This window comes from Hirundo rustica, chromosome 5, assembly GCF_015227805.2.
Source record: "Hirundo rustica isolate bHirRus1 chromosome 5, bHirRus1.pri.v3, whole genome shotgun sequence".
Taxonomy (NCBI): Eukaryota; Metazoa; Chordata; class Aves; order Passeriformes; family Hirundinidae; genus Hirundo; species Hirundo rustica.
In genome coordinates this window covers 25306692-25367639 of record NC_053454.1, presented here as the reverse complement: position 1 = coordinate 25367639, position 60948 = coordinate 25306692, and the positions used below count along the sequence as shown (strand labels likewise).

The following is a 60948-nucleotide window of genomic DNA, read 5'->3' as shown; positions in this document are numbered from 1 at the left end:
GGTAAAATTTTCAGGTTTTTACTGGCATTATACAATCCAGACACTTTACAATTCTTTCATTTTGTCCTTTTAAAGAAAAATGAGGCTCCTCCTCCTTTGGTGCAAGCTAGGCACCAGGAAGGCAGGAAGAAAATCACTAGAGCTGTTGCCAATGGCTTCACTGTGAGTCAAGGGCCAGACCTGTGGCTTCCACGGAATATTTAAGTCATTCCCCAGGTATCTGCCCATGACTCATATACTTCTGAGATTAGTATCTACATTAAACATATAATGACTGGGAACAGTGAAGCCTTCCAGGAAGGCAGTTTGTTGGTGCATCTTCTCTCTTGTTCCTTCTGGGAGCAGTTGCCAGCAGCAGGATGCAGCTGTCTTAAAACCAGTAGGCAGAGCAGCAGGCTCTGCCTGAAAGCAGGAATCTGAAGGAGACTGCAAGTGGGAGCATCCAGCCTTCCTCCCATCTCCTTCTGAACTATAGCAGCCCCCACAAACTTCCCCTGCCTCATCTCCCTGCCTCTCTCTGCCCTGCCTGTCACTTCTGAATGCTGCAGAAAGTTTGCAACTGTTGCTTGCGGCAACCAAAATTTTTGACACATTTTGCATTAAACATGGGTACACTGACAGGCAAAGGGAGGATACAGGGCAGATTCCTCCCCACAACCTTGGCTGCCATGTCCTTCACCTCAGTGAAAGAGAGACAGATTTGTATTGCTTCTAGGAAAACCTGCATTTCTCCCTGCATGAAGAGGTTTTTCTTACTTTTCTGAGGATGCCCATTTTAGACATAGAAATCAGATTTCCTTGACTCCCCACTTTGCCACTGAGGACATGATTGCAACTTGTCCTGATGGCCTTGGCTGCAGATGTGACATGGGTCAGTGACATGCCAAGTTATATGAGTGTGTGTGCCGGGGAATTATTTGGGTCAGATGAGAAAGAAGAGATGAAGGCACATGAATCCTCTAGTGCTTTCTTCATGACAACATTTTTTGCCCCAAGCTGCAGTTCCTGCAGTGAATGCTTCCACAGACACATTTCCATTGCAGTGTGTAGAGTAGAGGTCCCCTTAAATATGAAGCTCACAGTTTACCTCCTTAAACATCCATGTGTCAATCACTATAATCCATGTAAATCTTCTTGCAATCAGTAATAGCAATATATGCATATATATATATATATATATGTATGTATGTATGTATATATATTTGGTACTCAAAGGATTTTCTAGTCTTATTCTAAGCAATCAAGGACATATGTGTTAAAATAACCATGGTACTGTAGAGCAGTCTTGTAAATACCATATGTCAGAGGAAAAAATACACAGCTAAATGCATGTCGGCATCAGCTCCTGCAGTTTCGTAGGAGTTCTGGCCATGGAAGTGAAGCAAGGCTGGAACAGCTGAAAGTTCAGTTTTACATAGAGCTTATGCTGTGCTCTGAAAAGACAGATGAGGAGGTGACTAGAAAACTGACCTGGGACCCAGCACACTGGAATTAGGCTTCTGTTCTGGTGCAAATTTCTTATATTGGAAGCAGTTATATTTCATACATTGTGTTGCATGGCCCCTTAAGCTTTTTGTATCTCTATTTCCAGCAAAACAGAAATAACAGTATTTTCTTGTATCCAGTCCTTGCTTACCTTGTTTATCTAGACTGTAAGTTCTTTAGAGAGGTAAGTGCATAGGTAAAAAAACTTTGTGATCAGATGCTGAAATAGGAACCTGGAAAGAAAACTTCTAGAACTACATCAGGAAATGGAAGTACAGGGAAAGTTGGAACTGGAAGAAGAGCCAGAAAGAGCTTATTCCTCTCCCTTACTGTTCTGAGAGCAGAACGTCAGTTTCAATCAAGAGACCCCAAATCCACATTCCTTAAACATAAGCGCATCACTAGAGGTGCAGTCAAGGCCCACAGTGTCCTGGCATCCCCACTGATTGAAAACTCTTCCCTGAACAGGTAGTACAGACTTTCCCTGTACTCCAGATTAAAGTTTTGATAAAACCAAGACATGTAGGTTTCCATGATCTCTTTAATCAGCGTGGATGTTGGAGAAGAAGGGAATGAAAGACACTTCAGTTAGTACAGTAAAGGTATCCATATCTTTTCCTGGTCATATGCCAAAAATAGGATCAGGGTATGCATTTTCCAAAGAATGGATACTCAACCCCTGATTTTTAAAAAAGGATGTATGTGAAGACAAGTTGTTTTTTCAAGACTGTAAGAAACCCTGCTGCTATGGATAGAAACTAAAAAATCCAAGAAATCAACAACTTAGCTATTTAGATAAAGAAACATTGAGGTACTTGGCAGTGATCCCAGTTTTATCTCCTCTTTTCTAAGAGTTAGAGGTTTTTAATGCCCAGCAACATATAGCTGGGCATTAAAGATTTTCACATCACTTTCAATATTATCTTGTCTGTCTTCGTGGATTTGGTGCCAAAACTAAATCAGGTAAAAATCAGCTGAATAATTAAATCTGCTGGAGGAAAGGATGGAACTTATAATTTACCTACATAACCTGTAGCGTTGGTAGAGCCTATAGTTTATAAAAGGAAAAAAAAGCCAAGCCAAAAAATACAAACCCGTAAAGGCTAGATAATGACTAACACAAGAAAACAACTGACTTCCTCTTTTTTTCCACTTAATCTGATGGTAAAGTAGAAACGGGAGGAGTCATGAGAAAATCTGCTTCTCTGTGTTGTGACAAATAAAAAAATGATTAAGCTATACTTAAGATCTATATCTTTGGATAAGTGTGCTTTTGAGGCTTGGCCAGAATGTCTGTTTCATCAAAAATCATTAGTAAGATACAAGAGTATAGGGACAGTAAAAAAACAAAACCCCAAAAAATCTATTTAAAAAATTCAAGTGCTTTCTGAACATATGGAGCCTGGCAAAAATAGTCCCCTTCTTACAATAGTCCCCGTTGGGTGAGATTTCTTCAGAGAAATCTTGGAAGAATTGGTGGTAAAAGCTGGAGAAGCTGGGAAAAAACTGAATTCAGCAAACACTTTTGGGGATCGTCAATCCAGCCTGTGACCACTAAATCCTTCTTGAGTCATCAAATTATTTTAGAGAGATGATATCACCCAGATACTTTGTGAAGAGAACAAAAAACATTTAAAGCTGTACTTTTCAAAACAGCATATATCTGCTGGAGAAAAAGATGCACCTCTGGAGTTTCTGTATGTCTGTGCTACAAATACATTACCAAAAAACCCCTAGAACAGTTCTTAAGTTGTAATTCGGAAAACTGAAATTAAGCTGGGCAATGCATATATCAGAAGTACTAAACAAATACTCAGAGGTGCTATATGTGGCTTACAGGACTGTTATTTTGAACTGCTTTAAGTTCCCTTGAAGTCTAGTTTTGTAAAAGCTTTATTAATCTACAAATTATACAGTTTTTCAGATATTAAGGACAACAGTCCGGTTTTGGTATGAATCTTATGGATTTCTTGATAATCATTGCTGGATTTAAGGGAGATAGATATTAACACCTCATAAATTTGAGATATGCTAGAATTAATTTTCTAGATTTAGAGAAAGTGAATTTTCATTTAGCACTTGTAGGGAGTAAATGCACTCCAGTGGCACCCAGATACTGCATCAATACAACCTGAGGTAGGCTTGGTGTGACTGGAGGGCACTATCTCTACATTTTCTTAGAAAAAGCAACATGGGCATCTTTTTAGAAGCCATGAAAATTTCTTGCCTTTGCATGGCAAGTCCACAAGTCTTGTAATCTGCTCTTGCCTTTACTGAATGTTACTTCAGTTACCTCACTGAAGAACCTGTATTGAAGAGACAAAAGGTATCAATAATATTGTTCTTTGTTCTGAAGAACTAAGAAATCCTTCAAAGACCAGCCCGGTTCCTAGATTTGATGAAAGGGGGAGTTTCTTTGATTTCTAGCTGAAGCAGAACTACTGACTCCAGGCATGGATTTGAAAGGGAGTTCTGTGATAGCATTTCTCAGGACATTCAAGTGGTGAGATCATTACTGGTGAATACCACTCAAATTTTCTGCTTCAGTTCATGCAGGTGTCTATACAGATCCAAAAGGTATTAAGGCAATCTAAACCCAAGGGTGTCCCCAGCTCTGCCTGGGTCTCTGATTTCTTCCTTAGCAGCTGCAAAAAGTGACAGTTCCATAGAGCCACATTTTGCTCCAAGTTTGTGAATAGCCAGCAGGATTCTGCCCAGGTCTCAATTACTCTCTATTGCCCTCACTTTATTTTTTTGAGTTTCACTTCTGCCAGCAAAATTTTATTGAGGTATCCCCATATAAGATAATCTCACTTATAAATATTTTCAATATTCTGCAGTAAGCATTTACTTTTTTATTTCAAGGGAGAAAAATTAGACACTCTCTTTACTGAAGGCCAGTTCTCAGTATCCCCTTGGCATAGTCCACGCTAAAGCAGAAGATTGATCCTGAGAAAGAAATCACAACACTTTACAGAAGATCCCAAGTGGCTGATTAACCCAGAGAATCTTATCTAACTCTGGTGAAATTAGACTTCTGAAGAGCTGTGCATCCATCCTTCTGTTGTTTCTGATCAGATTGCTAATAGAGACAGAGCAGTGGACTCTGGCTGTTGTGCTGGTTTTCACCTGTCTGTGGAGTTAAACAGGCTGCTCCTAGAGACTCATCACAGCAGCTGAAGTGACCTTGGCCTGACGTCCTACCGTCTGTGTTGTCCAGGTTTGTAAATACTGCACAGAGCGTGTGTGCCGTCCATAGGCAGGCTGCTCCAGTTGGTGACGTTTTGGCAGCGCATTTGTCATTCCACTAAGGCAGTCAGATCAGGATCCTGTAAAGCAGTCAGGGGATGAGGATCCTCGTCAAAATCTCAGGAAGCAGACTAATAATCTGCAGAGGCCTAAATAGGGTTTTTAAAATTGGAAGCAGAACTGAATGCCTAGACAGAGTTTTTTGAAAGATAAACAGTGTCAGCAGGCTAAATGGATTTCAAGCACAGCTTTAATTGTTTTTTCAAATGAATCAGCAAAGGGCACCCTAGCTGGAACAAGCTCTGAAGTACAATCAGGAAGATTTCAAGTGTACAGTAGTTTTGAAGACAATCAGGCATTTCAGTGCTAAAAGATACTGTAGCAAGTAATGAATAAAGACTTTTTACTGTCGGCATTGACAGTACTGTAGTCTTCGAGTCAATTACAATACCTGCCCTACGTGCATGATGAATTTCACCACCCTCATTAAAACTGACATGCACACTGATTTTCAAACTTCAATAATTGTCTCTGTAGCACACCTGATCAGAAGAACAAGTTGTTTATTGCCAACACTTAGTGCGTGTGGAACACCCCCCACCCCGTTCTCTTCCTTTCCCCTAGTCCTCCTGCTCCACCCAACCATTCCAATAGCCTATGACAGACTAACAGCACTTCTGAGTGGATTTTACTGCAATTCTTCAGAATCCCTTGGACCTTGCATAATGGAATTTTTTTTGGGTCACCAAATCATGCTTCCTAATTATAGGAATGATAAGAAAAGAAAAAAGAAAAAAAAACCCCACCAGATATAATGTGAAACGATTCCCTTACTCCGGCAATTTTTGCGTCTAGAAACCTGGGATAACCCACTCGCTTCCATCTGTTTTGGGCGCACGCTGTTTTAACCTTGAAGTCAAAGCTTTCCCTCACCTCCTCTTCCTCCCTCTCTCCTGCCAGCTCCTCTCCTGCTGGAGCGGAGAGACCCTTCTGCTCCCAAACCCTCCTCGCTGGGCAATTAATCGCCCCCGCTCTCGGCTTTATTGCCCTCGCGGGGAGCAGAGGCGATCGGGACGAGCGGAGACTCCGCCACCGCGGTCACCGCCGGCCGCCCCCGGCCGCCCTTCCCGCGCTGCCAGCCCAGCTCCGCACGGCCACGGGCGGCAGCGGCGGCCGCGGGCCGGGCCGGGAGGGGAGCGCGGGGCGGAGCGCGGGGCCGCGGGCGGGGCGGGGCGGGGGCGGGAGCGGGGGGAGCGGCGGGGACCGGCGCCTGTTGCCCCGAGAGAGTTAACGGTGCGGGGAAACTCGCTCGCCGCTCCTCCGCCCGTGCCGGGCGCTTGGCAACCGGGGCGCCGCGCATGTGGGACCGCCGGGGGCCGCCGCCCCCCCGCCGGGCCCCGCGTCCCCCTCCCCGCCCCGGACAAGGCGTTTAACGTGCCCAGGCGTGAAGTATGGCATGCAAGGATGGTTTCTGCCAAGGAGCCAGCCATCGCCATGTCCTCGGGTCTCTCCGTCGCCCTCCTGCATTGCCTGTGCCTGGCGACCTGGTGAGTAGCCCGGCGGCGGCGCCGGGGGGCCCGGGCGGCCGGTCCGGTGCCGCTGCTCCCCGCGGGCTCCCGGCGGCTCCGCTCACCCCGTCCCTATTTGCCTCGCAGTCTCACCGGGCCGCCGGGGCAGATCAAAAAAGAGGAGAAATTGTGGCCGGAGAATTTCACCAGCATCCTGAACAGCCTCCTGGATGGCTATGACAACAGGCTGCGACCGGGATTTGGGGGTACGGTGGCGGCACGGTGCCGGCGGGGGTGGGGGGTCGCTCGGCAGGGGCGGGGGACGCAGCGCTCACCGCTGGGGCCGACCCGTTACTGACCGAAAATACGGGGGAGTGTCCCCACTCCACGCTCCGGCGTCCGAACCCTCCGGAAAGGGCCGGCAGCGAGGCAGCCCCTGGTCCGAAAGGCCGGGGGGGGGGGGGGGGGGTGCTGCGCGGTGCCGGCCGTGGGGGCTCCGCTGGGGCGGTCCCGGGCTCAGCCCCCGCTTTGCTGATCTGCCCACATGCCGGGCTCGGGCTGCTGATGCTGCGCTGGAGGAAAAATAAGCGCTGAAGCCAGGGTGCGTTGGCTTGGTGGGGATGGAGGGACCTGTCAAACACCCAGATTCTTCTCAGGTTTTTGCCAGGTTTTGACCCGTAAATGCCGCGATCGGGTCCTAATAAAAACAAGTGTACTTTTAGCAGCCTAGGAGGTTAGGTCTGATGGATTCTGTTCCACTAGTTAGGGAAAATTAGGGCTCAGGTGCCAGTTCTTTACCACTGTCGCTGAAATTCCAGTTTTGATGTAGAAGTAGTAGACTTAATTGCTGTATAGGAATTAGATGTGTCGGAGTTTCAAATTTTCCTTCACCTGTGTTCTGCATGTGTGGGTTTTGGGCCTCTTCCTTTCCCCAAGCTGATACGATGCAGTTTTGTGATGCTGAAGAAGCAGCCAGACTTGTTGTTCTTTATGATTTTGATGGTTTTGTGTAGGGACTTGGAACCAAAAATCATTGAGATCCAGGCAAAATAAAAGTTTATTTTGTAATTTGGGATGAAGATATTAAAAATGCAAATTTGAAAGTAAAAATAATATTAAAAGAAATTTACAAATAAATGCTACAGACCTTTTATATGATGCTCAGAGCTGTAATGAGGTTTTTATAGGCTGCGTCCAATACAGGATTGAATGAGATCCTTGCGTAGGTTTATGTTGCGAAATACTTTGTTCCTCCTCTGAAAGTACCTTCTCCATACATGTGATCCATCCACACTGTATGCCAGCACATTCCCCACATGCCATATGCAGTGCTCTCACATGCATGATCGTGATTGTTAAAGGACAACACCTGGCACCTGTGGACCACTCTTATTATTTTGAGTGTGTGGAATAAATGAGGCCTTCTTAAGTTAGCTTGCACATTAAGTGAGAAGGAAGCTAAATTTATTAACACCCGGAGGAGTCATTGGGAACTGATAGTCTTTTGCAATTTAGTCTTTGTAGAGAGGTTACAGACACTTCTGCACGCGTACAAGAGATGTGCTAAGTTTGGCATCATTTTAGGTTGAATGCCAACTAATTAGTCATCTAGCAAAGATGCTTTATGAGCATTATCAGATTTCCAAAATTAAACAACTACTAAGTATGTAATATATGGTGATTTTTATTTTAATACAGTTGTCCTTTGCAGGATGTTTTGCAAGAGGAGGTATTTTTCCCCTGTAACTGCGGCAGACTTTCAGCGAAATGCAATCAAGGAGAAAAAGTTCATTGTATCTTCTTGAACTTGCACATTGGCAATACTGAAGTAAATGAGAGAGGGAGGAAAAAAATGCGTATTTCAGCCTGGGCAAAACACTTCTGGGTCAATATTTCACAAAATTTATATTATTTTGCTTCTTCCTTCCTCATAACCATCTCTATGGTTTACATTTAACCACTCATCTTTGAGTTTTGAACTTTTAAGTAAAACATGGGGGGAAAATGCTTTATTTTTTAAAATTATGCTTGCCTCCCTAGTTCCTTACAGTGAAAATTATCTACACCTGATTTGAGAAGAACAACTTTTGATAAAAAGAAAAATCAAACAACAAAACCAACCAAAGAAAGAAATTTCTGTAATTGATCAGATTTCACTTTTTGATGTTGCTCAGAGAAATTGCTACAGACTATTTATTGAAATAGAGAACATCAGAATCAACTTTTACCTATATTTTGGGATTTTTTTTTCTGATGAATCTTTATCAGAAATGGGATTTGTTGCTTGAAAGTGGGTCACTCGCTAATTTATAGCATTGCAAACAAAATATCAGAGGATGGGAATATTTAGAAATGGAAAGTATAGTGTGTTTTGGTAATGTTAAAGTTGTACCACTTTCTGATGAACAGCAGAATACTTATTTTTGTTTTCTTCTTGAAGCTGATTCACCATCTACTTTTCACAGGGCCTGAAATGAAATGAAGGTTTTATTTTAAGAACCAAAGGCCTCACAGAGGACTAAACTGATGCTGATTTTAAACTTCAAAATGATGAAAATATTTCTAATTCTGGCACAAATTATGCTTAGAATCAGGGAGGTAGCCAATTTCTGAATTTTGCTGGCGTGTTCCAGCGTTACCACAAATAAAAATACATGAAGACAACTCACATGCAAAGCACAGTAGAAAATTTTTGGTTTTGGGAATTTTCTACTACTGTATCAAATTTCTCCATACTATCATTAATTGGCACAATTTTTGGTAGTTGTGGAGGGAAAGTTAAATTGCTGCAGCATGCTTACAAATGTGGATGTGGTCTCCCGGGAGAGTTGTGAACCCCAGTGGAGTATGTGGAAGGTTCCTTTGGTGGTACTTAGACAGGAGCATGGCGTGTGTTGAGGGTTAATAATAGAATGAAGTTCCATATGTCATTGGATTGACACACTGCATTATAAGTTCACTTTATTAAATGAATTTAATAAACCTAAAAAGTTGCTGTCCCCTTGCTAGACACTGTGAGGTTTGGTAGTGCGAAAAAAAACCAAAACCCTAGAAGGGTTTATAAAAAAAGTTACTAAAGAGCATTTAAGTGAAAGTTCCCATTAGGCTGGGGCAGGGGGAGAATCTAAAGAGAGAAGAAAAGAGATGTCACCTAGAAATTGAATGAAGTAAAGCAGAATGAGCAGTTTCATGTAGGAAAGGAAAAAAAAAAAACTTCAACTGCTGTCAGGAAGACTTTAAATGCATTAGAGTTTTGAATTTGAGTAGATGGAAGGTATTTAGGGACTAATGAGTAAAGTAATGCTGTATGATGTTTGAAAATAGTGTGATGGAAATGAAGTTATTTCATTCCCTACACTGTATGCTCTGTTATATCATTATCCTGAATTTCAGCATGCAGTTTATAATCCAAGTAGGTTTCCTGGTCACAACCACTCTATAAAAACAGTATTTTTACAGAAGCTGCTTGTAGTGACATTAATTAAAATCATCATCTGCTGGAAAACTTCAAGAGTACTACCAGAGAGTACTAGTTTGATTCAGCCGTAGAAGTTTGAAACAGAGGCATTTCTAGCTAAACCCTGTCTGCAGTTTTCATCTGCTTTTAAAATTTTGGGTATTACATGAAGAAAAACTATAGAAAGTTACACAACTGTATTTCCTCTGAATATCACATTATTACTTTTCTGGTGATTAGTTTCAAAGTGACAGTAGAAGTCCAAAGTCATTGAAAGGAGCATTATTCACTTGAAGCAAAAAGCCTGGGTCTGATTTGCCGTCTTAAACCCTTGCATGGTTGCAGGCTTTACCTGAGTGACTCTTGACATTAGCAAGGGCCTGCAAGAGCTGATTCAAATCTGTATTGGATGGTAACTTTAAAAAATGTAATGGTGTCTTTGAAATTTTCATGATACAGTAGCTAATTACACTTAAACCTGGACTTAAAGATGTAGGAAGGAATAAGAAGACTGAAGCTGGTGAGGGTGACAACACTGTGTGCTGCCATGTATCTGCTGATTTTAATGAATTGTGTCTTTCAGAGGACATCTGATCTCTGGCATCTTGCTTTTAATGGCCAACTGTATGGCCAGACCAAAGAAAGAAGGTGTTTGGCTTGTCTACTACCCAAGGTTCTTAGGTTGGCTGTGAAACCCAGTGACCACCAGCTGCAGCATCACACACTGCCTGTTGCTGGTGTGTTGTACTGTGGTTGCCCATCAGCTCGTGAAAACTGGAGCCCTCTCCCTTCCTGAGTTCTGTTCATTTGTGTGAGGTAGAACCTGGCATAAGTTTTGGATCTCACTGTCAACTACTAGTGTTAGCTCTGTGGCTTTCTCTTTAGAAATTGCCACATCCACTGCTGACTCCTGAATAGAAGGAATAGGACTGTGTTCATTCATTTCCCTTTTTATTTTCTTCCTCCTTTTGTATTTTTTTCTCATGATCTTGTGGAAGTACAGCTGAGTACTTGGTGGAATTAAATATATTGGCCATCGTCTCCCCAAGGAAGGGTAGGAGAAGGATTCTTTGCCCCTTTAGTCTGTGTTGTTCAGCTGATGAACAGCATTTCTGAAGAGTTTCATTTCCTGTCTATGCAGGACTTTAGTCAGAAAATAAACATAGAATACACTTGAAGAGCAAAGGCAATTTTCTGTTTTTAGAGAAAATAAAAATATCTACATGATTATTTGCTTTTATTAGGAACTCAAGCGTACCTTAAAGGTTCCATTGCTCAGCATAATAGATATTACGACTTGGTTTTGCTATTTAGATTGAAAATGGACTTGAAGTGAGCATTGAAAAGTGAAGTGGGTCTTTTTTTTTTTTTTTTTTTTTCAGCAGTTGTCCATTCTTTCTCAGCTGGTGAAAGTTGATGACTCAAAGCTTAACAGGATATGGTGTTAGATACCTGTAGGTGACAGATTTGATTTTGGCCTTGGTTAGTAATGCTTGAAGTCATTACCATCTGTCTGTTGTTCAGTGATCTGTGTAAAATTAGCTGATATTCTTAGTTCAGTTCTTAGTAGACAGGTGTCCACATCATGAAAACTGGCACCAGTATAAGGCTTATTGGCTGTCTCAGCAGAGATGGTTTGCTGATAAATAGGCAAAGAAACATTAAACTCCTAATTTCTGGAGGTATACTTTTCCCTTTTCAGGTTCACACATGCTGATGGATGAACATACATGGAGACAAAGGTTATTGTATGCTGCTGTGTTTGTTGTATTGTCTTTTAGTAGCGAAAGTAGCCCATGTGTTTGAATTCTACATTAATTTTTTAAAAATGCCCTACCTAATTCTGGCTTCTGAACAGAATTCTTACATATAGCAGGTGTCCTTAGCTGTTCTTTCTGATAGAATGAAACAAGAGCACATGTTTCATATGATGGGTTTTGTTTTCTTTTTTTCCCTCACTTAAAAAATGACAGCCCTATTCAGGTAGCAAGAATTTGGAAAGAGAAAACACCAAATCTTTCACATGCGGTTATATTTTTAAAAAAATCTGTAGCAGCTACTGTTTTTTTGTTGTTGTTTGTTTGTTTGTTTTAGTTATATATTTTTAATGTAGCTGTAGGAACTGATGTAATATGATTTTTTGTGATTCATATATACTGGGATTGATCTCATAATAACACCAATAACTGCGCAGCATTTAAATCGTACTTGGTGTGTTGAAACCCTTGTATGGACTTGTTTGTTAATGTTTCCAATTAGTTGTGGCACCCTTGATGGCAACATTTGCAATATACAGAAAGCCTGTGCAGGGTTTGAGTGTTTACATACAGCGGAGATCTCTGCAGTGACAGTTGCCTATGGAGACGCAGGGATAATGGAGCCTGAAGTCTTTCACTGGGAGCTGTGCTGCAGTTCAACCCATATGTTGACATAAAATGCATGGGAGAACTCTTTTATGTTCCTCTTCCCAGGGTTAGAGCCTGGTATCACTTCTTCAGCCCACACGTAACATCTATAACACTGAACTATTCTGGCTTTTTGCAGGGGTTGCTTTTAATCCTCCCTGAGCTTCTTTAAAGTATATTATCTTGCAAGCAGTGATTCAGAGTTAACTGTTCCTACTGCAGTGTGTAGGACGCCCCTCCTATTTCATTGACATAAAAATACACACCAGTATGACATAAATAGTTCTTCAGCATTCCTGAAGATTTATGGTGGATAGATACTTTGTGAAGATCTGTTCAGGGGTAAGCCCAAATGGTCATATTTAAAGTTAATTTGCCTTCTCATAACTCACTGCATTTTATTGCCAGTAATAGAGCGTTGAGGATTCTAATAGGATCTTAGGCTTGCAGAGCCTGAGTTGATTAAGTGGTGCAACACATTCATTTTGGAGGGCTGCTTAACTCACCAGTAAAAGTAGGTTAGGTGACTACAGATCGCCTCCTCATTGACAGGAATTCCCACGATTAATAATAGTTTAAAAAAGAAGCAGTGGCATGACTCACTATTTATACCCCCGCTATTGTTACCAACTATGTTTTCTTCTAGAACAAGAAGAATAAGAGATAGGTATTGGTGTCGCCATAGATACTCCTGGGTTGGCATTAAGTACTGGGATGTGCTAGAAAATCCAAGATTTGTCATTTCACAGCTGTTAAGGCCAATGTAGGTGGAAGATGTGGATCATGAAAGGGCTGCAATTGGAGAGCAAGCATTAAGGAGATAATCAGCTTCACTGTCTTTGCTCCTCCCAGACATTGAACTGTTTGACCAAGGTTCTGGCTGCAAAGCAAGGATTTGTATGTCTGTACTAGCTGGATAACTGGTATGATGTCTAAAGTATTTCTAGATCTGCATTCATCTGTCATTTTCTATTGGAATAAAATGTGATTTGGACATCTGTTTTGTCACACTTCTGCCATCATGTTGGACAAGCAACCAAATGTTAACACTATTTTGTGGCCTCATAATTGTCTGAGAGTTCCTGCTTCCTTTTTTCTCATGGGACATATTAATAAATATTTGAGAACAGATTAGCAGTTACTGGAGAGTGAAGTCAAACACAGTTTTAGTCTTGTGCTGCTGCTATAGTGTTTCTAATAGCATTAAAGTGTAGGCTTGCTGATCTGGAGATTAGCTTCTTGATCTAAGCTTTCCCCTTCATTCTGAGAAACTCCAAAAAAAAGCCTCTCAATGCCTATTGCCCATGAATATATAATCATTTAACAAAACAAAAGAATTCAATGTCTGAGTAGAAGCAGCTCATGCCTGTGGGAAAATCTGTCCCTTTGCTCAATTTGGTATGATTGTAAAATTACAGTGTTCGGTGAGCTAAATAAGAGTATACCATCAGAGGAAAAACACTTAAAGGTTTGGGGTTTATTTAAGGACTGTTCATATTTAGTTTCTCAGAACTAACAAGTAAAGCAGTTCCTGAAAGGAATTCAGGGACTTGTCTCTGTTACTCAGTAAAAAGGGAATACTGAATATTGAACTCAGTTCCTGAAAGGGTTTTTTGCAGGAACTGAGTGCAGTATTCAGTATTCTCTTATTATTGAATAACAAAGACTAATTTCTGTGTTTTCTTATTAAAACTATGTGGGAAAGTGAATTTTTCACTTCTATAGAACTGATTCCAGAAATATTTCAAGTTCAAATTAAATAAATATTTATGTATTTAAATCAACCCTGGATAAATTTTAATAGTGTGCATATGGGAGATCAGTGGTAATTGAATTTCTTCTCTTTCTGCATGCAAGTGTGGCTGGGCTTTTCTCTCCTATCTTCTAGCACTGTAGAGAAATATCTTCACTTATAGTCTCTTGGAGCTCTTCTGCTCTCCAGAAATAAATATATTCAGGAAATGTCATTGGACTACATTGTTAGTAAAATGAGTGATCTAAACACTCATGGATTTCCCTGACTGCTGAACACTTTGTTATTTGTAGAAAAGGGAGCAGCTTCCATTTGAAGGGAGCAACCCATTGCAAAACAAATGGCATGGTATGCAAGTGAGTTAATCAGGGGTTTGGGGCTTGCTTCTTAGAACGTCTTTGAGACAGACGTGCCAAACTATGCAACTTTCCAGTGACCTCTGAGCTAACAGCTGTTGTACAGTGAAATTTCTTTAGTTATTTTGAAAAAATGCCCTTCTGTGAAACTTAGCTTCCAACAAAGTAATCTTTTTGACATTTAGATCAAAAATTCTTAGCTTTACACTTCTCCAAATAATTTGCGAATTCTGTCGTAAAACAGTTTTACGTGGTTTTCTTTTACTTTTTGTTCACAGCTTCAGACTTGTTCTATGTGCAAGAAGTTCAGGTTTCCTGTTTTCCCATTGCTTACTTATTTTTTTATTTTACCATTTGATTCAAAGTGACACTGGTGAAGAATGATTTTTTTAAATTATTTTCTCTTTTCAAGTGGGACATATTCTTCTGTTGCTAACTCTGTTGTGTCTTTTCTCCTTTCATTTTTACATTGCAAGTATTATGATAAAAAATGAATTATCAGACTTGAGCTACTTATCCTCTTTAGTAATTTGAGTTGTAGGGGTTTAGAAGCTTGCTGTGAATTTGTAGTTCATGCATGTTTTTTCCAAACAGATACTGTTTGGTAAGACTTGCGGTAGATTTCTTTTTTTAAACTTACGGTGTGAGTTAATTACCTGAATTAAACTGTTAGCTAATACTTTGGTGACAAAACCATTATAACAGCTGATAATGATTAGTAGCTTTCTAGACTTTTACATTAGGAAGAGACTTAAATCCCAGTGAAATTAGTGTGTGTATTCTTTGGTTTAAAGGAAAATCTAGAGTCCACTGAAGAGTGAATGTCCATTTAAAATTTCAAGGATGTAAAGGGAACAATACATTTAAATGTATTTTACTGCTGCTTTCTCTGGTGATTGATTTGTCATATGCAGCGGTTAGAGAGCAAAACCTCTGCTCAGTGCACAGTTTTTGACAGTGTCCTAGATATCTTTGGTTCTTTCAAGACAGGCATCATAGCAGAATGTGGATCTTGGTTCAAACCCACAAAAGTACTTAGACCTCCAACTTTTATTTTGGATATTAGTATTATAGCTCTTAAGTACATCTCAGGAAATGGATGCAGTTCTTGATCCTGCAATACTAAATTCCCCAGTGCATGGCATGTTAATGTCTGTAGTCCAGTTATTACCAGTAGGCCCAAATATTAGTAATAAATGCTTTGAGGAATGTGGATTTCCTGGATTCAATGCTTGTTGTTAAGTAGAATGGTGTTTCTAGTGAGCCTTTTAAATTTTTGGCATCAGTTTTCTTAGCCCTTGAGTCAACATTGGTTTTCTGAATGGGGATTTGCATGGAAATGCTGCTTTTGATTTACTTATGTGGTAAAGATAATTGAGCAGTGCCTCTTATTTGAGACTTATCTGAATTGACCTCTGTTTGCGTTTTGCTCTTGCTCATTCACAGAACCCTGAAAGCGGTAACTGTTCACACACCAGGATCATTTATGGGAATTGTTGACCTGCAAAATTCAAATTTTCTTGCTCACTTCCTTTTCATACATTAGGTCCTGTTACTGAAGTCAAAACAGATATATATGTCACCAGTTTTGGACCTGTTTCTGATGTAGAAATGGTATGTATTTCTGGGATTAAAATGCTGTTTCCTGGTTCTGAGAAACCGTTAGCTGCAGTAGGAGTGGATGCTTCATCTGTACTGTTCTGTCAATCATGCAAATTAGGCAAGATTAGTAACAGCTTAATTTACAGGTTATAATTAGATACATAAGGCCTGATTCTGGTCACACTTTCAGTGGGTTTTAGCTGGCTGAAGAAATTCACTTCATAGGATTTAAAACAGATTTTCATGGCACAGAGTCAGAATCCAGCCTTGCAGGGAGTGTCTAAGTAAATCTACTGTGTGGAAAATGTGTAATATCTTTGAAATTGCTTTTTATTTCTGAAACTTGTGTTATTCTCAGGTGAATAGTAATGACATCTCTTCAAAAATACTTGTTGACGTTTTCATTTCAGGTGAATGCCCTTTGCTGATCTTTGTGCTCCTTTAAGCATCACTTTCAGCAAACATTTGTCTGATAAGAGTTTTCAATAAGTAACTGCAGAAATTAAATGCCCAAGTGACATGCATGAAATGGTAACAGAGGAAAAATATTACATTTGCATGTTCTGTTATTTGTGCCTGAGTGGCTTTTGTTTTCAAGGTCAAATCCAGCAAAACTCTCATCAACTTTAAAATACAGTGATGTACCCTTAAATCATTCTGCAGTTGATGTTTTTATAACATATTCAAGAAATCCCATGGAAATAACACAGCCATGTGGCTGAACTGAACTTCTTAATGGAAAAAGCAGTTTCAGGGTAGTAATTTTCTTCCCATATAGTGCCGTTGTTCACTTCATGTTGCACCTGATTTACTTCTATTATGTGGAAAGGTGTGTGATGGCAAGGTATTTTTTCAAGAGCTACATTCATGACAGCACTGATGTTGAAATGCATCTTACCCCTTCATTGGTTTTCATGTGCAGTGTGATGCTCATCGGAATGACAAGGGTACAAGAATGTGGTCCCAAGGAAATCTAGTAATATGTGCCTCAAATCTACAGTGAGGGCTGCATGGCATCTCACAGGTTTCAATTTCATGGGAAGTTATTAGTTATATTGGAGCATATATATATATATATATATATATATAGGCAGAAGTGAGAACATGGACTGAAGATAGGTAAGGAACTTTCAAAAGGACAGTTTACAGACAATATTTCCCCTTTCTTCATTAGGGGTGATTTAGGAGGCTGTTTAGGGATACAGGAATTGTTTCTGGAATACCCTTTAGTTAATGTATCCATTAGTGACCCAATGTAATCTGAATATGGCTGTGCTCATAACGCTGCAACAGTGACGTGTGCTATGGTCTCAGTACAGGGATGATCAGAATTACTTTTTAGTTGCTTTTGTACCCGTTTTCATTTTGTAATGAAAATGGTTGAAATCTTATGCTACAAAATCTGTCAGGTAGAAGCTAATAATAGAAACTGCTACTTAGGAGCTATGAAGTGCCAGCAAGAAATGACACTAGAGGAGAAACTTTTCATGGATTAACTATAAATCACAGTGGAGGATACAGTCACAGAAAAGAAGACAAATATAATCCTAAGATGCATTACACTTGTAGACATGCCTCCTCGCCAATGCAAATAGATATGGCCTTACAAGTAATTTCAATGTAAACGTTATGGAGAAGATTTTGAAATTAAGTCAGAAAACATTGTTTGGCTTAACAACAAAATCAAAACTGTAAGTTAGAAAGGACTTAAAGCCTTCCATGTGATCTTTTTCAATGCCACATGATGTTTTTTGTGAAGTGCTTTAACTTCCCGAGATGAGAAATGCATTCCTTCATCCATTCATTCACATATGATTTCTCATGATGTGCCTGTGTCTGCAGTTCTGCAGTTATTTGCATGTTTCCTTTGGAGCACCTGATTGGCTTTTCTGTGGAAGTTAATGGGATTGTTACATACTTAAAAAAAAAGTGTGTGTGTGTGTGTATATATATATATATATATATATATGCAAATCTGTATATAATTTATTATCCCTGTTGTGTGGGCATTAGCTTTCCTCAGTTAAAAGCTTACTTTCCATGAAATGAGGTTAGGTTTTCTCTCCAAACTTTAAAGTGGAACTAATAGTTTGTCCTGGTATTTTCAATTTAGCCAGCAACCGATCTATGGTTATATTTTCTTTAAAAATCTGTTGACAATTCTTGTCAGAGATCATTATGTTTCCAGTTATATGCTTGACTTAAAATTCAGTTGCCTGCTTCCTGCAAACTAATTAGGTTAATTATTCTTTAATGATAAAACGTGTAGCAGCTTATTGATATGACTAATGTAAGAAATTAAGGTATTAAGAAGCACACAAATCACTTTAATTGGTGGAAAGATGTTTGTGTAGTGGACTTAGGATTTCCTTTTCTAATGATTTCTTTGCTCCTGAGGGATTTCTTATTTTACAGGAAACACACATGCAAGTGTGATCTTTGTTTTTCTGCAATTTAATACAGGAATATACAATGGATGTCTTCTTTCGTCAGACATGGGTAGATAAAAGATTAAAATATGATGGCCCTATTGAAATTTTAAGACTTAACAACTTGATGGTTTCGAAGGTATGGACTCCTGATACTTTCTTCAGGAATGGGAAAAAGTCTGTTGCACATAATATGACAGCCCCAAATAAACTCTTCAGAATAATGAGAAATGGCACCATCCTGTACACAATGAGGTATCTAATGTGTTTGTCTGACTTCTTACAATTACTGTATGCAAAAGTTGTACTGCCTAGACAAAATGGCAACCAGAGACTATTTAATTTGTTCCATTATAGGCTTACAATAAGTGCAGAGTGTCCCATGAGATTAGTGGATTTTCCCATGGATGGTCATGCTTGTCCTCTCAAATTTGGGAGTTGTAAGTTGCAATTATGAAATTTCTTGTAACTACAGAATTTAAATAGTAGAATTAAGTTTTGAGCAGTTGCTAGGCTTTCTGAATTTATACAGTTATGTTTTGATAAGCAATCCCTATGCAGACCAAACTCCTGCTACGTTCCTCAGGACTTCAATTTAGGACCTCAAAAATTAAACTCAGATAACTAAAAAGCAGGCGGTGATTCTGCTATTATGTTAAACCCCACTATTCTGGATATACAGTTTCTTGAAATACGTAGTTTTTCTTGGTTCTTGGGGAGGAATTAGGTACTCAGTGAAGTGAGAGAGACTCTCTGGAGAAGATGGACTTAACTTTAAAAAGCCAGGTAAAAGACACCTAGGGAAGAGGTTAGCTGTCTTTCTCTACAGGTAGTGAAAGCAATTGGGCATCTTAAGAAAGAGGTGCAGGTTATGTGCAGAGATTTGACCTCTAGCTGTAATTGTCTTTCTGCTGGCCCTGTAAGAGGAGTCTGCAGGGCAAGTTTAGACTAGATAAATAATTTTTCAACTGGTGAGAAAACTTAGTGCAGATGACTTTCCTTTTCTGCTTTGAAGTCAGATGTAGGTTTCTGAAAAATATCCAAACTTTGGATAGAAGGCGCAGTTCGGGATATCTGCACAACAAACAAGAGAGGGTAGCTATGATTGCCTGATGTGAATCCAAAGCAGAGACCTCTGAGACCCCCCTGGAGATGGTTGGTGCACTCCATTAACTATCTTGTTATTCTTTTAAGCCTTCCTGGTCACCGACTTCTCTGCTTTAGACCCTCCAATGGCTGGACATTAATCTGTTTTCCTTGACCCCAAAGCTCTGAAGTCAGAAATGGCTGGAGAACCTTCAGAGATTTTCCATTGCATAAATTTAGCTACTGCTGTATATATACACTGAACGGGGCTATGAAAGACACTGCTCTGATACGATTTTTCATCAGTGGAGACCAGGTGCTGCAAGATTTGTCTTTGGCATGAGCTGCATGATAGGGATGCTTTTATAATGGGGGCTCATCCACAGTCATAGGTCTTCAGACAGAATCACCACTCAGCGGGGTTGTGCTGATCACTAGTCTGTTATTTCCCACAGTCAGTCTTGAAATAACGTATAGCCATTTCAAATATAAGACTGATTTGATTCAATTTTAACAGGAGTTTGGACTGCGTAGGGATTGAGAGCCTTAAGATACGTCTTTTGCATTAAATGTAAAATGTTTCTTTGTGTATGCTTAATTTGGGGCCATTGTGAATTTTTTACTGACCTATCTGACCTATGGTTTCTGGAAAATATTTTAAACAGAAGTTTAAAATATTGGTTTTTTTAGTATAATCATTCTTTTCTGTAATGTGCCCCCAATCTTCAAAATATATATCCTCCTTGTACATACACTTTTTTTTTTTTTTTAAATGAGTATATTTTAATTGTAAAATTTTAGACAGAAATTGCTAAAATGAAGATAAACTTTGCATGCCCAGTAAGGGCTGATCTAGAAGGGATTTGTGTTTGGTCTTCACATTCATATGTGAAGTGGATTTATGTGTGACACTTGACATATAAGTGACTCAGCTCACATTTATTCTACTCTGAGGGTGGCTTTTTGGGGGTAACTTAACATGAAGGATATCTTCTGAAGTCGTTCATATGTGTTTTACTGTTTGGTTTCAGTAGGCTTGGGTTCTTAGTAAGGCATGAGAAAAAGTTTCCTATTTATACAAACTGATGCTGTGTTGTAGATGCTTATCCAAAGAGTGAAATGATTTATACCTGGACAAAAGGACCTGAGAAGTCAGTGGAAGTTCCTGAAGAGTCTTCCAGTTTAGTTCAGTATGACCTGCTTGGGCATACGGTATCCTCTGAAACTATTAAATCAATTACAGGTATGAATCTCGTCAGTAAAAATCAAGTTGAGGTAAAACTAACCCATAACATTGCCCAAAGCTTTTTTCCTTTTTCTTCCTGTAAGTTTTTTTCTACTGAATGTCATAGGGTATGTATTAAGGGCTGAGAGAGTGTAAATCTGAATTAGGTTTCTGTCCTTGAGATTTACATTTGCAGATTCATTACAGTAGATTGCGACAGTCTTTCAGAAAGCTAGAATGAGATCATTACTCCAAGGGACAAAATGAGCATTTAATCACTGCTTAAAATGCAGTTTGAAGAGTCAAGAGGATGCCTGGGTGAGGAAGTAATTTCTCAGCACTGTATCCACATTATGTGCAAAAGACTTCCTTTGTTTGGTGGTGCAAACAGCTCAGGATAGAAGTACAGCATGTAGAATGGGTTATTAAAACCATAAAAACCCTCTAGTCAGATAAGGGTAGGCACAAATACATTAGTCACAATAGATACTTCTGCTGATTTGTGCTGTAAGAAGTAAGGCAAATGGCAACTACAGGCATCCAAAATGAGTGAAGTATCACTGATGAGCAGTGTGGTGATAAACAAGCATATTCCCAAAATATTTTTTAAAATTTGGAATCATTTTCTAAGCATCAGCAGGTTTGGGTGTTGTGAGATAGTCAAAATGAAAGCAGTAAAGCAAATATATTTGATGTATTGCTCTACGGATGGTTTACACAAAGATAAACTGGCATTTTTTAATTCACTAGAAATTTACTTCTCAGCATATAGATTACTATGAGTTAACAGAAAAAGTCTTTGCTGTCCCAAAAGGTTCATTCTGTAGTGCTTTATTTAGGCAGTTTATTGAGTTTATTGTAAAACTACTTTTTTGGTCTGTTTGCTTAATATGAATGATAACATTTTAGATAAATTTAGAGTATTTTTAATTCTTCTCAATGATTGTTGCATTTGTTTCATTATCATAGCGGGGCTGACTTATAAACCTAGCAAAAAGTTGAGATGCTTGCATAACATTTGATGTGTATCATTGTTCTTATTGTTATATTCAGCGGGTAGGTACCCCAATGTTACGGATACTGTGGTAGGTAGATAAATTGTGTCTTGGGATTGTCTTCTTCAACAGCTGTCAAAAGGATTTTTAAAATCATGCTTATACTGTAAAATGTAACCCAGTATTAGTTGTATTATAGTATTTTTGATATCAACTTCCCTGTAAGGACCTACTGTTTCTAGGACTTTTTTAAAAATGCTTCATTCATTCTTGTTCTAAAGAAGATATCTTTCTGTACGTGCTAAGTTATATGAATAGCATATTCATGAGTAGCAATCCTACTTGAGAGTCTGAAACAGTTATGCTGCAACACAAATGTTATACAGAGAGAAATATTTTCCTTTTTTTTTTTTTTTTTTTTTAGGTGAATATATTGTTATGACAGTTTATTTCCATCTCAGACGGAAAATGGGTTATTTTATGATTCAGACCTATATCCCATGCATTATGACAGTGATCCTCTCTCAAGTTTCATTTTGGATAAATAAGGAATCTGTTCCTGCCAGAACTGTATTTGGTAATTATTTCCTTTTTTTCTACTTTTTCTTGTACTTGCTCTTTAATTAACTCTCACTAGAATAGGCCTTTTTAGTGCCTTGGGGTATACTCCATGCTATGGCAGAAACAAGGGAATAATTTAAATTCAGTGGGATTTTGCTATTGCTGTATGAAGAATGTTGTTACATAAATCCTTGGAATCTGAAGAGAAACTTGGAATATGTAACCAGAAGGGTGGCATGGTCACCTGTAGCAAATGGCTGCTCAGCTGTAGGGATTCTACCTGCTTGAGGGAGCAAACTTGAAAGAACTGCCTCTGAGTAATACATTCATGTCCTTAGTCTACATCCAGATCAGGTTTATACTCCAGTGGACAGTAGTTTAAGTACTTGAACTCACGGTTTATAGAATACTTGTAAAATAAATTGATTTGGGGTGTGTGAAATGTTCCAATGTCTTGTTATGAGGTATCTGTGTCATCAGTGCACACTTGCTATGAGTAGTTCTTAGATTCTGTAATTTCGTATTTAGTGCTTTTCTTTCCTTCCTACCACTGCCATAATGAAAATGAATTACAAAAGCAAAACGATCAGAAGATATTAAAATTGCTCTCTTTAAAATACAGCTTGAATGAGATGGCACAGTGAAAATAACAGAAAATCTTCAGTGGAAGACACAGTGCAAGAATCTAAATGGAAATACGTTTCCTAACAAAGAAATAAGATAAAAACATTTTAAAAGAAGCAGGAAGAGAATATTCTACTACAAGCCTTTCTATAGATTGCTGGATGCTAGCAAGAGTAATAGGATCAGTTGTACTGGCAGCTCCAAGTCTTCCAGAAGAGTGATTTAATAGGGAAAAATCTGATAAAGACTGTTAGTAAACTAATATTGTCACAGACTACTGTCTCCTCCTTGTTTTTGGTTAATGTTTGGTCATTTATTTCACTTTACCCTATTTTTACATCTATTAAACAAATGTTTTTGGAAACAATTTGGACAAAATTTTTGCTTGAAGAAGTTAAAGGTTGACTCAGGTGCTTAGGAAGGATAGGGCTAAACAGAGATGGGTCTCCTTCAGGGAAGAAAACCAAAGCCCAAACTACTTTCCATACTTTTTATTCCTCAGATTTAAACATTTTCAGTGGTGTGGTTTTCAACACCTTCCCACTAAAGGTTTTGTGTGCTTCCATCTGTATTTTTTATCCTCCTGAAAACTCTGAGAAATCCTTTGAGGTCTCATGACCTGGCTATTACTCTTTTTAAATTTTTCTTCTTTAGTAGGAAGGACTGATTTCACTGTGACCAGTTCTCTGTATGGCAATGTGTAGGTGATGTGCTTTTTTTTATTATATTACCTTGATGGAATACCATCATTTAGCAGATAGGGATGTGAGGAATCTGTTGAAACACGTATTTGTAATGAATTAAAATTCTTCTGAGCATAAGAATTGCATCTTGAGTTAGAATGGATACAGTGTTCTTTTCATAAGAGCAAGGACATCTCTACTTGTAGTCGCTCATCACTGAGGTTCTCATGCTAGGATTTATGCAGTGTTCACTACTTACTTGGGGTATTTTGAATCAAAAAAGAAAAGGACACCCCTTTCATTTGTTTTTATACAGCATGTATTCGCATTTGAAGTACTGCCATGAAGTGGCCATCTTTTGTGTTCAGTATTCATGCTTGCACACTTTTTAGTTAAAGTTGGTCTTTTAAAAGATGAAATTCTAATTAATTTTCATTGGCTTACTAGTAGCAGAAGGCTATAAAAAACCTGATGGTTTCTTAGCACCAAAATAATTTGTTATGACTTAATGGTTCCTGGATTACAAGTGATGTCAGAAGCACAGATGCAGAATAATAGGTGGCATTCAGAACCATTTACAGGAAAAGTCATGTTTTTGTTGCAGTCTGAAGAGTACTCCCCAATTTAACAACTTAAATCTTATTCAAATATTTAGATAATAACTTGTAAAAAATTCTACTGAACTTGATGTGAAAAACATGAATGAAGGCTTCTGTGTTTTCTTCATGTGAGCTGTAGATGATCTGCTGAAGTCATGGTTTTCTGTGTCTTTAAAAAGTGGTTAACTGTTTGTGGGCTTAGCTACTCATGAATATGTGATGCTTGCCATGACTTAGATCTAATGCAGTATTCACAAGCAGCAGAGAAAGACTCACAAATGATTTAAAATTCTTTGTTTGAAGCTGCTTGCCAGTTCTTGCTTTGTTTTAATTTGATTCAACAACTCTTTTGCTTTATTTTTTTGAAGGAATAACCACAGTGTTGACGATGACGACACTGAGCATCAGTGCAAGACATTCATTGCCAAAAGTATCCTATGCTACTGCCATGGACTGGTTCATAGCAGTTTGCTTTGCCTTTGTGTTCTCTGCTCTTATTGAGTTTGCTGCTGTCAACTATTTTACTAACATTCAAATGGAAAAAGCCAAAAGGAAGACAGTAAAGTCCCTTCTTGAGTTTCCAGTTGCTCCAGTACAAAGAAAAAGAAGTACAGAAGAGACATTCACGGTATGTTTTCAGCTTACACAAACATTTTCAGTATTTTTGGTAGTGTTTCTCAGTAAAAATTGGCCTTTAGCTTCCTCCCTGATTCCCTTTGAGCTAATAATGCATTGTACATCAGATTAATGGAAGGCTAATACTACACTATATTCAATTATAAAGCCTGTAAAACATAATTTAATTCTTGTTTGTGTTATTGCATAAACTCAGGTGAGAGGTGGCCATTATGTCCATCCATATGTGCACTCTCTTCCGTGTTTGTGTTTTGGTGAAGGTTAGTTAGGATGGGAATCTTGAGGAAAATTAAGCTTCCTTTTCCATATTGATTCTGTATGGATTGATTATACAGGCCAAGATATTGCAGATTATAAGGGCATCATGTTACCTTATGTGGCTAATGTCTTTAGTGAATTAAAATATGTTAAAGCATTGCAGCTGCATCTTGAAGCACTTCCCTAAACATCACAGTTCTCCTTGCATTCCATGTGTTGCCTATCAAGAGTTTTCTTTCTTTATCTGTTACAAATTCTGGAATTTTTGAAGAATGCTGGATGGATATAATTTTTATGTAATTTGTGTATCTTTGCACAGTAGTTCACCTCAATTCCTGTTAAGTTTTTGACACTCCGTTTAACAAAATGCTTTCCTGCTTTGCTAATGCTTTGGATTAAGTGTGACTAGCATTGGAGCTGTTCTAATGTGTGGACTAGCTAATAAAGGCTCGATCTCATTTCCACTTGAGCTCCCTGGTGATTGCCCTTTCCTCTCTTTTCCCATTCCCAATAAATGGTGCTTACTCTCTGAAGCACCTATTCATGAGACACGTAGCTGACAAAGTCATGGCAGCACCTGTCCCAGCCAAGCAGTGGGCCCGTGCTTCCCAGCCATGGCTGACTCTTGGCAACACCACTCAAGAAGTGAGACGCTGACAGCAGCATCGTAATTTACTCACTCTTTCTGTCAGGCTGACTTTGTAATTTCCTTTGGCTGAGCCAGGATTTAAGAAGTGCTGTTTAAGACTAACTCTTGTTAATTTTGTCTTCTGTCGCTTTTCACATCTCGTTTGTCTTCTTCACTATTCATCTTCGCATTTTTGCCTTCCCACCCCTTCCATTTTCTATTGCTGCGCAGCTGCTGTCCACCCACTTCCATTCTTCTTCCTCTTCTTTGCTCTCCTACTGTAGATACTGTTTTCAATCCCCTGGCTGTGTTGTTACGCTAGCTCCCATTTTTGCTTAAAAGGATAGATATGCTCCTGAAGAGTGTGTTGTTTGTCACTCCATTGGCTGCTGGTAAGAGACAAGAATCAAGAAATATGTTTATAGTAGAACGTAGATCATCTTGTACACAGAGGTATTAGTGCTATGAGCTTATGCTAAGCTTCTTGACTGTGCAGCATGAAGTTTAGTAGAGTATATTGGCTAGTCCTGAGGAGTGAAGGTAAATACTCATTTTGATGATAGGTTATATTTGTGTGCCTAGGAAAAGAAATTACTTAAGAACAGTTTAACCCTAGGTTTATTTATTAGATTTTATTTAAAACAATAGGAAAACCAGTATTTTTCTCAGGTAGCGTAATAAAACTTATTCTCATGGAGGCTTCAGAAAACTTTTTTCATTCATGGACAGAATTGCCTTAAGTTAGTGGTGTGTAATATGTAGCCATTAATACACATTTTGGAGAAATTCCTCTTTTTTTTTTCCTCCTATTGTTGATATTGTTATTACTATTGCTATTATTTTTTTCAAAACAGCAGCAACAGAACACGCACATCATCTTTCAGCTTGAAAGACTGATAAAATTAGATGTGAACAGTTCTATTCCATCTATGCTTAATTAATACTGCTGGGATAAATTTGGGAGCATTCTCACCAGATTGGGAGATTTTGAAAGCACTCAAGGGAGCAATCTACTCAAGGGGTTGCACATTAATATTATGAGTATGTAAGTGAGTGATAGTGTTGATTGTACCTTGAACTGGTTTTTTTTTTGTTTTTTTCTCACGGCTTTCTGCCTAATTATGCCTGTACTAAGATTTGAGACTTTGCTCTTCCAGGACAGGTGTACAAGGTGAGCCCGCAGCTACTGTTATAAGGGTTTAACTATTGTGCAATCCTTTCTATGATTAGAGGATTACTTCTGGTCTCTCACTGTGCAGAACAAAGACTAAAATCATTGCTCTAATTCTCTAGAACCTAACATGGATGCTACACCCTGCTTTCCAACCTGACACGTAAAATACTCCTTGTTTTATTTTGCTTAGAAGGACTAATCAAGAATTTTATTACTTATTACTATGTATTATATTATTTTTATTGTTATTCTGTTATTATTCTGGTATCTCTTTATTCCTTATTATGAATCTGACTTTTTGCTCTGCACAAATACTGTCTAGTTAGTGCTGATATACTAGAGATAATGAAACCTCAGTTTCCTTGGTACTGAGATTGGTGGTGAGTTTGTGGTGCCCAAAGAATAGCCAGACTGTAGCATGTAATTTGTAAGCAATGTTTCTTAATGTAAATCTACACATTTCTTCTCAATAGATAAATGATAGGCTTGATTTCTTGACCCAGTTAGTATGTTAAAAAATCTGTACTGTGGTGGCACTATTGTGGTAGAAAATGTGTTGAGTACAATTGCCAGAGCTCAAGGAAAAGTTGTATTTTAAACTTGAAACTTTTTTCAAACAGACTTTGTCTATAATACTAAATTTACCAGTCTCCCAAAATTAAAAATTTTACTTAGCCCACAAGAAGCATATGCTAATTGGAAAAGAAGATGCCTGGATACCTAAACCTTACAGTCCTTTTTGTTGAATATCTCGTAATTTGCAACACGCTTTGGATCTTCTACTAAATGGGGGAGTGGGGGGGTGGGGGGAGATCCCTGTCTTAAGCCTATTAGCCCCATACTTTAGCCTACCTTGAAAAGGCATACAGGTGTCTCTGCCCACTTTTTTGCAATTGAGATGCCATCTATATAGGTCCCCTGAAAAATTACGGAGCAGTTGAGGTTGTTAAGGAAAACAAACATGGTGACATTATACTTTTATATAAGGATTTTGTTTTGTGAGCTGTTGATTCTGCATTATTAACTGGATGGTTTCATGAATTTGATTTTTTTTTTTTTTTTTTTTTTTTTCCCCCTCAAGTAACATGGTGGGATTGTCCTTGAAGGATTCTATGAGGGATCAACTTGGGCTGTGAAACTGGATTAGCTATAGAATATGAAGATTTTTCTATCTGATAATATTAGAAATTAGGCATATTAATAGTAAGCTTTGGTAAAGATAAATTGCACATTGTTAGAAGCCCTTTTTTGACAGGTATGTCTTTGACCAATTTCTGACCATAGAATTAAAGCAGGTTTTCTATATTGAATCGGTTCATGTATTACTCATGCTAATAAGAACTTTTAGTTGTGGGTTATTTTTCTCTTTTCAGTCAAAACAGCTTTGATAGCTGTCTTGGATCAAAGGCAACTCCTATCATTTATCATTAAGATCAAATGATTTGGATATATTACTTCATATTATATATTTCTTCACTAGAGCCAATAAATCTTTTCGGTAGCAAATGTGGGCTATCTGCTTTTCTAAGTTATTCTCTTATGCAATTATATTTACTTTTTTGGAGCCTCATGATAAGTGTGACTGATTAATACATTGATTAAAGTAAGCATTAAATGCAGTTCAGAGGCTAGCTAAGTAGTCTGAACTGTGTTAATTCCAAAAAAAAAACCCTGGCATCAAGCTATTTTACTGGGCTGCAAATGCAGTTTTATTTCTTTATCACTGATTTGACTTTAGTCATGGTAACCTTCAATATTTTTCTACTACTCTTTCCCCTGCCTACCCTATTTCAACTCTTTCTTCTTCTTGTCTTTAACTTCTTAATACAATCTGTTTCAATAAGGAGGAGTGCAGGTCTGCAGAAGACATTGCAGGAGTAGGACCCAAGCTTTTTTGAGGTGTGCCTTAAATTCACAAGGGATTTGGACAGACTTTTTGTCAGGCACAGCAGGATAGCACTGAAATATGTCAATGCCAAGAGAGGAAACTTAAACCGTGGTCACCTGTGATTTCTTTGTTTTGGGAGCAAGTTAAGATGCTTTCTGTTTAGAAGAAATGAACCTGTCCCTAAATGTTCTGAACTACTTTTGTTTGTATAAGCAGAAATGTTGCTGCAAGTCAGTGTGTGATGGACATGAATGATTTATAGTTTGTTATTGGACTCCTGAGTCTATTTTTATGCTCCTGTACTATTTCCTTTTCCCTGTATTCCTAAGAAGTTTATTTTTAAATACCTACCCAGTTTTGGAGATGAAGAATGCTGCTGAAAAGTAGTTTTCAAAAAATAGACTCCTAAACACTGGTAACATGAGCTTCAACCTCAGCTGTTTGTTAAAAAGAGTGTGAAACTCGGCAAAAATCAGGTCAGACTCAAAAAAACCCTTTTGAATGGAATTATTTCTTCAAACTCAGTCACAAGTAAGTTGTAACTCTCAATTTTTCTTCCTCTTTTCTGAAGACAGTTCAATGTCATCTTGTCTTTAGCAAGTCCTGTAGCATCTAATGGGGGAACTCAGGCATCTGGCTCTTCACTGCCAAGTAGGCACACACTCCTCTCCTTGCTTGGGCGCTATGTGACTGGCATCTACCTCGCACGGTGGAAACATTGTCATGTGGACAACCTGCATACTGCTTTTGTGTGATTCAAATGTATTTCCTCTGGTATAAAATACTTATCTTTTAGTGATTTATGGGCATAAGTCAAGTTACATGATGGGGTGGGAGAAAAGTGGAGAACCTTTGGCAGCCATTGGTGAACAGACATCTAGAGCAATTAATGTGGCTGATGGCCAGCTCTCTTCCCCAAACTCCTGACTTACAGAACAAAGATTGGGCCTGATAAATTGTTCTAAAGGGCTGCATACAATCTTGAGGTAGATAACTTCTTTTTTTAGTGTGCCTTTTTTTTTTTTTCCTGTTGTTTTTAATACCTGAATTTGATTAATGGCGAGGTATCAGGAGATACACTCTTGTGTCTAAGGTCTAGACTTTAAGTGAAACTGAAAACTTTAGCCTCTGGACCAAAACTTCTATTTGAATACATAGATGTAATGGAGAGGTACAAAAAGCCTACCAGACCTAGAGTAGTACAGCTTTGCTCCTTCTTTGGAGTAGTAGAATAATAACTTCCTTTGTCCCAGCAATAGTGAAGTGGAGCTAAATCCTCCTGCCTCATATATGAATGGAAGTATCTGAAGAGTAGCTTGGTCTTGATGGCAATACTTGGGCCACAGGTCTGGTTACTGGACTCCTTCGGTGGATGCATAGCCTATATCTTTTGTGTGACTTAAACAGTTCTACACTCAAGACACCATTTCAGGTTTTAAGTATAAAGACCATTTTTTTCTGCTTCACTACTTCTCCACTCCCTAGGATGTTACAGTTTGGGTGTTTTTCGGGCAGTGCATTTAAACTCAGATCCTAATGAAAGACGTCAGGCTCAAGAAATGCATAGATTTAATCTAAATATAAGGACAAGACCATACAAATGGAGGCTGCTGTGCCATGTAGACAATTTCTTTGACATGTAAACAATTTTCTGCGGCTCTAATTTCATTAGTCAACATTTTTGTTGTTGATGATTTGCAGTCAAGGTATGCTAGCATCAGGTTTAAATGATGAGAATGGATGCAGGTCATAAACAACTGCCACATTTTGTATTAAATGCTACTTGAAAGATAGGAGAGATTGATCACTTGGGAGAAGGTTCCAGTGACTTATTGGGAAGTTTCAGTGTTTGGATACTGAATATAGAATAGATCCAAAATGGTTCATGAAATATTTTGTTAGCTGTGATGCTCAAGTACAATTTTTTGTAGGGCTTTTTGTGCTTCATTGATCTTATTTGCCTTTTTGTTATTTTGCTGCTTTATGTTTTTGTTTGTTTGTTTGTTTGTTTGTTTGTGAGAGGTATTTTGTGTTCATTTGGGGCTTTTTTTGTTGGTTTTCATTGTAGGTTTTTTTGCTTTCTTTTGTTTGGTTGGTTTGTTTGGGTTTATTTTTTGGTTCCTTTTTGGATTTTTTTTGGTTTTGTGTTTTGGTTTATTTGTTTTTTTTTGTGGGTTTTTTGTTTTTGCTTTTTTACTTGGTTCACTAGACTTAGACAGTTCTACTGATCAACAGACACTATTCATAATGTATAATGCTAAATATGTGCTCAAAAATATGACTTGGGCATAAATGTAAGACATAAAATTTATTTGTTTTTTAATATTTCACATAATACATCTTTTTAGATAGCACAAATTAAAGTTCTAATAAAAAAAAATTGTTTCTCTTCAACAACCTGATATTACTCTGCCTTTAACATGGTTAGGTTGTGGAATCAATTTAAACTGTAAGTAGGAACATTTCTCTACTGTAAAGTGAGTAGAGTAATTAATGGAAGTAGGCAGTGTAGTATGGGGTTTGTGCCTGGATTCTGACCCAATTTAACTGTAATGTAAACTCCACTGAATTCCAGGATTCAGTTATAATGGAGATAAAAAATGGCAAGGTGTTTGATCAAAACTGTTGGGATTTAAAGGTGGACAATGAAGTTTTTTCTTATTGTAGTGGAAATGATTTTTTGGGGGGGGAGGTTGGGTTTGTTGTGATTTTTTTTTTTTAATGTACACAAAAAGAAGCAGGAGTTAAGCTGCAGCACCTGATGGATAACAAAAAGATCCTTCTGGAGTGAAATCTTCTCCAAGCCTTACTAAGAAATGTTATAATTGATAATTCTTCAAATTTCTGTAAGTATGGGAATGATCTGTCACAATGTAGACAAGGAAATATGAAAGATATATTTGGCTGTTACTCATCTGATGCTAAAATACCTGACTGTATTTTAGAGGAAGACTTTATTTAAATAGTATTGTCTTTCTCTGTCACTGTGATGACCTACTAGAAAAACAGACTGTCATGCTCTAAAAAAATACATTCCTTATATGTTTTTCATTAGAATATACAATGCATGCTTCTGTTTAATAATAAGTTAATTTCCTGCCAATACCAGTTGCAGGCATTCAGATAGATTTTCTACTGATATAATGGCAATTTCCTCCCTTTTAAAAATCTTTTTTTGTAGAGGGAAATGTTACATAGTCAAAAATATGTGGTAGCATTTCAGAATCATTGAGTCAGGGCAATCCTTTTTGGTGACAGGGATAAAATTTTCAGATTGTGCAGCATCAACCCTTACACTGAAAATTGTTGGGGAGTTTATAGTTCTCCCTGTGATGGTTAATATGAGATGATGTCTGAACACAAGACTCTTCATATTTTCCACTTAAACCATTTCATGTATTTATATTTAAATTTTAGTTTTGTTTCCTCTCCACAAAGTTTTCAATACTGGTGCATCCAATGACACAAAATCTCATTTGAGTTTCCCAGCTGTATGTGAGATTTCTGGCTGACATCATTTTTATGCAAGGAAATTTGGAATCAAAAGAAATAAGCATTGAGAGGCTTGGGAAAATCTACAAGGCAATGAGTGTTTCAAGCACTTTCAGCAAACTACTAAAGCAAATTTTACTACAGCTTTAAGGTCAATAAAAATTGGAAGATAGAGAAAATAACTAAGGTCCTTGGCTCCTGATCAACCATTCTTTTTCCTTTCAGAGATGTTACACAAATTACCTCTCCAGTTCATCAGGACATGACTTAGGCTAATAGATTTGTTCCCCACCATAGTTATGTTTTCAGTTCTTTCATTTTGTCATAATATAAATAAATCTCTAAGAATTGTGCACACCAGTGCTTAAGAATCATATATATGCATACTTACATTTAAATACATATACATACATATATATATACACGTTTACATGTGTAAAGCTTTTAGGCAGCACACAGGTGAATGGGTTTATTTGGCATAATTTTGGCATCCATTTATTTAAAAAAGGTTTTTGTAATTTATGTTTCTTTAATAACCTTGTTCACTTTTCTTCTACTTTGTGCACTTTTATGCCCATCTAGTGGTAAAACATAGAATCAAGTGCTTTTGTCTCTTTTCCCCTCCCATCACATTATTCAGATTGCAAAATGAGCAGAGTGGATGGTGGACTGGCTCTTATAACTTATCTCCCCTTTGTTTTTTTCTTTCCAAATAATTTGTGCTGCTCTTTGTACTGCTAGAGCTATGGACTAGAATTCATTGTGTTTGTGGCAGGTGGAGCTTTTACTTGGTTATATTCCAGGGCTCTGTAAGGCAACCCAAAATCTCTTGTATTATTCCAGTAAAATTCTGATTGACTGGCTCTGCAACATAGTAGTAAAACAGGGTAGATTTCTCCTCCAAGTTTTGCTTTTGCTCGCAGCAGGTCAATATGGTGACTCAGTGGGATTTGGGATTCAGCATTATTTACACTGATGACAACATGCTGCTTCCCTGATAAATGTCAAATAGTGTGAATTTGGCAGGCTATACAATGTCCTACCAGAACAGACTGTTTTCTTAGGAAAGATTGGTAAGGATAAAAACCACAATGGTAGATTTTAATAGTAAATATTACTAAATTAGCACACAAACAATTTTGTTGTTGCAGCTAAATAGTAAGTGATGTCAGACTTTGGTTGCTCTAAGCCTTCCAATTTTCGCATGAATTTTTGCTTGGCTTAATTGAGTTTTCCCGGTTTGGGAAGCCCATGCTCTCATATAATACATTACTGACTCTCCTATATATTAATTTACCTGTGTCTCATTGAAGTTTTAGTAGTGCTGTCATGAAAGATGCTAATTGTATCCTTGGAAATTAACAGAAAAGCATAATGATGTTTATTGACCATTCACTTTTGATTTTGTTCTGCTAACACTTCACTGTTACATGCTGATTATTCTAATAAACAATTAAAATTCTTTGCAATTTTAAAACTTCTCTGACTGTGGTGCTCTTTTCAGGATTTTTTTTTGACTGGTTGGTTTTGTGTTTGGGTTTTATTTTTTACTTAGGGAGATGAAGTATGCAAAATGGTGATTAGACACCTGAAAGGCTTAATTACTAAATTTCCCTGGGTATGCATGTATAGAACTGACTTGCTGCTTCTTTAGTGTTTTCCGTGCATCTTAGGTGGATACCTACCCTGTTTCAACTCAGTGGCCAGCATGCCTGTTAGATACAGACTCCCACAAACCCCACATGGGAGTCTGAACAGACTTGAGTCCTGCCTTTTCAATATTGGAGAATTAGATTAGTAGCCAGATGGCTAGGTAGTCCTTGGCATGTTAAGTTCTATTGAAGCTGCTCTTGTTATGTTAAATAATTTATAAGGGGTCATGGAGAAGGAGAGGAATTGATTCCGGAGCCTGCTTGTCTGTGCATGCCCTGCAGTGGGAGGGCAAGACTGAAGTGTGGAGAAAGCAGCATCTCTAGCAAGGAAGGATGATCACTTGTCCTACACTATCCAGTGCCCTGGTGGTGAAACGCTCGAGATGTGAAAAGCCTGTGTTGTTGTCCCTGTGACAGTTAGGGCAGATTTGAGAAGTGGTCTCCTACCACCATACCCATGTTCCCATCCTGGTTGCTGGGTTACAGCAGAGGAGGACAGAGTCTTTTTGTGAGTGTCTTTTTTACAGTCTGACTTAGCTGTCTTGCCGCAGGAAAGAGCTCAGAGCTGGAAGTGCTGGGTACAGTTGGGTGGCTTCTCTGAAGGCATGTAATTTAGGCTGTGATCCTACCCAGGGCATTTCTCTCCAGCTTTGACAGCTGCTTGCTGAATGTCAAAGTGTTAGCTCTCTCTCCCACTAGAACTGGTACCAGATGGTGGTGTTGTGACTTGTAAATTCTGCTGTGCATTTATCCCTGGGAAAAGAGAAGCTAGTGCTTTTAATATTGTACTACCTTGGTCCCAGAGAGAGATACCATTTTAGTGATATCCTCTGGCAAAGACCTGTTGTGAACTAGAAAATGTATTGACCTGCAGCAGTGAACTCTCCACTTGAGTAAACAAAGAGTGCAAAAGCAGCTCTGGGATCTTGCATAGTGATGCTGTGAAGCTCTGTCACAGGGTGGGCCTGACACAGGTCTTCAGAAGTGTCTTATATCCAACACCACAACTGCTGAGTTTTTTTCCAAGGAGTCCTGAGGAAGAGTAGAAGAATACATCTGAATTATATTGCCATTGATTATGGTTCTAGTTTTATGTGCACCTGTTTTTCAGGAGTTGATGATGGTTGCGCTTCCTAGTGATCAGAGGGCCTAAGAAGGGGATTTTCCATGCTGAGTACTACTGATGCGGTGTTAGCTCAGGCAATAAGAGCTGCTTATTTTAGATTCACATCTCAAAAGGATGTGTCCATCATAAAAACTGTGCAGAAATTTAAAATTACAGAGACTGATTTAAAGCTGCTATGTAGAGCACTAACAGGCTACAGAAAGATGCTCTTGAGTTGCATGGAACAGCTGACTGTACAATGCTGTACCAACACGAGAGTTTCTCACAGCTTGCAGTGTTCTCACTGCTTTTGTTTTTAAATACAGTCCTAAGGATTAAGTTCCCTGATGTTCTGGTAACTTTTATCATTGCTGCGTTCTCCCCAGGACTTGGCTTGTGACTTAAATTATGTTCTTGTTTGTTTTACAGATTCTAGGTTGGCCTTATCATAGGAAATATGCAGTGTGGTTGTTACCAGCTCACTTTGTTCTGTAATAAGATGACTAAGTTTGTCAGTTCAGTACTGCATATTGCTGTGCTGATGATCCCCTTCCCTTGAACCTCAGCTCAGCTGCTGCATGCTACTTCACTTCATGCTAAATTTGCAATCTTGACTTCATTGAAGTGCAAAATTGCTTTGCTTGTCAAAAACTGGTAATACATACAAAACAATCCAGTACTTTATTTTTTTTTGGCTCAAGTTGAGGCTTATATAGACTTAGAAATAGTTTCAGAATTTCCACATTATGTGAGCAGCTGTTTATGGTGTATAAACCATGTTAAATATTGAAGAATTTAGATCGGCTCATATTTGTGCATTATTTTAGTGCTGTAGTAAACAGCAGTATCCATCGAAGTTGAGCTTAAATGGAAAAGCAAATGATGAGTGAGTTGATTTTTGGCAATAGATTTGTTGTAGGGATTATTTTGTTTGTTTTATACATTCTGTCATTGAAGCTGACCATCAAACTTACTCCACAAATCTGCCACAGTATTTTACAATAAATTTATAGGCTTATCCTGAACTGTGCTAACAGCATCTTTCATTGTATTATTCATTGTTAATTGCATGTGAATCCACTGGTCAAGGGAAGGATACAAGCATTAATTACCACATTTTACACACACATGTAAGGAGGTTGGTTTAGATGTCCTATCTTGATGCCAAATGGACTTTCTGTTCCAGGACTAGCAAAAGGGCATTTAGAAAGAATTTGTATTCAATTATTCTTTCCCTAATTAGTTATTTTAAAGATAAAACACATGAGAAATAGCATATGATACTTAAAATTAAAGTAAAATCTCTATGCCTTTTAAAGCAGTAAATACTTCAAAAACATTTTTGCACATTGCATGATATGTGACAAAGTTTGTCTGACTGAATTTGAACCTCCTGTCCTATCCTACAGTCTCCTTCTTCCTCAGTGAAGTATGCTTATGCATAGGATGGGAGTTTTCTAAACTTGTTTTACTGAGCAGGTGTTTTGTTTTGTTTTTAAGTTGTATTTACTAAGGAAACATTCATTTGGATAGAAAGGAGAAGTGATTATCAAGCTCTTCTGAAAATGACTGTAGTCCACATTTTCCCGTATTTGGTCAATTCCTTGGCTTTACTACACTCACCCTATCTACCTCTACCGCATGATCAAAGTTTTGGTGATAAATGTTTGAACTCCCATCAAGGCTGGAATTTAGTTTCCACTGTTGCTGATCTTGGCTGTTAAAATAGGCATTAGTGTATCCCACCTAACCACAGAGCCTTAGCCAATGACGACGTCTTACAATTAGGACAACATATGTATTCTCAGAGCTCTGGAGTACTTTGTTCATGCACAGACAGGATTTGTGCACTCAAATCACCCAAAATTTTGAAACTTATCTATAGTGTTTCTGCCAGTGAAGGTTCATAGGCTGAAATCTCCTGACAGGATCTATAGCAAGAAGGTTTCCTCTTGAGGGAGGATATAACAGAGCAAATTCCTTAAAACTTCTGATTTTGTGGTGGTTACGATCAGAGTTTCTGGTGTGTGCAAAATTGGTTGGACCAATGGATTAGACCTATCAGATGGATGGGCTATTTCAAAGGAGAGGTGAGGCATCATTTACGTAAGCAGAATTTGTTGTTTTTATAGATGGGCAATCTTTATCAGTTCTATTAAGCCTGGCACTGCACGGTGTAATGGACTGGATGTTATGATAGTTTCCAGGCTCCCATTTTGCATTCCTGAGTTACACAGTTTTAAATGTCTCCTGAAAATATTACTGAAATGCCTCCAGAAAATCAGAACCTTTCTCAATCTAGAGTAAAAGTGTGAAAAATGTGCACTCAGTATTTCCTGTGGAGCTCTGTCTGGACTAGCACGGCAGTCCTGTTGGCTCAGGACAATTGAGTGGTCTCCTGACTTGCCCTCATAAAAGAATCCTTACATAGATAATCTCTTCCTATCTTGGCTTGCATTTTCATTTGGCTTCTATTTGATTTTCATGTTATATTTCTTGGTTTTGTGCCTGTGATGGGTTGACCCTGGCTGAACATCAGGTGCCCACCAAAGCTGCTCTATCACTCCCCTCCTAAAATGCACAGGGTAGAGAAAATATAACAAAAGGCTTAGGGGTCAAGATAAGGATGGGGGAGATCGCTCACCAATTACCATAATGGGCAAAACAGACTTGACTTGGGGAAAATTAGTTTAATTTATAACTAGTCAAAGCAGAGTAGGGTAATGAGAAAATCGAAAACTGAATCTTAAAACATCTTCCCTGCAGCCTTCTTCCTGTGCTTAATTTTACTCCTGAATTAATCTCCTACCCTACAGTGGTTCAGGGGGATGGGAAATGGTAGTTACAGTCAGTTCATTGTGAGTTATCTCTGCCACTCCTTCCTCCTCAGCAGGAAGAATCTTCACACTCTTGCCTTGCTCAAGTGAGAGGTCCCTCCTGGGGGAGACAGTCCTCCATGAACTTTTCCAATGTGACTCTTTCTCAGGCTCTGCAGTTTGTCTTGAGCTGCTCAGTGTGGATCCCTTCCATGGAGTGCAGTCCTTCAAAAACAGGCTGCTCCACACTCCGGCATGGGATCCTCCACGGGATGCAGGTGTGTTTGTCAGACACAGGAGAAGTTTCTGGCAGCTTCTTGCAGAAGCCACTCCTGTGGTCCTTCTGCCATGCAAACCTTGCCATGCAAACCTAATCAGTGCTTCCAAACTAAAAGGCAGTAGTTTTGTGTTTCTTGCTGTTGTTTTAAAAAAGATAAAGTGAAATAATTTTGGGAGGTAGCAAGTACTTTGCATACATTTATAATTTTGCTGGTCAGATTGTCATTATTGCATTATTCTTTTACTAGGGGTATATACAATAACTGAAATGACTGTGAAATGTTTTCCTAATACAAACTGAGTCTTGTATTCTACTTTGTTTTACAACAGAATTTGGTCCTTTAAGGCTTTCCACAGAAACAGGCTTGTTCGATATTTTTATTAGTGACCTTGTCACTAATCTTCAGATGATGTAGAGTTGCTACAGAGTGTAATGGTTTTAATTTAATAAAACCAGGCAGAAACACTAATTAATGTAGGGATTTTAGTGTTAATATTTTTGTGGGAGGGAGAGATTAGGAGAAAAATAAACAAAGCCGGCTTAAGATTAAAAATTAATAAAAAATGATTTTATTAACACACACTAAAAGAATAGGAAAAAAAAGAAAGCTGGAAAAAAACTAAAACAGAATGAAACTTTAAAAAACATGCTTCTTTCCTTCTTTTTGAACAACATAGAAAGACACAACTTAGGATTTTCAGTCAGTTTCACTACTTAGACATAACTACACATTATTTTAGGAGAAGAGTCCTTCTAAGATCTTTTGTGAAGATGTTTGCTCACACACACATCCGCTGCCGCCCGGTGTTTTCGCAGACTGTGATGTTCTATCTGCAGAGCTTCTCAGTGTATCTGGGGTATTATTTACCAATACTTCTTCTTATCTAAAATTATCTTTGTCTCAAAAGGCTGAGACCTCCTTTTTGACTCAGGAACGGGGGTTTCAAAGTTCCCAAATAAATCTCTATTACACCAGTCCTTAATTTTGATTAGAATAGCATTCTACCCAAAATAATACTAAGAATGCTGCAAAGAACAGTTCATTTCTTCATAATTTACCTTAGAAGAGTCCGGTTAAAAATGTCCACTTCTTCAATCCTATTCCAATCTTATTAGTTCTTTCACTTCTCATCTAACTGACTTCATGCAGTGTCTTTTCCATGTACCTTCTGTTTTCTTCTTTCTTCTTTCTCTCAAGGAAGAATTGTGCTTTAAAAGTTCTGTATTGCTAAGAAAAGGTTAAATTTTTTGCCCGGGCTTGCAAAGCCATGTGCACACGCCGAGCTGGTGGAAGAAACCAGCAAATGTCTCTTTTTCCACCCCTTGGTCTCATCTAAGGCGGTCCAGCTCAGAGTTGTTATGGAGCTGCAGGCTTGCTTTCTCCGCTGCCAGCGGTGATTAAGCTGGGCCATGTTTTGGCCCCTTCTGCCATGGTCTGAGCACATGGCCCCGCACTGCCGAGCTGCAGCTGCCCCTCTCCCCTGTCCCCAAGCAAGGGAAAGGGGCTCAGCCGGCCCAGGCCTTCCCTGTGCGGGCAGCGGCCCCCAGACCCCGGCCAGGCCTGGCCCAGCCGCCCAGAGAGGCAGCAGAGCCTGACCCGGGCCGGGCCTGGCCCACCTTGTTACCTCATGGCAAGTCACTGAAGCAAGAGAGTGGGCAGTCAGCTGCAGATAAGTTTTAAATGTTCCTTCCAAAGTCACACTGACAGTTCTCATTGGTCAACTTAGCTGTCAATATTCCAGCCTGCTTTCTGATTGGTCCTTGTCTCCCCCCCCCAACCTACGCCACGGTTAGGGCGGGGAAAAAACATTTTACATTTCTCTATATCTAGAAAACAAAATTGTGCTAACCTATAATACAGAGATAGCTTCTGTACAGAGGAAGAGTAGACTAATGTAGAAAGAAGTGAGTCATCTTTGCAGCGTTGAATAGAGAAATATATAAGGGCCCTATGTATACAACCAGTATTAAGAACTTTTGCTAGAAACTTTTCAGCTGGACAACTCAACAAGGAGGGATACCTGAGTGCTTTGAACGAGGAGAAGAAGCTATTGTCATGATACTATCTTCAGTAAAACAAATGCAAGGAAAGGATAAATGAGGGGCCATGATGGTCAATGTGCTGGTGAGGTCATCCTGACAAGGAGAGTGCATTCTGTTCAGCTTTGACAGGGCATGGATCTGGGTGCTCCTTGGAAAATGCTTGTTTCAGAACCTTTCAAGAACAAGATTCTAATCAACAACACAAATCCAAACTATTACGGTGACATTGTGCAAGAACAACTGGGTTTCTGTGATACATTGTGGAGTGTGTTAGAAAGGCCATTTCTGATTTCCATGGTCTGAGTGATGAGAAGGTGGTTTCCAGAGAATTAACAAAAAATGCACCCATATTTTTGGTGCTTGTTATGCTGTGTTATTTTTTGATCTTACAATGTTATGTATTTGGGTTTTATGTGTATATTTATGTGTATGTTATGAGAAATTTGTGTTTCTCTAAACTTAAGATTTCTGAAGTGTTGGAAGTTTCCTGGGTCATGACAAGAAAGCAAATGCCCAGTAGGCTTCCACGCAGGTGGACATTGACAATTTGAAATAGTATAGATAATTCTATTCTAGAATAGAGACTGTAATGAAAAATAAGTAGTGAATCCAGTAGCAACAGGTTTGATTTGGTCATTTAGATGACAGTTGAAGTGGGGGTGAAGATGAGGTATTGTGCAAATATATTGATGGAAACAAGTTCTTACAAAAGAAATGGAGATGACTGGAAGGTAAGGAGCCTGACTGTTACCTGTCTTACCTGTGTCTGTAGTTGATGGTGCACAAAAGGGAAGTATACTGAGATGGTTGTTGAAAACAGGTGACAGTACAAGTGAGCAAGAACATAAAATAGTGCCTCTGTAAATTAATTGCGCCTAATTTATTGTTTTACTCTTTGAACTATTTTTTATGGTTGCATGTGGAGTGACTGAAGATGTGGTAATTCTATTCTCCAGCAGCAGCACTTCTAAACTACTTGTCTAATGTAGGCAGAGAACAGGAAGGAACTGAGACATGTCTTGATTCCAGTGCAGATCTACTTTACAAACCCTGTCCCAGCCTATGGATTTTTGTTTCCCAGGCACTGCTTGAGAGCTTTACAGTGGGTGACACATACTTGAGCAAAGCCAGGTTGTCCAAGGATCCGCATGTAGAAGATAAACTCACCTCCTCTCACTGACTAGTGCCAGCTTCTCCATGGTGCAGAGATGTTGTTTTGGGTAGTGAATATTGATGACTTCCATCTCCTTAGCTTTGCAAGCCTTCAAGTGACATGCAGCACTCCGTCAGGTATTACCAAGTCTCTAGTAAACGTACCTGCATCCTGATTGTACTTTATAATTTCAATTTAGCAGTCTTGAAAATGGCTTTACTATTCCTATTGACGACCCTAGTATGAAAGTATCCAATTTGCACACCTGTGTGTATTTCTGCACTTCACAAAGAGTGACTCAGGCTTCTCTATCGAGCAGTAAGATTAGTGTTTCTTTCAGGAAAAATCACTTTCTCCTTGTGTTGTTTCCAGTTCTCTTCTTGGGATTGCAGATGCAGAACAATAAATAAAAGGGATTGACATGCTTCTGTGCAGGAAGGAAAACTGAAATTTAAGAGGGATTCTTTGATATATCAACTGTGAGCTGGCAAATACATCAGCCATGAACAGGCATAAAGCTTTGACATAGTTTCAGATAAATTCAGGCCAACAGTATTGCCAGTGACAGATTTGTACTGCAATTAACAGGATTAGGGACCAGCATTCTGGTCATGATGGGAATACTATCAAGTGATTTGATTTTTTTAAGATTTTTTTTTAGATTTCCTTTCGGCTTCAATTTCTCTGTTTCCTTGAGCAGAACAGGGAAGCATAACTGGTGTAGCAGACAGACACACTGTCACTCTTGTCAGAGCTCAAGGTACTACTAGTACCTTGAATAACACCTAACCTGCTCTCTGTTAACTGCTTTGTCACTTGGCTAGAGAGACCTGCTGTTAGATGAAGGAGGAAAGACATCACTGCTTGCTTTCTCTCCTTTTGATTTGTGCTGTGAGCTTTGGCAGGGTTTTCTGGGAAGGGTGGAGGAAAGGGGAGCCAAAGACACAGTCAGTATGGTGCAGGGCAATGCTTGGGAATAGTATCATCAGAAAGGTGTAAAACATAGGATTTTTTTATGTATAACAAGAGGTTGTTTCATGCTGTCTGTTTTTAGACCTGTGTACCCTATTTGTCCTTAAGTCTTTGTCTTCTGGCAAGCAGTTAGTTTCTTAATTAGAAGATATTCACATATTATATCCAAAGTATTACATGTTTTACATCATATTTAGGTGCAGGGCTGAAGGTTAGAATTCTTTAGATACGTTTCCAGAAGGAAGTTCAGGAGAGGTTAGTCTTCCTCTTAAGTGCAGAGAGGAAAGGCAGAGGCCAAGTTCCACTCCCAAAAGTCAATAGCATATTAAACTCTGATGGACTTCCTATTCCTGTACTTCCTTATCTGCATTTCAGTTTCTCATGCAGCCTAATAAGTATTATTTGGTTGAAGAAAATCTTTCAGAAAGCCATCCAGACTTGCCTGAAGATACCAAGTGATGGAGGATTCACCACTTCTCTTACTTAATGAATGGAGAGGAGTAGTTGATTAAAGACTAATCTATTCTCTGTTTCAGTTGTGCCTGGTGAATTTATTGCCTATGGTTGATGTGAAAAAACACTGGCTTTATTTCTGAAAGAGCAGCAATGTGGTAACTTGGTTTGCTGAATACTTGTATTTTAACAGCCTCTTCTGTAGAAGACTAGAGTTCTTAGTATCTGGTAGTATTTTTCTGGACATATAAAGCATAAATAAACTTGCATGGCTGGTAAGTTTCATCTAGGCTGTTTTTATATCATCAGAGAAATAGACATTAGAGAATTTTGTTTTGGGCTTGAGCCTGGAAAAAGCTGTGACTCCAGCCTGAGAATCCTTAGCTTCATGGTATTCAGTTTGTATAGATGCTGCATCACATGGAGTGTGATGCATTTAGATGTCTTCACTCCAATATTCCAGCCACAGGTAAAAGGAACTCTTGTTTGTCACTTTATATGCTATTATATAAATGTATTTTCATGAGTTTTTGGTATTTTTGTTCTTCAGGATCAAGCTGCTGGTTAAATTAATGAGTATTACTCGGATAGTGCTTGATTATAGTTTCCATGGCTTTTGTTTGAGTGTTTATTTTAAGAATGACAAGTATTTTTTTGTAACTTTGCAGAGTACAGATGCCAATTCAAATGTGAGGAAAAGAATGAATGCCACAGTACAATCTGAAGCTGATGGTGGAAGCCGAATTGACACAAGGCACAGCTCTGTCCAGCCTCCCTCTGTAGCTCAGGGGTCTTCTGACATTACACCCCACTCCCTTTCTGCATCAAGTCCCAACCCTTTCACACGAATCAACGCATCGGAGACATTATCTTCTGCAAGAGCTACCCCTCCTGCTCCTCCTTCTACCCCAATTTTGACTGGATTTGTATCCCAGCATGCCACAGCTGGATCCCCTTCCATTCAGCACTTGCTTGGATCTAGACTGGAGCGGATTCAGACCACCACACCTAATACTTTAGGAGCATCTGCAAAGCCATCTGCTGTCATACCACCACCTCCTCCCCCCGCCTCCCACTCTGGCACGAGTAAGATAGACAAATATGCACGCATTTTATTTCCTGTTACCTTCGGAGCATTTAACATGGTCTACTGGGTGGTCTATCTATCCAAGGATACCATGGAAAAATCAGAAAGTCTAATGTAGTTTTGCTGCTATGTAGTAGTTCCTAAATTATACTCACATTTGATGCAGAGTTTCTTCTTTTGAAACTATTTAAAAAGGTCAGTAATTCTTATTTATAAAAGCTGTGTGCTACTTTCCCATTCTAAAGGCTGGAGTTAGTGGGGATAATTAGTTAACTCTTAACAGAGTAATGGGTAACAGTAATGGGTCTTCCTCCCTTCAGCCAGCAATGAGCCAGCACTTGCTTGAGAAAAACTACTCTGGCTGCACAGAACTTGCATTTGGGAGGAACATGCACCTGAAAAAAATCAGAGGCAGAGGTGCACAGCTGTGCAGTGGAACACATCTGACTGCTAGGAATATGCATGTTGGCTATTACAAATGCCTGAGGCACCCAGCACTGCTGTCTGGACATGGCATTCTCTGAGTGTGAGGTCTATGTCCTGAATATTTTGACAGTGGTTGCTGGAAAAGGACTTTTCCCTGCTAGATTAAAATTGACAGAATGAGGGAAAGAAAATCAATAGCGGCAAAAGGGAAGAGAGTCCAGCCTGGGAGAGTGCAACTCGAGGAAAGGTATGCAAAGGAGTTGTAGAGCTCCATATATTTTTACTAAGCGTTATTTTGCATTTTAACCTGGGAAATTCTCACACCAAACTAAGAATAAGTGAAGCTTGTAAAATCTGAAATCTGATGTAATTCTCAAAATTGGATTTTCTTGTTTGGTAAGGTAATCTTAAGTGGGCAATTCTTCTTTGACCTTGCTGACCAGCTTGAGAGGATTTATTCCTAAATTACGTCAATTGTAGTAGATGGGAACCAGACCACAATGTTCAACTTTTTATTTGAATTGTTTTTTTCTTTGGATGCTTTGAGGTTTGGGTTTTGGTTTGTTTTTCTCTTTTTCCCCCCTCCATACTTTTCAGTTACACTCCTGATATCCTTTAAACACATATTCCACTGCCCCCCCCCGCTCCCCACCTTATATAATTTTGTGTCAAGTTAAATTTTCAACACTGTTTTAAAAGTGGCTTCAAAATTAAGCAAAAAAAGCCACATTTCCTGTGCATAGACGAATGTGGCATGTCACTGAGTGTATGAAAGACACCCTTTTTGAGGACTGCTGTGATATAAATAAGAAAGTAATCTTTCTAGGTGGATCCCAGGCTAAAAAAATTAATTTACTATCTACTTATTTCCTTTAAACTGTGGCATAGATAGGCGTTTTTCTTACCAAATTGCAGTATGCAAGCAGGCAACATTATTAAAGAATTGAATAGTTAAACTTGATAGAAGTCTTGATCATAAATGTTATTTTCCCTAGACCAGGTCGAAAACGTTGCCAATAAGAACAAGAAGTGTTTGTACAGATCTGTCTGGCTTGCCAAATGGTTGGCATTTCTGTGCAGCTGACAAATGAAAATCAAAGGCCAAATTCTCAGCTGTGATCTATCTGGACTAATCCTTAGCCTCAGTTGATTGAATATCCGACTGGTAGCCTATTGTCAAAGTCTTATGCAGCAGGGCAGATCAAGTGAGTGTTGAGTGGTTCTGTGCCCAGATAATGATCAAGGGACTTATGGAGACCACAAGCTGCTGCCAACAAAAGGCATGACTAAGACTGCCCTAGACTATGCTGGGACAAGAATCGGGGGTAAAAGAAACCCCATAATGGTGAAACTATCACCGTGTCTCTGTCTCTCCAAGCCTTTTAGCCAGCTCATGGCTGAGAGTCTGACCTTTAACTTACGGGACCTGGGAGATACCTGGGAAGAGATGCTACAGTGTGTAGGTTGGATTGCAGATGGTTCTTTCATGTGTAATAATGAACTATAGATGATAGAATGCAATGGGATTGTCTTACATAACTTTATTATAATAGACTGATGTAAACAATTGCCTTAGTCTTTCTTTTAGTTAAGGGATGCTCTCAAAAGTCTAGCTATGGTTCTTTCCTTTTTCATCTTTTACATCTGGAAGATGCCTGAGATTACAGCGCTCATTAGAAAAACTGTGGCAAATCACAGAACTGGAAATGGAGCACCGGTGCAAGATGTCTAACTGAAGTACTTTGTATCTTTGGATGTACTGCCGGTTGCTGTAGCTCTTTCCTCTCCAATTAGGTCACATTGTTGCAAATTGTTAGAATAGAAGATAATACACAAGGGATTATTTATTTGTTAAACCACAATGAAAAAAGTTAAACCTCTGGCAATTATAATTGTGCAAATGATAAAATACATTTAGCATGAAGAATGGTGACCTACTGTGTGGAGAACCTAGTATTTGCACCAGAAGTTACTGAAGTTACTCTTTGCTTTCCTCTGTGATGAAAACCAAGGATGTTTTCTTACAGGCAGAGCTTTAAACAATTCATTAGAAACAGTTGTCTGTTCCTTTCACCCATCCTTGTGTACTGATTTTATAATCAGCTTTTTCTACTGCATTGTTCAGTGGGTTCAACACTAGTTAAGGCTAAGACTGATCTAAACGTGCCACTTGAATTCACTTAGCGTTTCTGTTTAATTTTAAAGACTTATAAGGAGGAAAAAAGCATTGCAAAAATAATAAATTCAAAATATTTATTTCTATGCTTCCATTTTGGGAGAAATTTTTTAAGATATCACAGAAAAAGTTACCTATTTTAAATCTCCCAGTGTATTTCTGGTACCTTCCAACACTTCCATGCCTAAATTTAAAATGAATCATTATGAGTCTAGGACTAATTTATTGAAGTGTACTATATTTTTATGTTGCAGTATATGAAGAAATTGCCATAATTACCTTTCCAAAGTACATGTGGACAAAGTAAATAGGAATTTATTGTTAACAGTTGTTCTTCATAATAAATAGCTTATTAGAGGTGAGTTTCAGTGAGATGAACTCTACAAGAACTCTATTTTTTGTTTTTTATTCTTTTTTTCTATTGGCATTGTTGAATAATATTTTTCTTTTTACAATATCGTAGTGGTTTACAACTAACCAAACACTTCAGATAAGTTCACATCTATCAACAGTAAAGGAAACTGGACAGAAAGACAGAAATCTTTATATGGAAACAGAGATAGTTCTCCACTGACATTTCATTGGAGACATTGTTAGCAGCAGCAAAACCCCCACACATCGCAGTGATGCAGCCCTGACCACTAATGCAGTCGTTTGAGAAGAACAGTTAAAAAGTTGGTTCAGGAAGATTGCCTTCACAGGAATTGAAGTGTGGTTTGTAGTCAATTGTGAGCCCACTATTAATGGATTTCACTGCAATTGTGAAAATAATGAAGATGAGACAGGCAGCAAACTTAGACCTCAGCCCTTCAAGGTGACTTGAACTTTTAGAGCTCACCAGAGGTACTGGAATCTGTTTTTCCTTCTATTAAAATGGACTTTTCTCCATCAAATGAATGTTGGTAGTGCATTTCTTCTCCCATGTGTCTTTGAAGGTGAAAAAAGTAGGCTTTTTAAACTGTTTAGTTATCCACTCTACATTACCCTTTGATCAGGCAAGTAAACTGGATGATAATAGAATGAAAGAGGTAAATAGTTTAATGAGGAAGGTGATTAGAGCTCTTCTGTTAACAGGAGCTAAGAGTTATTGATTACAGGGTGTTCAAGTGTAGCCTTTGGCATCTCATCATCTTCATCACTCAGAATGGACCTTACAAAAAAATAGTACCAAGCAAATGTATTTAGTAGGACTTAACTGGTATTTCTACAAAAATTTGAATGAACTCGGCTTTTTTATATGCCCAGAATTCCATATTCTTCCACTGTATTGTGTACCTCCTCTATGTCATTTGGCCTCAGCGTACCTTAATGCTGCAGAGCTCATTGTCCGTGTGCCATGTGAGAATGTCAGGGTATGCAGTATCTATTTATCCAATTTATCCAAAGCCTAACTTCTCATATTCTTTGTTCTGTTAGAAATGTAGGGAAGGCCAGAATGGAAGAAATGACACAGGCTTTGTAAGAGACACACATTGCCCATCTGGGACATTTTCCCATAGATACTACAGATACTTAGGAGAAACTTTTTCAGTGTGCTATAGCACACTATACATCCAAATCCCAAAAGCTGCCAAGAGTTCTGTTTGGATAGCAGAGTAGATAATGGACTTTCCACACATCTTATAACTTGACTTGACTTAGAAGATTACGGAGGAAAGAATTTTGGTGAGTTGTACTTTGTCTTCCTGGGACTTGCCAAGAGGGCTTGATCGCACTAAAATAGGTGTTGTGTAGCTAGCACTGTTATGAATTGCAATACAGACAGTGGACAAAACTCACCCTTGGTTTTATTTAATCCTAGTATTGAATAATAGATTAGAAGAAGAGCAGCTGTAATGTTGAGAAGCTTAGGTTTAGTATAACATCTGCTGATGATACTGATCAAGCCAAGGATGATCAAAGTTGTAGAAGTCTTACACAACTGCAGGACTATACAGCAGTAAGTTTGGGGCAGGTCAGTGCTAAGTGGGGAGAAAAGGAGGTGCTTCCCTTCATACTCTGACAGAAGTAAAGCAATAAAGTATAAGCAGTACAGCTCCTCCATTTATATTTGGAAGAACAAAACTGCTTAAACAAAATTTCATACTCAATGAAAATCCAAGGGGCAAATAGCGTTATGGAGGTCAGTATTAACCACCAGACACCAACCCCCAAAAAACAGGGGGAAAAAAATCCATGAAAAATTTTAAGTTAAATGACAGTAGCATCTTTTAAAATGATTTTTTGTTTGTTTATTTATTTTTTCAAGGCATATTGTATTTCTTTCACTGTGGGCTTCCAAGATGAGTTTACATTTTTTTAAGAACCTCTACTGGTATCGACTGACACCAATATGTGTTTTTAATTTACTTCAGTGCACTTTAAACTGGAAGTTTACTGGAAGGAAAAATGTGCCATTTTGAAATAATCTGATATGCATTGATTTGTACAATCTTCATTTGTAGGCCTGTCCTCAGAGTTAAGATGTAGCTATTTTGGAGAATGTGAGTGTGATGAGAGTTTCAGCGTGTTCCGAGCAAATCAGATTCTGAAAGTAAATTTTTGCCACGTCCCAGGCAAGTGAGAGTAATGCGAAGCACAGAGCACCCTGTAAAGATATCTCTTTGCTAATGTTATATTCTGTGTTAACTGGTGGGAATGAAAAATGCAATTGTTGTAAAATTGATAGAATTTGCAAAACATAAATTTTTTTTCATGAGTTAGAAATGTGGTAGGTACTTACATCAGAATTGAATAACATTGTCTTCTAAGTCCATAACTTACTGCATCTAAAAGTATCTCTTAGACTTTCTTATGCTTTTCGTGTTATTCCACTGAAAAGGATTTAGAAAAACCCCAGATAATATCCATTACAGTTCACTATATTTTTTTGTAACAATTCCATTTTCATTTTCTTGTGCAAGGGGAATTGAGAGCATGATGGCTTCTTCAAAATAAAAATAACAGCAGCAAAACAAAAGTATTGGAGATTCCCTTTTTTAGAAAACTTTCCAAAAGCTCATCAATTTTTGAATGCTTTCTTAAAAAATAGCATAGTTTTAGTATTTAAAAATAATAATTCTGTTGCAGCCCGTATACATATTTACAAATATCCCTTGAAATAATATAATTTCCCTGAATTTTAAGGAGGCAAACTCAAGGTGCACTTGCTAATAGTTCTGTATTGAAAGAGTACCTTTCTGGATGGAAAACACCATGTGAGGTAGGTATTTTTTTTTATTACTGTCTTCATATAACTATTTTCAAGAAAAAGATCTGGAGGAAGAGTGTGGTATTACTGAATTAATCTTCAAATAGCATGAAGATCTGGGTTATTTCCTGCTGGTCATCTTGCTGTTGTGTCAACATTTGCTTAGTGTTTTTGTGAATGCTATATCCAGGTTGCTGTTAACTGACATAGCATTCTATGGGAGATCTGATGACATAAAGAAACACAAAATTAAATCATTGTTTGTGAATATGTTTTCATCCTTGGAAAAAACTTAACTGGAGTTTGGTAGAAGAAGCAGATGACAGCATGAGGAACTCAGCTGTACTTCTGAGCTCAATACATTGAAAAATTTAGTTGAGTACTGCTTTGTCTTGCATCGTCATCTTGTGCTGGTGCTCATCTCCATGGTAAGTAAAACTGCTAGAAGGGTGGAGAACTCAGAAGAACATCTACAAGTATTTCTTCAAAGTTATTTTGAAATATGAGAGAGGTAACAGTAACATCACAGTATGCTTTATATTTGCAAACTTGAAAATCTTCTTTTCTGTTAAGAAGCAGGTTATCAAATGAACTTTTCATAAATAGATGATTCTGTATGCACGTGTATTTCATTTTTTTATTAATTTGTGGCAGCATTGTCTATCACCAGATGAGTGGTGAAGATTTGAGGTATTTCAGATAACCAGAGTTCTTGAGCAATTACTTTGAAATATTTGTTTCATAGATTCATGCCTTTGCAAATCAATGCCAGCAGTGCTTTTGTGGTGAAAATTAATCCACCTGTGAAAAATCCTGGCCTCGAACACTCAAGGCATATTTGAAGGGCTGATGAAGTGCATTGGGCAAGGCAGGCCTCAGGACATGTTTATTCTGAGAGGCTTCTGGGTTGGAGTTGGCTTATGTCCTGCTATCTTCTGAAGCAGTCTGCACCAGAGAGACTACAAGCAGCATTCATGGGCTTTTTGCAACCTTTTTTTAAGATTCCACCGTAAAAGTGTATTACTACTGAATGTAGTGCCCTTACCCTCTTTATTACCATGCTTTGTGTGTGGAGAAGAACTTCAGCGCTTGTGGGGGAGCAGGCTAAAATGACTTTTCTAGCTAAACCCCCAATTTTGTCTTGTTTCCTTTTGGCTGGTTAGTAGTAGTGGGATCTGTCTGATCTGGCTCCCATCTTAGCACTGGTACAAAGGAGGGCGTGAGGAGCTTGGATTGGTACTTTGAGCTGGGCTAATGCTGGTGTGAAACCACAGTCTGAGGATTCTCGTCTTACCTCCACTGTCATTAAAACAGATGCTCTCTCAGGCTTTCTCACACCTTCGGTGCCCCCTGTGGTCACTTTTTCTCCAGAAAGGTGGTTTTGTGAATTATATCAATGACAAATCATGGACTAAATAAAACCAAACAAATTACCAAAAAAAGAGGCCAGTATTTTTGAAAGAGTCCAAATCAATGAAGTTATTTGAAGAGAGAGAAAAGGAAGAGAAGGGAAAACATGAGTATGGATGAAAAAATTTGTTTCTTGCTACCAAGCAGGTATTTTAAGATATATCTTATTAGAGGTACTAGAACTGCATCTGGCAGGAAACAACCTAGAAATAATTATTTCTTCATTATAAGTATAATGAGAAAGTAATAAAGAAACGTGTCTAGTGTCCTTTTATAAACATTTGTGTTCCATTGAAGCTGTTTTCGAAAATGGTATTTCCATTGTCAGCCAGGAGGAATTAGAAGACAGAACGGGAAGGGGAAAAGAATGAGTTTTATTAAGTATTACTGTTTCCCTTTGTTTTAGAACATTTCTCAACCAAAAATGTAAACAGTAACATTCTTTAAAAAAAAATTTTGGGAGCTCTATATATTTAATTTTCAGTAATGAAGCGCTTTGGAAGGCTTAGCATTTAAACTTGCTTTATGTTTAAGAGACTAAATAGAGAGAATGATGTCTCTGATTTAATTCAGTTATCAGAGGGGATGTGGGTGAAGAAAACAGCTTCCATTACAGTAACAACCAGTTTTTTTAAAGTATCTTGCTTTCCTACTAAATATGAAGACTTCATTCTTGTACCTGAATTCATGGGAGTTGTTTAGAGCTGAGCATTTCTGATAATCCAGTCAGTGCTACAGGTTGTGGGCTGCACCTGCATTTAAAGTTGCTATGTCTGAAACTGTACATCCACAACTTGGCACTTGCACAGCATGGATCCCACAAAAGTCAAAGGTGTGTATGTAGCCCACTGTGGGTGCACAGTGAGAGCTGTTCTATTGCTCATGTGGGGGAAGATGGGAGTCTGTGGTCAGAAACAGGGTAAGGGGGGTGTAACTGCCTCTTTCAGAGGCTGAACAGCTTATATTGGATTAAGCCGCTTATGAAAACGCCCCCTAAACCCTTTTCTCAGTAGACAGCGTAGGAGCAAGCTGAGTGCAATGTGGAATTTGACTCCCAACTGTAAATCGTGCATGAGGATCAGCACAGTTAATCTCCTCTAAGGTTTCTGATGCTGTGGCTAGAAGACTGAAGAGATGTGAGGTAGCTCCTGCTGTCAGCTGGAGTGCCAAGGTATCCTGTAGTGCAACAGGGTCTTTGGAGTAGTGGGGGTGCGATGCAAAGTACTTTTTTGGAGTACAAAATCAGGCAGAATGAAAATTTCCTTCAGATCAGTGCTGGTCCTACGCACTGTAACAGCACAGAACATCCCAAAGGAGCACCAAGGTGTACTGCAGTCTTGTCTTCTCCTTGCCTATCTGCTAAATGTTTTGAAATGGAGAGTGGTGGGAATGACAAATCCAGGTCTGGTAATGAAACAGAAGATGCTTCGTGCTGCTGCCTGGTAAGTGCCGACAGTCTCCTGCCAGCAGCTTGTGGGCCTTCCCAGAGACAGAACTGCATCACTGACATTTCTGTAGGTATAATTATTATGCCACTACCCTCTCTCTTGTAACTTAAACACTGGAAAAAGGAGGTTTCTCTTTGATGCTTTATTTTGCTGCATAATTATCCATTTTCCATTTTGTTGCATAATTATGAAGAAGAAAATCAAGCTGAATTCTTCTTTTTTTTTTTTTTTTTTTAAAGAGGTTTCCTCACCTGCACACATGGAAATCATAAGCTCCATTGCAAACCTCAGGAAGGCAGGAAACACTTCTATGCAAACTTCTGTCTATGGTTATCTCACAAAGGTTGCTATTTTTTTTTTTTTTTAATAAAATCTCTAATTTGGAGAATACTTAGTTAAACTTTTAAGATTTTAAGTACAAAAATATTTTCTCTGTACTGAAAATGTGAATTTTATTTTTAGACATTTCACTTAGGAAGGTAAGGTGAAATGTATGTGGATTTCCTGCCAAACTAAACCAGGTGCTTTGCTGTGAGATATTCAGTAGCCATTTCATAAATACACGGATTGTATTTTTTATTCTTTGGAGAATGTGGAGAAGATATATAAACAGAATGTGGGAAAATTTTGTGGAGAGGTTTTAAAATGCTACTTCTCACTTCCTCTTTATCATATGCATAATTATAGTGAAATCAGATAAGAAAAGTGAGTGAAAAAAAGACATTCTTTGATCTTCACATTCTCAGTTGATCTTACTAAGTATGCAATTAACCAGCTTCCCTGTATACTTCCAAGTTTTCTTTCTGCTATGCCATGGGTGAGCTGTGGAAGACCTAGGAATTTTTAGGTTCAGTTCATCAGTCCATTTAGGAGAGCACTCAGTGCTGGCCTTGCTGAGTTAGGAGCATGTGTTTATAATTGGTGGAGCAATCTGTTCTGCAGGAGAAGGTATCTCAGTTCTGGATAAGAACGGCTGAAGCATTTCGCTGAGGTAAGACGTAAGAGTTGAATTAGGCTTAAAGCTCATTAGCTGTTTTAAACTTCGCCAGAGAACAGTCTAAACCCACTCTTTGGCATGTTCTGCTACTTTTGCACCATTTTGATTTGTTCAAGTTCTGTCCCTAACTTTGCTCCCTTGTCTTATGGTTGAGGTGTGGAGCAGCAGTTTCTGGGATGGTGTGGGATTCCCACACCTTCCCTTTAGCTGTGGGCTCTCTATGTATCACATCTCCATCACCAGGTGGACAGCAGAATCTGGGCAGGGAGAGGGTGTGCATCCGTGCCAGAGGCAGCTAAACCCTGGCAGTCAAGCAGCTATGCATAGTGTGAGTAGGGTTGGAATCCTGAAGTATGGTGTGTAAGGATTTTTTGGTGGGCTTTGAAATCCAGTGCTAGTGTAGTGGCATAAACCAACTTTGGCTGCTTGAAATACAGGTCAGTTGTAGAACAGGCAAAAGATTTTCAGGTTTCTAAGCTTTCTGGATGACTGACAGCACTGCCAGGCCTCTTGTAATCTTTGCTGCATCACTAGCAAGCAGAGACAGTATGCTAAAATTCTGTCTGCAGGCACAGTATTTAATTCCTGGTAGTAAGTAAATAAGGTGCCTAGAAGTTGCCTTGTGTACCTTTTTCTCCTCACCTTTACCTACCACCCTTGCACCCTGCCAAGTCCTGCCAGTTCTGATATCCCAAACTGCTGGGGTGCTTTAGTGAGTTGTTGAAATCAGTCTGTGTAACAAATGATGAGGAGCATCCTTTCTCTCACTCTTTCTATTCACAAATTCATAGTTGAGAGGCAGATTGGGAGATACCAACTTCTGTGCTAATTTAAAGTTTAAGACCTGTACCAACTGAGGAACTAGAAAAAAAAAAAAAAAAAAGTAATTTATATGTGAAGTGCAGCAGCTGCTATATCTTGTGTCATTTTAAAGTTGAAAATGAAACAAATTAAGAAAAAAACCAAAAAGAAGATGGTATTTACTGATACTTTGTTTTACTATAAGCTTTTCTTTTCCTGACGAGCCCTGTCCGTTGCAACCAAAACATCTAGGTTTAGGCTTAGACACTGCAAGAAAGACTCCTAGTGAAAAATACAAACTTTTGGAAGTACTTTTTTTTTTTTTTTTTTTTTTTTCTGTAAAAGTAGTGGCATGCAGAAAATATACACTTAAAGCAAGCATAGTAAAAAAGCTTTTTAAACATCCCCTATTAGAAAGTCCTATCTTCTCTGTCAATAACTTACTACTTCTGCAATATGTGGCTGTCCTAGATGCATGTTGCAAGAGTTCCTGTACCATACCAAATTCTGATCCTTATCCCTTTGTATTGGCTCATACATGAGGGAAAACTGGAAGGAAACCAAAGCAAGGGAAGCCTTTGGTTGAATTCTTTTACCTTATTCTTGGTGCACATTTTAGTTGCATGGAACAATGTGGCTGGGATGATTTGAAGAATCAGAGGTTAACTAAGTTATTTGAATGATATGTTCAATGCTGGTCACCTGACTATATTAACAAACTTAAAAGGTGGTTTGATAGCTGTCAACTTGTTTTGCTATTGTGCAGCTTAATTGTTACCTTCCTGTATTAAGAACATCTATGTATTTGGAAAATAAATCCATCTTGCAAGAAAGATTGTGCAAAAAAATATGTTCCTATAATACTCCAGTGTATATTGCTGATGTAATAAAATACAATTGTGAGAGTTCTTAAACAGTTGTCTTCCTAATTGTGGCCTGCAGCAGAAAGAAGAAATACAGTAAACCTCTTTAATATGGCCTCTCCTGAAGTTATTGCTGAAACATTGATGCTAGCTAAATCATTCCATCAACCTGATGTTTTAGATATGAACAGATAAAGGGGTGGGTTTCATGAGCAATATGATGAATGTTAATCTGCTTTATTATTTATTAAGATGGCAGACCATCTACTGATGTATCATTGTCATGATGTATCTCACTATGTCTACAATCTAAAAGCTAAATTAATTACCTTGCCTCTCTCACAGCAGCAGAAACAAATGTTACAAAGACTAGCAATGCTCACTTTATTATCTGATTTATTTATTTTTTATTCCTGTGAGGTAATCTAAGAGCACTTCCTTCTTGCCTTACCTGCCAACAGACCATTTGTCAGCTGCTCTATTTCTTTACATGACCTAAAGTGATTTTCTATTATTCTGTGTTTGGGCCTGGCAAAGCTTCTGTACATTAGAAACCATAGAATTGTAAAAACTGTGTTTCAGCAAAAATGAACTATAGCTTGTGACAAATATGCGTATAGAGACACATATGGAGAAATCATTTTAATATGAGTAGTGGCCCATGCAAAGCAGGGCGTGGGGCACCCAAATTTCTTTTACTAAGTGTGGCCAGGACCATCAAATCTCTTTGCAGGCTGAGCTGAAAGCTGTCAGAATGGCTTACAGTGCTGCAAAGTGCTGTAATTGCTGCTTGCTTCAGGGACAGATGTTGATGCCAAGAAATCTGCTATGTTTGACAAACACAGCTAGATCATAGATTTGAGAGACTTCAGCCCTTTCTCCTAGCTTCTGTGTCTGTCATTTTTTCAGCCCGTAGCACAAATTAGTCATACACGCTGCTGCTGCCACTTAATGCTACATGGCATGATGCTACCTACCCCCATCTCACATTTTACTCACGTCACTTGCATTGATTAGATGGGGATTTCTGCTGTTAGGTTATAGACGAGACCTGTTTAGCATCCAAGGAGAGTTTCACTGGATGCCTGGGTCAGGTTTTATGTAATTCAGAACTATGGCTTCTGGTAGTATAAGAAGAATTCATTCTGCAAGCTAAAAATTATCAGGAACTTTACCTGGGCTGGTGAAAAACACCTCCTAAATTAATTTATAATACCTCTGTGTGTACTGGGTGTGATTGGTGCTTCTTAAAAGCACTAGATCAATTTCTCGTAGTTAGGAGCATGAGACTTCTGTTGTATATAATTTCAGTCTGAGTTTAAGGGAATTGGGCCTGTGTTTTCTGTCTGAGTGGTCTTACGGTGGGTCCATGAAATATCTAAGATTTAGCTGGGGATAGGTGCTCTCAAATCCCATTTAAGTATATTTACTTTTATATGTAGTACTTAGTACTTCTCCTAAGAGAAAAAACACAGCTGAGGAGGACTCAGTTGTGGAAGTCAGGTTCTGGCTTTTTGCCTACCACTACCTTCTGCCCTTTTTCCTCCTTGCTTTCTGCAGGGATGAGTCTCAAATTTGTATTCTCAAATTTGTATTTGGATGCTCTTTTGGAATGGCCCTGGAGAAGACACAATTAAGTGTGTTGTTACTTGAATAAAACCCTTGGTCTCAAATGCTGAATATCAGTATTCATCTACTGAACCACCTCTGACCTGGTACGTATCTAAAGGTAAAACCTGTTCAGCCTGTTCAGTGGTCTGAGACACTAACACTAAAATTTTCTAGGAAGCCAGCTAGATGACAGCTCCAGATATCAGTGTAGAAGCACCTGGGGAAAGGCTGGATGCAGCTCACGTGATGTTTCATAGCTTATGTTAGCAATTGTTGTGTCAGGAGGGCAGCCAGCACAGGCACAGAGAGACAGGGAGTTGGATCGACTTCAGCACAGCCGAGTGAGCCTGGAGGAGAAAGCCAAAATACTGGGGGAAGAGTAGTCCCAGTCTGAGTGCAGGAAGGTACAACTGGTAGCCCCTGATGCTCTTAGGGGAGGGAAGATGAAGGCATGAGTTGATGTGATTAGGCCAATAAAATTTAGAGAAATGGATCAAAGGCTTGTTTTTCGGATTTTCTGGAGGGTCTTTAAGAGCAGTAGAGAACTTACCTATATCACTGAGCTGCTTTAATGCTGATGAAAGTGTTTGGATGGGCATATGTGTCAGCCCTGAAGGACAGTGTGAAAGGAAACTTACTGGAGACCTAGCAGGTGTGAAGCTGTTGGGGCAAATTGCCAAAAGCATACTAGGATGGGCAATGTGTCCAAAGGTACCCACTGTATTTATTGCATTTTTGGCTATTTTTCTTTAATTACTTTTTCTGTTTGTTCTGTGGAGATTTTTACTTTCTTGACTGAGAAAATTTCATTTCAAACTACAGGAAATTCATTAAAAATGCATTGAAGTATTTTCTTTTCCAGATGACAAGAAGCTGAATAAAAAGCTACTCTGAAGTGTCATTCACAGCATGGGAGAGCCTGCCAAAATGACACAAACAACTTGGGGCTCCCTGATGTTTTATCTGCTCAGGGTTTTTTGGTGTTCGGTTTGGTTTTTGTTTGTGGGGTTTTTTTGGTGTTTTTTTTTTTTTTTTTTTTTTAAATGATTGCAGATGGAGATGCTGTTATATCTTTGATTTACAAGGCTAATGATTAGAGAACTTGCCCAGTTCTCTGGGCCTTGAAACTTGCCCAGTTCTTTCAAAAGACATTGAAAATCTTCTGCTGGTTTTAAAATGTGTATAGGAGTCAGCTCCCAGCTGACATAAAAAAACCCCTGTGTGTGTAATATGAAATAATCACAGCTGGTGGGCCATTATAGCAAAGGAAAAGACTTGTGGGTCCCTTGAAACATAGTAGAAGGTATTTTGCTTCAGGAGTCTGTCCAGGATCTGAAGATAAAAGAGGTGTATGATTCTGTTGCTGGTTCAGGAGATAATTTCATACATGTTTTTCACAGTGTTTCTGGACTCCTTGTTTGAGGAACCTATACATGCAGGAAACCTGAGCACCAGGTAATGTTGTACATGGAGTTTGAATAGACATGTTAAATGCCTACAGATTTGTCCCTGAAGGGAACTGGACTCAGCTGAAGAGGCCCAAATGCTGTGTGGGCTGTATGGACACAAACACAGCCATAGGAAGGCATCTTTTCCCCAGGGATACAACCATCCTTGGAGTTCCACCCCAGCTTTATGACAAGGTGCTGTAGTGCTGTTGATATGGGGCTCAAAGAAAGAACTTTTAAGGGTAAAAGTGTCCAGTTGGAAGTTAAGCGTGTCTGATTATTTACGCAAGTCTGGAACTGTCTGAATTATTTTTGATACAGCACTATACCAGCCTCTTTTTTTTTATCATGCATTTGACTTTGATTCCTCTATTTGTCCTCCATAATAACAGACTTTGCTTTTATGGAAATGAATTACATCTGTCAGTTCAGGCTAGAGGTTGTGCTTGTGTTTTTTCTAAATTTCCAGCTCTGCGCTATGTGATCCTTTGTGAGCTATAAAGCACAGCAATGCTTTGGTGACAGTGTGTGTAAGCTCTGCTTTATATGTTGACAGCTGAAGGTCAAGAAGCTGGGATGCCTTAGGAATGCAGAAGCAGACCCCTACCAGATTCCCTGACCATCAAAAGGAAAGAGGTATTTGAGATGTGTTTCCATTCTCTCCATGTGGCTCTAAGCCGACTCTGAGAACTGGCACAGCTGGCATTGTTTTAAGGCCCTTTTACTATGTTTTAAATTTATCATGTAAGATTACAATAAATACCACCTTTGGAGACCAAATGTGATAAATTCTCTCCCCTGAATTTGAGAAAATATTGCAACTGTTTATGAATGTAACAAGTAGGGTAATTGTTAAGTCTGCTTAATTCCGCCAACTGGAAGCCTCTTTCCCTGTGATTTTAAGAGCCTGGGACTCTAACAACATCTTGGGCTTTGATAATTTTCACATTCACCTAGATTACCTACAATGTCAACATTGTGGCTTCTGAACACATTTAGTTATCAATCTTGTGACCACTTACATGACATCTGTCAGGTCTTTTTCAATCAGTTCTTACATAATGAATGTTTTATCTTGCACTTATTTCCATATGTTGTTTTCAACAAACTGCATTCTAAAATACAAGCAATTAGTCTTCTCTGGGATATGAATAGAATCACACGAAAATAAATGGCCATCAGTTTGATATTGTAAATGGTGATGGGGAGGGAAGTTGGTTTAGTATATTCTGAAATTTGTTAAAAATACATGTGTCTGTATGCTGAGAAAGATCTGGAAAGAGCTTATCTCTAATGGATTGCTCAGTTCTCTCTCCAAGGTGTCTGTGGGCAAAGCTGGGTAAGTAGATATATCAAAACCTACATATGAAAATTTTTGTTCTTGTGCTGGATATGCCTTTTAAGTGCTTAGGCATTAAGTGCTCTCTCTGCTGGAATGCAAAACCAGCGCATGTAAATGCTACCAGTAAGGAAGAAATATGCTCTCATCAGAGGAAAAAATTGAGAAGGTGTGCTAGAAACATGAGGTCTGCAGAGTTTGCTGGGAAAAAAATGCTGTTAGCAACAGCCCACCCAGAGTTTTTAGCCAGGAGAAAACATATCTCACTGTAAACCTGAGTGAAGCCCAAAGAAGTGGTTGAGGAAAGATTAGGAAATACTATCTTCTCAGTTTTCCTTTGAGCCACCTCCAGACAGATCTTCTTAAACATCCTGAACTTTGAAATCCCTTTCTGAGGCACCGTAACTCTCAGATAAACATAAGATAAGAAGTAAGGGATCCCAGAGGAGGAAAACAACAGCTTATCCTTTGAACCTCTGGACTGCAAGCCCTGGGCTAAAACCAGCCCATCATTTTAGGTGCTGGTTCCTCCTGCTGAAATCCAACAACCACAACTATAGTAAAGTTTGAACTTAAACCCAAGAAGGTGCTATGTCATACAGATACCATGGCAAAGGCCTTTCTTCCTGCATTTTTTCCTAGGAATGGGGAGGAGGAGAGAAAGGCAGGTAATAAGGAAATGAAGCTGGACAGTGGATGGGAAGAAAAAACTATTCTCAGGTAATATGGGCATAATTTGAACAATACAAAAATTTGTTCTCTAAGGGGTCACTGTTTTCATGTTTTTTCCTAAACAAGTATGCCATGCAAATCTGGAAAAAACATTTAAGTTTGGTCATGTAGGAACATGTACTGAACTACATATTAGATCTTTGGTTAGTAATCTAGCCTCTATCCCTGCACATGCTCTGGTCTGGCTGTTCAATCATATGGGAAGAAATGACCTGTGGCAGTGACAGGTTACAAGTGCTTAAAGTGAGAGCAGAGGGAATGAGCCTGAGTATTTTTTTGTGTCATGCAGCTTTATTGTTTCTTCCTTCACATGAAAGTCAAATTCATTGAGTAAATTATATAGTGTGGACATCTCTTACTTTTGTTATCATAAGAGCAGGGTGTGCTAAATGGAGCAAATCAACCAAATCATTACTTAATCGTGTGCTTAATTCATTGTCATGGATTTTTTCCCATGAGTATTCATGATGTCCTTGCAAATGCATTGCTGTTGCATTTACCTGTAGCCATTATTTAGGGATTTTCACTATTTAATTAATACATATTAGATTTATGTCTTTAAATTTGGATGAAATCACAAGTACTTAATTCAGGTTACAAATATCTTTGTGCTGTGTTACTAACATGTTTATTTAAAGAGTTTTGTAGGTTAAGTTGTATAAAATAAAGAATTTTGCAAGAGTCATGAAGAAACTTACAAGGGAAGTACAGAAGACATTTTCTACTCTGTGTGTGCTGAAACTACGAGAGAGGTACAGATTCCAACAACAGCCAAAATACAGTGGCACAAGGCCACCAGATTTAATCTCAATTCCTGGGTTTTTGGCCCTTTTCTTTGTTTGATTTTGCTTTG

General features: G+C 38.6%; 1 protein-coding gene and 1 long non-coding RNA gene across 4 annotated transcripts in view; both read left to right on the top strand.

Moving 5' to 3' along the window:
• Positions 1–6150: 6150 nt before the first annotated feature.
• On the top strand, positions 6151–52504 carry GABRA4 (gamma-aminobutyric acid type A receptor subunit alpha4). 3 transcript variants are annotated; one of them, XR_005700914.2, is made up of 10 exons: positions 6151–6281; positions 6390–6508; positions 15760–15827; positions 18279–18499; positions 18602–18684; positions 20430–20573; positions 21975–22127; positions 24386–24645; positions 43236–44327; positions 48701–52504. XR_005700914.2 is itself a non-coding variant. In XM_040064832.2 (9 exons), exons 1-9 carry the CDS (start codon positions 6199–6201, stop codon positions 43770–43772), a joined length of 1668 nt encoding a protein of 555 aa, XP_039920766.1. In that variant the 5' UTR covers positions 6151–6198; the 3' UTR covers positions 43773–45120. The 3 variants fall into 3 exon arrangements, 2 of the variants coding, with proteins under 2 accessions (XP_039920766.1, XP_039920768.1); XM_040064832.2 differs by lacking the exon at positions 48701–52504 and having other exon boundaries at positions 43236–45120; XM_040064834.2 differs by lacking the exons at positions 6151–6281; positions 15760–15827; positions 48701–52504 and having other exon boundaries at positions 6397–6508; positions 43236–45120.
• An 8239-nt stretch (positions 52505–60743) lies between these two features.
• Positions 60744–60948, top strand: part of LOC120753485 (uncharacterized) — a 22836-nt gene continuing 22631 nt past the window's right edge. Inside the window, exon 1 of the long non-coding RNA XR_005701110.1 lies at positions 60744–60847. This is a non-coding gene — a long non-coding RNA (uncharacterized LOC120753485). The remainder of the gene's footprint in view (positions 60848–60948) is intronic.

Coding starts and splice junctions, on each gene's coding strand:
- GABRA4 (XM_040064832.2), top strand. CDS start 6,199: ATGGTTTCTGCCAAGGAGCCAGCCATCGCCATGTCCTCGGGTCTCTCC. Junction 6,509..15,759: donor GCTGCGACCGGGATTTGGGG/GTACGGTGGCGG, acceptor TTCATACATTAG/GTCCTGTTACTGAAGTCAAA. Junction 18,685..20,429: donor TCCTCTCAAATTTGGGAGTT/GTAAGTTGCAAT, acceptor GCTGTGTTGTAG/ATGCTTATCCAAAGAGTGAA.